The sequence below is a fragment of the Gymnodraco acuticeps genome, unplaced genomic scaffold, assembly GCF_902827175.1.
Source record: "Gymnodraco acuticeps unplaced genomic scaffold, fGymAcu1.1, whole genome shotgun sequence".
NCBI classification, from domain to species: domain Eukaryota; kingdom Metazoa; phylum Chordata; class Actinopteri; order Perciformes; family Bathydraconidae; genus Gymnodraco; species Gymnodraco acuticeps.
Window position 1 is genome coordinate 194,875 of NW_022991154.1, and position 63,801 is coordinate 258,675.

At 40.9% G+C, this 63,801-nt stretch overlaps 2 protein-coding genes across 7 annotated transcripts; both read right to left on the reverse strand.

Moving 5' to 3' along the window:
• Positions 1-26,274: 26,274 nt before the first annotated feature.
• On the reverse strand, positions 26,275-40,069 carry LOC117560504. 3 transcript variants are annotated; one of them, XM_034237377.1, is made up of 15 exons: positions 39,589-40,069; positions 38,809-38,979; positions 38,522-38,596; positions 37,811-37,929; positions 36,890-37,064; positions 36,051-36,176; positions 35,607-35,650; positions 35,420-35,507; positions 35,105-35,319; positions 34,429-34,609; positions 34,222-34,305; positions 28,755-28,900; positions 28,250-28,491; positions 27,840-27,949; positions 26,275-27,253 (listed from the first exon to the last, which is right to left on the reverse strand). In XM_034237377.1, exons 1-15 carry the CDS (start codon positions 39,805-39,807, stop codon positions 27,092-27,094), a joined length of 2,157 nt encoding a protein of 718 aa, XP_034093268.1. In that variant the 5' UTR covers positions 39,808-40,069; the 3' UTR covers positions 26,275-27,091. The 3 variants fall into 3 exon arrangements, with proteins under 3 accessions (XP_034093268.1, XP_034093269.1, XP_034093271.1); XM_034237378.1 differs by having other exon boundaries at positions 26,275-27,247; positions 39,589-40,043; XM_034237380.1 differs by lacking the exon at positions 38,522-38,596 and having other exon boundaries at positions 39,589-40,054.
• Positions 40,070-40,254: 185 nt separating this feature from the next.
• On the reverse strand, positions 40,255-59,108 carry hps3 (HPS3 biogenesis of lysosomal organelles complex 2 subunit 1). Of its 4 annotated transcripts, XM_034237376.1 has the most exons (25): positions 59,015-59,108; positions 58,084-58,208; positions 57,881-57,952; positions 57,631-57,724; positions 57,383-57,456; positions 56,827-57,039; positions 56,423-56,477; positions 55,949-56,031; positions 55,688-55,802; positions 55,073-55,226; positions 54,883-54,965; positions 54,346-54,520; positions 51,835-51,916; positions 51,584-51,741; positions 51,295-51,396; positions 48,885-48,993; positions 48,050-48,318; positions 46,002-46,179; positions 44,312-44,545; positions 43,404-43,601; positions 43,105-43,308; positions 42,813-42,917; positions 42,265-42,471; positions 42,072-42,159; positions 40,255-41,666 (listed from the first exon to the last, which is right to left on the reverse strand). In XM_034237376.1, the coding sequence occupies exons 2-25, from the start codon at positions 58,132-58,134 to the stop codon at positions 41,539-41,541; spliced, it is 3,231 nt and encodes a 1,076-aa protein (XP_034093267.1). In that variant the 5' UTR covers positions 58,135-58,208; positions 59,015-59,108; the 3' UTR covers positions 40,255-41,538. The 4 variants fall into 4 exon arrangements, with proteins under 4 accessions (XP_034093267.1, XP_034093266.1, XP_034093264.1 ...); XM_034237375.1 differs by lacking the exon at positions 51,295-51,396 and having other exon boundaries at positions 55,073-55,217; XM_034237373.1 differs by lacking the exon at positions 51,295-51,396.
• Positions 59,109-63,801: the final 4,693 nt, after the last annotated feature.

Consider the following 63,801-nt stretch of genomic DNA (forward strand, 5'->3'; position numbering starts at 1 on the left):
TTGAGAATTGCCGTCTTTTTTATTAAAGAAATGTCTAATGTCCATCTTCAGAATCTCCGCGTCCGGGGCTGACAGTTTAAAGTTTAAACATTGTCACAGAGGAGAGGTACGTACCTGTCAGCCAATAAAACACGTGTATTCTCATGCAACTCTCTGATTGGTCTGGTGGCGGCGTCTTGCCTCTGTGTTGCATTCACTGAACATGGGAAATTACATTTCTGCTGTCCGTCCTATAGGTAAAGTAGGTTAATGTATTATATTATTGAGGGAGAATTTGTCCAGGGCTAAAGCCCCGGATGCCTACCCCAGGTGACGCCCCTGGAGGAAACACCATACAAGGGGAGCAGGCAGGGGCGGCGGGTGCTGTAGGCTAGGGAAGGCCAAGCCTTCCCAAATATTTGTGTAACTGCATCCTGGTAAAATAAAAACATAATGTCTTTGACATTAGCGCTGCTATGCAGCCACCTGTGCCCTGTACCACGAAGCCAGTTCAACAGACCCTGGATATGCTTGAGTTATCTTAACTAACCCTAACAAACGCGATCTCGCTAAACGGTCCTACGGCGCTGGTTATCAACTCGGTAAATCAAGCCAGGGTTTCTCTCTCCAGCTGAGAACGCGTTCACGTGAAAGGGGCGGGGCTAGCTACATTTGACCAATCACAAACAGGGACAAGTGTACTGACAGCGCAGTGTCATACTTCATTAATGAAAAGTAAACTAATATTAGACAAATATGAACTTTAAACATCCATGATGACTTAAACATATAATCCAGGATACAAGCCACATTCTCTTGCAAGGAGAATACAGAACAACTCGTTAAAAAATAAACTACCGAGTGTTTGAAAGCGTACAACAGTTTTATGATACTGCCCCATCTAAAACACGAGGGGATCTGACTTTATTACATTTGAGTTGAGTGTTTTGTCAACTTAATGTGTTGCTTAAAATAATACGTCTGCATACAGTATATGTGACAATGTAACTAAGTGTTGCACGGCCAGATACGGCTCGAGAAGCTGACTCAGGTAAGGAAATATTGTGATATTGATGTGAGATCGATGATTTGATTGATGATGTGATGTCAGTGATATGAATGATAAGTGCGACACGTTGGCGTCTTCTCTGCATACGGCAGTTTAAACTGCATTTCCTTTTTCCTGTCATATGACTTGATAGATTTAAACTCCGCACACTGAGCTCTGATCGGTCAGCAGGCGGTGCTTTCACTGAGTTGATCTCTTTTCTATAGACGCCGGAGGCGGGCAGCGTAAAATGAAAAAAAAAAGTTATTTAGCCTTCCCAAACCTGAACCTCACGCGCCGCCTATGGGAGCAGGCTCAACCACAACGACATGATTTTAATCAAACGGGAAGTTGCTGCCATCCTGAAGTCCCTGAGAAAGAAGGTGGTTATCCACCAGATGCAGGTGAAGCGGGACAAGATGGAAGGTCTGCCGAGCCATAAAGACATCATGGCATGTTTGACTGCGGCCAAAACTCGCATCCCTCAGCTCCTGGACGTGATGGCCAGCAATCTGACTACCGCAACCCGGATATTGCACTATGGGTACATGACCCTCAATTGGAGCTGCATTTATGGGCACCGTCCGGGGGTCTACTCCAACATGACCAACGCCGAGGTCCGAAAGGTGGAGACAACTGGCACTGCCTTTGGTTACCTCATCCACGTGAGTGAGCTATTAAAAAATGTGTTTATTCTGGCAGTGATAAACATGTTGTGCATGATTGATACTTGTATTGACGCTCTCTAACTCTGTCATAACAGGTAAGCAACCACAAGACGGCCAACACGTTCGGGGAAGCGCAGCTGTACCTCACCATAGAAGAATTTGGATGGATGAAGAGGTGGCTGGAAATCAAGGGGACGCTGACCGGCACCAACAACCGCTACTTCCTCTGCACAGCGGGGAAGAACCCATCGAGGAACCTTGCCTCCTTCCTGAGGTTGGCATTGGCTGATGTGGGACTAAAAGGTCCCATTAACTTCACTGACCTCCGCACAGTCCACGCAGATAATGCGAAGAGGTTTCAGGACATAGGCAAACGCCAAAGAGTGAGTGATTTCATGTGTCACAACACTGCAACTGCAGACACATTTTATGCCAAGAATCCTTCTTTGAAGGAGGCTGCGGACATACGGCTGCTCTTCACAGAGTCACTGCAAGCAGCGGTGGCAGCAGCATCAGGGAGGAGTGAAGACAATTTGGGGGACATTGACATCCACAGTGACAGTGACAGCTCTGGAGAGGAGCATAGCCCCACTCCCTACCAAGACTCCCCCGATACCGAGACGTCAGATGAAGAATTCTACAAAAAATGCAACGCTTGGAGAGCGGCGAAGAGGGAACAGTCAATGGCCGAACACAGTCCCTCAGACACGGGTGAAGAAAGGGTGCCAGACTCTGCACCAACTTCACCCGATACGGACAATGTTGCCAGTGACCAACTTGTAAATATGCAATGTTTTGTTGTTCAGTACCCTTGTGCTGGATGAGTGAATAATGTTATAATGTTATAAAGTGTCAATGTATATATTTCTGTAAATAAAGTTTGTTAAAATTACTTACTTTGTCCTCTTTTTTAAAACCCACTATGGGTGTTTCCCCTTTAAGATCCCCAGGGGCACGAGGTTCTGGTGGTGTGCATGAAGGGGTTTAGTCCGAGTGAGGAGTGCTCAAGTGTTGGAGGATGTGTAAGGCAGAGGAGGGTAAAAAAAAGTTAAAGTGTGAACCTCCAGCAGGGCAGGTGGTGCTGTGAATAAGTCCGACTATGGATGCCGATGTGCGGACGGTAAAGCACCGCAAAATACACCACCTTTAAGTGTTACGAGGGCCATGAGAACATCCTCCACAGGAGGGTGGGTGGTGCTGCTGTGAATAAGGACGAATATGGATGCCGATGGGCGGACTATAAAGCACCGCAAAATACACCACCTCAGGGTGCCCAGGGCCATGAGAACATCCTGCACAGGAGGGTGGGGGATGCTGTGAATAAGGCCGACTATGGATGCCGATGTGCGGACGGTAAAGCACCGCAAAATACACCACCTCAGGGTGCCCAGGGCCATGAGAACATCCTGCACAGGAGGGTGGGGGATGCTGTGAATAAGGCCAACTATGGATGCCGATGGGCGGACGATAAAGCACCGCAAACTCCACCCCCCTTTAAGGTCACCAGGGGCACAAGGTTCTTGAGGGTGTGATCATCTGGGTTTAGTCCGTGGGGGAGTGCTTAAGTTCGGGGGCCCGGGGACCCAAGGTGCGCGAGGTTATGGAAGTACGCATGTCAGGGAGAGATGCTGGAGGTCTGTAGTCCGTCATTTGGGGCTCTTGGAGCGGCCACAGTGAGGTGGTTTTCCCGGTGTATTTAATGGCAGTCTTACATAGGCTATTTGCTCATGTCAGGGAGAGATGCTGGAGGTCTGTAGTCCGTCATTTGGGGCTCTTGGAGCGGCCACAGTGAGGTGGTTTTCCCGGTGTATTTAATGGCAGTGTGAAATTATGAATAATTGATGCTGGTGTATACAAGTCTGGCCTAAATCTTCTGTCAGAAAGATTGCAGCAATCCAGGGGGTGTAGATATCCAAACTTTAATTGTTCACAGGAGTTATGGTGTTACAGGATGTTCGTTTGTTATGTTGTGGTTATCTAAGAAATATAAATAAACAGAGTAGATCAAATTAGTGAATGACAATATGAATCCTAATAGTTACATTACGATTTCCTGCTAGGAACAATACATATACATAAATGCTGGAACTGTCAACTTCATGATAAACAATAACAGAAATGCCCGCAAGAGGGCTCACTTGACCGCAACAAGCGCACATGTTTTAACACGTGATAATGGCGGCTTACAGGGGGATAACGTTTTACATGCGGTAATGGCGGCTGACAGAGGCATAGTTATACACAGCTCACCACAATAGCACAAGACTGGAAATATACGTCAATCGTACATACCAAAAGTAATTATATCGACAGTCACAGCGGACAGAAAGTTAAACTACTGAACAGTTAACAGGCAGCCAGTCACACTTACGACAAACAAGTACTGTACACAGTATATATACACACTACGCCGATTATTGTCTGTAAACTGTTATTTAGATGCAAACATTGATACAAACAGGTGCCTATGCCACAGTAACAATACTCACAGTTTCATAAACGCACAACGTGGAACACACAACGACTCGTTCACTTGCTGAAAGTCTGTTTATAACTGGTCGCGCGCAGCACGTGACTAATGACGTTACAGTGAGGGGTGCGTCCGGTAACTATCTCGGGACTGTCTGGGGGGCGTCCCAAAGCAGGGAAGTTTGCACAGGCAGTCTGACATATCCTGTGTCCTGTGAAATAGCCTGTCTGTTTTGTCCAATGTTGCTACTAATTGATCACTTTTAATAGGAATCTCTGTTTGTCATATGTTCAGAATGTGCTATTTATGCAGAAATAGCACATTCTGAATGACCCATTTTAATTGCAAACTGAATTAAAACAGTCTCTCCGACCTTTGAAACTAATCTACCCACGTTTAGCATGCTATTTTCGGTTATAAATATTATCTTATCACCATGGATGTGCCTGTATTTAACACAAAAAAGCTTACAGCACCGGGTATTCCCAGGCGGTCTCCCATCCAAGTACTGACCCGACCCGACCCGGAATGTCAAACCTCCATGTCGATCCCCAGCACCTGCGAGCTCACCGGGGTCCTGGAGGTATCTGTTAGCATAGTTGAATCCGATTTTTAGCACTCTTTTCCCCGCAGAAACTAGTTTAAATCACCGTTAAACACTTATTTGCAATGTCTATTTCATGGACACCACTCTATGTATTAATGTCCGTGATATGGACATATTATTCTGTACACGCCACGGCCAATGATGTCCACTCAGTGGACCTGCGAGCTCTCCGGGGCTGGATGTATCAGGGCCGAATTTGGGTGCTGAAAGGCGGACTGCCAAACCTCCATGTCGACCCGGGTCCTGGAGAGGCCTCTGGGACGAGTTTGGGTGCTGAAAAACCGATTTTTAGCACTATTTTCCCCGCAGAAACTCGTTTAAATTACCGTTAAACACTTATTTGCAATGTCTATTTCATGGACACCACTCTATGTATTAATGTCCGTGATATGGACATATTATTCTGTACACACCACGGCCAATGATGTCAGCTCAGTGGACATTACGCCCTCTGGTGCGGGGAAAGCTCGTCCGTCTCCGGTTCTTTTTCCACGTGGAAGGTCCCTGCACTGGCTATCCATGTAGCACCCCAGATTATTTTTATTTTGCTCCGGGGCCGAACTGCATGTCTGTACATTTGGCGTACCGCAACCGGTAGTTAATGTCCATACGGTGTACGCATATATCCCTAAGGTATGTTAGGGTTGTGGCGGCGGAGCCATGGATAACCCAGGATCAGCGGAATATGTGGAGACCGGAGAACATGAAACTGAATAGTTTCGTGATGGTTCCCAGACAGGAGCATGTGAATGGGTACAGTCTGATGAGTCACTGTCCCCAGCAAGTGACCGTCTAAGGCGTTGGCTGGAACTGGGCGAGACAAAATAACCCGGTCTATTCCCAACTGCAGCATAAGCTTCTCGTCCATAATATTCGCGTCCGAACCAGAGTCAATAAAAACAACAAGAGCCTGAGAGTTATCCGGTAATAGCAACCTGGCGTGGCTCAATGGTCTCTGAGTGGGAACAAATCCAGGGGTTTGGCTCACCAGTATGTTCCCCATTACTGCTGAGCCTTGCCTTTTACCGGGCAGTGAGAAACAAAATGGCCGACCCGGCCACAGTAGAGACACAGGTTACGACGTCTGCGATGCTCACGTTCCTCCAAAGTGAGGTTGGTGCGACCCACCTGCATGGGCTCATCCCCCCCTAGTCGCGGCTCTGGAGTGAGGTGAGGAGTCGCAGTCAAACTCGGACGTCGGGGCGCCCAGGCATGTTGAACTCCCGCCGATCGTCGCTCCCGTCTCCGTGTCTGGATGCGCCGATCCATGCGGGAAGTCAGTTCAATCAACCCATCCAGTGAATTGGGCAGATCAAACGACACCAGCTCGTCTTTAATGTAATCCGCCAAACCACGCAGATAGGCGTCACACTGGGCTGCAGAATTCCAGTTGCTGAGGCAGCTCCGGGTGCGAAACTCAATGGCATAATCCACCACAGATCCATTACCCTGGCTCAGGTTCAGTAGTCCTCCTGCAGCGTCTGGACCCACAGACACGGGTCCAACACCTTGCGCAGCTCCGCAGAAAAAGCGGGGAACTAGCCACTAGCTGCTGCACAGTAGCCGTTAGCTGCTGTAGCTGCGCAGCTAAATAGGTTAGCGTCTGGTCATGTGAAGAGTTAGCATGATGAGCCTCGGTGGCCAGGGCGGCTATCGAGGCTTCCTGCCTCTGGAGAGCGTCCTCAACTCTCTCGAAACGGTCTCTAGGTGAAAAGGAGTGCGCTGGGTCCATGTTCTGGCCAGATTGTTCTGTCACAATCTTAAGGAGAACCCAAATGCAGCACTCGAGAAACCAAGGAGAATTGGTAATAAACTTTATTGGAGATTCCACTGGATCTGAGGAATACCAACCGAGCAGTTTAACGCACCGGAGGACAGCGGGCAGAAGGTGAGTCAGGGACAGGCAGAGAGTCAGGGAGTAAGCGAGGCGGTCAGCGTAGATACAGGCAGGGTCGGATAACAGGCCAGACAGGATAGTCTAGGGACAGGCAGGATCAGGGAACAGGCAGAGCAGGCAGATCGAGGACAGGCAGGGTCGGAAGCGGGTAGGCAATCTAGTTTCAAACGCGGGAAAGACAAGCATGAGGCAAAGTACAATCTGGCAAAGAGTGTGTGTAAGGTGCGGGTTTAAATACTGGCAGAAGTTAATGGGTGCAGAAGAGAAAGAGAGTGAGCTAACGAGTGGGTGTGGAAAACAGGTGAGACAGGTGAATGGAAAACTACTGGTGAATGATGGAGCAGACTATGACAATTATTGCTAATATACTCATATATTTAATATACTATTGATCCCCTTAATCATACAAATGAATTTGAACTCCCCAAAACTGTGGCTTATAGTCATTATAATGTTCTAAAATAAAAAGTGGGAGAGCTACACTTGGAGTCAAAGTGGATTTTATGATGTTTCTTTCTTAATGTGAGCTTTATTGAATGCCTTTGGCCATGCATATTTAAAACATTCTGCCATTAATTCCTGCGTAATAGACATGAAATCAAAATGTACAAATTATAATTTGAGTCAAAACCTTGGGTTGGTGGTTCTTCAGGAGTTGGTGTGATAAGCGGAGTTGGAGGTGGCACCGTTGTTGTTGCAACAGTAGTAGGTGCTGTTGTCGTAGGTGCAGCAGTAGTTGTAGGTGCTGCTGTTGTTGTTGAAACAACAGTAGTAGGTGCTGTTCTATTTCGTATATGGCTTCGCCCTCTAAGGCTATCGCTATTGGGTTATCCCTCTGCGCCCCCGCGCAGCACTGAAACACTTGTAGTCCACGCCCACCCGCCAGGTGGGCCCCACCCTCAGGCCTCCTTCCGGTATAAATAGGAAGGGGGCCCGGCAATCTGCTCCCATACAATATAACTTTTCTTCAGCTATCCGTAGAGCCAGTGGGGCCCAGCGCTTAGAGGGCTGTGCCATTTATGTGTGCATCTGGACCCGGTGACAACATTACCTATTGACGCAGCAACCACTGTAAGTTATATTCTTGTTTAATTAGACTTCTCGGTTTCATTTATTCGACTCTGTATAATTGTTACTGTAGCTAAAACGGCTAAATCGCTTTTGAGAGATTTTAAATCTCAGATCTGCTCAGGCGAAACCTGCTTTACAGCTCTCAGCACTCAAGCCTGCATTATTAACATAGGCAGGGCCAGTCTATTGATTGCGTAAAGTAGAACTGCGTGACTCAGTCATCCTTTAGCTCAAAAAGCATTTAAATACCGCATTTAGAAACTGATGAACTCAGTGTGCATCTGGACCCGGTGACAACATTACCTATTGACGCAGCAACCACTGTAAGTTATATTCTTGTTTAATTAGACTTCTCGGTTTCATTTATTCGACTCTGTATAATTGTTACTGTAGCTAAAACGGCTAAATCGCTTTTGAGAGATTTTAAATCTCAGATCTGCTCAGGCGAAACCTGCTTTACAGCTCTCAGCACTCAAGCCTGCATTATTAACATAGGCAGGGCCAGTCTATTGTCGCCCATCAGCTGTAGATAGTTAACTAATTAACTTCAGCTGTGAGAACTGAGCAATCAGGCGTCCATTTCGGGTAGCTCTTTCCTGGAGCGGCAGCTTCAGCGGCAGACAGGCTAAGACTGACAAAGACATTAGAGTCCTACGGGAGTAAGACTGACAAAGACATTAGAGTCCTACGGGAGTCACGAGGGAGGCAAAGAGGAGGCAAATCCTACTTTGATTGAGCTAAGTATCGTTGGCGTTTTTAATTTTTACTTTTGTTGTTTAGCCCCTCATGCTATAATCATGTGTATTTTCTCCATTCCTGTTCATGTGTCTTCTCGCAATTATCACTGGCCCCGTGTATCTCCTAATCGATATTACCGGCCTGCTCTCGTCTATCCCACGTGCTCCACTGAGATCCATCATCTAGTTTCAGGTGGCCTGTGGAACTGCCAGTCAGCTGTTCCTAAGGCTGACTTCATCTCTGGCTACACCTCCCTGCAGTCTCTGGATTTCCTTGCTCTCACTGAGACCTGGATTACTCCATCCAACACATCCACCCCAGCAGCTCTCTCCACTGCATATTCCTTCTCCCATACACCCAGACCCACTGGCAGAGGAGGTGGCACTGGTCTCCTGCTCTCTCCCAAATGGAGCTTTTCCCTCTTCAAGCTACCTAACTTTACTCCTTCCACCTTTGAGTTCCATGCCGTCACAGTAACCCATCCTATACAGTTAACCATTGTTGTTCTCTACCGTCCACCAGGCGCCTTGGGGGACTTCTTGGAGGAATTAGATCATCTCCTCTCACACATCCCTGAAACTGGCCCTCCCGCTGTACTTCTCGGAGACTTCAACCTCCAGATGGGGAAGATAGACGAACTAACATCTCTGTTAACCGCCTTTGCTTTCTCACTCTCTCCGTCCCCACCGACTCATAAAGCTGGCAATGTCCTTGATCTCATATTCTCAAGGAACTGCGCTACTTCTAACCTCTCTGTAAACCCGCTCCACACATCCGATCACTTCTTCATTTCATTCTCTCTATCCCTTTCCAAACATAACAAACTCATCTCTTCCCATCCTACACTTGTCCGCCGTAACCTTCGCTCCCTCTCTCCCCTCTACCTTTGCCTCGTCGGTGCTCTCAGCCCTCCCTTCCTCTGATTCGTTCCAACTACTGCCTCCAAACTCTGCTGCAGAAACTCTCCTCTCTACTCTCTCATCCACTCTGGACTCGCTCTGTCCTCTGACATCTCGGCAGGCTCGTCAGTCCCCTCCGGCTCCCTGGCTAAATGATGCACTGCGTGCTAATAGAACCGTCCTTAGGGCAGCAGAGCGGAAATGGTGGAAATCCAAACACCGTGACGACCTCCTAACCTATCAAGCTCTCCTCTCCTCTTTCTCTGCTTCGATCTCTCAGGCAAAAAGCACTTTCTTTCAAGATAAGATCCAATCTTCCTATTCCAATCCTAAAAAACTATTTTCCATCTTCTCCACCCTCTTGGACCCTCCAAAAGCTCCTCCCCCCTCCTCACTTCTGTCAAGCGACTTTGTTACCCACTTTGAAAAAAAGGTTAATGATATTCGCTCTTCTTTTTCTGACTCACCTTTACTCATCGCTGGGTCACCAGACCTTCCTTCCACCAACACACTAACCTCCTTTTCCCCTCTCTCTCCAAGTGAGGTTCTTACCCTCATTACCTCTGCCCGCCCTACCACCTGTCCTCTGGACCCTATCCCTTCAAACCTCCTTCAGACTATCGCTCCTGATATTCTACCGTTTCTCACCCATTTCATCAACACTTCTCTAACTTCTGGTCACTTTCCAAACAGTCTCAAGGAGGCAAGAGTAAACCCTCTCCTAAAGAAACCCACTCTCAACCCGTCTGATGTTATAAACTACAGGCCTGTCTCTCTCCTCCCGTTCCTGTCTAAATCACTTGAACGCGCTGTCTTTAAACAACTCTCCTGTTATCTCAATCAGAACAACCTTCTGGATCCGCACCAGTCTGGTTTCAAGGCAGGTCACTCCACAGAAACTGCTCTCATTGCTGTCACGGAGGAACTTCACACTGCCAAAACTGCATCCCTCTCCTCTGTCATCATCCTGTTGGACCTGTCTGCTGCATTCGACACGGTGAATCATCAGATCCTCCTTCGCACTCTCCAAAAACTTGGAGTTTCTGGCTCTGCACTTTCCCTCCTCACCTCATACCTGAAAGACCGTACCTACAGGGTGACTTGGAGAGGGTCTGAGTCCGACCCTTGTCAATTAACTACGGGGGTCCCTCAGGGCTCTGTTCTTGGTCCCCTCCTCTTCTCCTTGTACACAAACTCGCTCGGATCAGTCATTAGCCCGCATGGTTTTTCTTACCACTGCTACGCTGACGACACCCAATTAATTCTGTCCTTTCCCCGCTCAGAGACCCAGGTCGTCGCACGCATCTCTGCTTGTCTAGCTGACATCTCTCAGTGGATGTCTGCTCACCACCTCAAGCTCAACCTTGACAAGACTGAGCTGCTCTTCCTCCCGGGAAAAGATTGTCCAACTCTTGACCTGACAATCAACATCGGCACCTCAGTTGTTTCCCCGACTCAGACTGCAAGGAATCTGGGTGTGACCCTAGATAACAACCTGTCCTTCACTGCAAACATCGCTGCTACAACCCGCTGCTGCAGATACACGCTTTACAACATCAGGAAGATACGTCCCCAGCTGACTCAGAAAGCGACTCAGGTTCTGGTCCAGGCTCTCGTCATCTCACGCCTAGACTACTGCAACTCCCTCCTGGCTGGTCTACCTGCATGTGCCATCCGACCTCTGCAGCTCATCCAGAATGCAGCGGCTCGTCTGGTTTTCAACCTTCCTAAATTCTCCCACACCACTCCGCTCCTCCGCTCCCTTCACTGGCTTCCGGTAACTGCTAGAATCCACTTCAAGACACTGGTACTTGCTTACCGTGCTGCGAATGGATCTGGCCCTTCCTACATCCAGGACATGGTTAAACCGTACACCCCAGCGCGTGCACTACGCTCTGCATCAGCCAAACGACTCGTTGCGCCCTCGCTGCGAGGGGGACCCAAGTTCCCATCGGCGAAAACACGTGGGTTTGCTATCCTGGCTCCAAGATGGTGGAATGAGCTCCCCATTGACATCAGGACGGCAGATAGCTTGCACATCTTCCGGCGCAAACTGAAAACTCATCTCTTTCGACTCCACTTCGAGTGTTAGAACGATTAACGAAGCACTTTTATACCAATAAAGGACTGGATTACCTAAAGCCAGTTGAGTAGCACTTGAAATGTTTGGCTCTATGAAACCTGATATACTTATATGATTCTGTTTTCTTCAAGGTTGTGTCTTCCTGGTCGAATGTACTTATTGTAAGTCGCTTTGGGACAAAAGCGTCAGCTAAATGCAATGTAATGTAATGTAATTTACTCATAGAAGCTGGGTTACAGTAGGTAACCTCAGTTATATTTCGTATATGGCTTCGCCCTCTAAGGCTATCGCTATTGGGTTAAGGGCGAAACATGATGTAGTCTGCGCCCCACTGGGTCCGTCCGGCACTAGAAGCACAGACACACCTGCTCAATAACACCCCCCTGCCTGTTGTGCCATGCGTAATGGCGCATCACCGTCCCTGGAACATAGCCAAACATGCCTATCTTCCCGACGGGGTGAAGGCTGGGAACAATACATACCGGCCGCTGTGAGAAAGTAGAGACGAAGGTCCCACCTTGTCCTGCGATCAGAACTGGGAACAGCCGCTCTCTCCGTGTCAGCCAGGTAGGAGAGCGCTCAGCTGGATCCCTGACGTCACTCACTCTGACCAGGCACGCCGTACGAAGTGTGTCAGAGTAAAGGGAACATCCCTCTCATACGAGGGGAAAAGGGCCGCTCTCTGTGTGCCGAGAGGCAGGAGAGAGGCGCACCGCTGGATCCCTGACGTCACTCACTCCGACAGGACACCCAGTACAGGGTGTGTCAGAGAGGAAAGGGAGACATCCCTCAAATACAAATTAATAAATGAACAGGGGGAAGACCAAGCTGCAGCAGTGCAAATATGGAATGTGACCCTTGGGAGAATTCCTCCACACATTCCGATGGCCAATTCGTTTTAATGTGGGCGGTTTTGGCGCAGTGGTTAGAGCATTGGTCATCAGATCAAGTTGGTGAACTCCAGTTCGAATCCCGCATCGGCCACCATTGCGTCAGGCCGTTGTGTCCTTGGGCAAGACACTTTACCCGCATTTGCTGCATTTCCTGTGGGTAATGTCCGCAGTAATGACTCTTATATGTGTAATGTGTAATTGTAAAGCGCTTTGAGCACCTGTAAAAGCGTTCTAATAAAAAATGTAATGCATTATTATTATTATTATTAAACAAAGAGTTCGCAACACAGGATGGGGGGTGGGGGCTGGTGAACGGTCTGGTTTTGTGCATGTTTTTCATAGAAAACGCAAATTCATGTTTTCAAACTGGCAGTTCAAGGGTTAAAATCCTGAACATAAGTTAACATTTGGTATTTTTGATCAGGACTGAAGTTGATTGAAAGATTTAACCCCAAAAAGTTAAAAAAAATATTAATCTGTTGTCATTTTAGAGCAGTTTTTGGAAGTGGACATTTTTGTCCCGAATGACTAATTTGTAACTTTTTTGTTTAATCTGATTTTGTGCAAAAACTAATAATGCAAAAAAATCTATTTTGTTGCTAATCTTTGACATATCCAAGATTGTTATAAAAAAAAAGATATGTATTTTTTGGAAAATAACTCATTTTCTCTGTTTTCATCATGAAAAAAAACAGCGGTTTCATGTATTCGAAATGGCATTTAAAGGGTTAAAATCCTGAAAATGATTACATTTTTGGTATTTTCTATTAGGGCGGAAGTTGCTTTAAAGATTGAACCCAAAAAAGTTGTGAAAAAAACCTTTTAATATAATGTTTTTATCAAAGTCTTTTGCAGTGGACATTTTTGTCTTGAATAACTAATTTCCGTAGTCGATCTGTTACACAGTGAATTAAAGACCGATTTCAAAAATTGAAATTGGAATTCCAAAACAGATCGAGAAAATAGCCTTGTTACAAAAAATCAGGCCATTTGCACCAACACAACCAAAGTTATTGCAAAATGAAAAGTGAAAAATGATCCATATGGACAAAAACGTCCACAGTGATACCGGAGAGTTAAATACAAAAACAACACATTTTGTTACCTTGCTGAAGCTATTGAACTTCTTAAACATGCACTTTTCCAGCTATGTATACAACATACAGCTGATGGGTTGTGCTGCTGGTGTCTGTTGCTCCTGAGTCTTTCTAAGTTTAAAGACTCGTTTGTGTTCGGGTATATTAGTTTTAATATTTGTTCTGGCTTGATGCGTTGTAGAAAATCCATCATTACATTTTATTTTGAATTTAATTTGTAAACCTTTTTTAGCGTGATGAAATAACTGTTTATAAACAGACAGACAGAAACAATGTGCCCGAAATAAAAATATACTTTTTCTGATGAGCGCAGCCTGAAACACAGGGTTTGCTTGCTCTAAGCCTTTTTCTACCCTTTTCATAAGAACAACTTGATTCAATGCTGTGCAGCAGTTATAATGTAAAGTAAGACATAGAGGAAATATAAACTACCAACAAAGGTGCAAGTGTAAAATATAGACAATGCAAAAATATTAACAAAGGTGGTTAAAGATAAGGATCACAAGTTGCTCTTAACTCAGGTTACTTCATGATCATAAAAATAACTATGTGACACTTCTCATATATACCTATGATTAACTCATTAAACATATATATATATTGTGAAGTAAAAACTTCTTTGCAGCAATGTTGAGCGAATCATCAAATGAGGGAAACTGGATTCGCCTGTCAATACACTGATATTTATTGAGAGCCTGAGCGGCCGGAGAGTTCACAGCATATCCCAGTTCTCCTGTAAGATACCAGCAAACTCTGAAGCCCAAAAGCGCCAAGAACCCATCTATACATGAAGAAGAGGAGGGCCCTAAAACACGCGGGTTTTCCTTTAATGCATGCCAGATGTCGAGACAAAGACTTGTTGCATTGTAAACCCACATGAGCCAAGCTTCTCCCCCACAAGACATCAGATGACCTCTTGACCTGTGTCTTCCTGAGAAGCTATGGATCACATTACAAGCAGGAATACACTTCAACCATATTAAACAGATTCCCAAGGACAAGTCACTAAACTCTATATACTTTAACAAGACTAAAATATTCCTTTACAGATCCACCCTTTTATCAATTTATGATAATCAATTAACATTAGTCTAAAGAATATTTCAGTCAATACTTAAGTCAATAAGCGTCTTCAGAGTTGTGTGGGCTCACTCACATTAATTACATCAAAAGTAGAACAAGATTGAAAACACTTCAATCACCATGACAAGATACAATCAATCATAATAAAATCATCTCTCTTCAGTGTTTGGCATCATTTGTCAAAAAGCACAATAATAAACACGTGAAATACAACAATATTATAGCAAAATGTATGTTTCAAAAATAAGATATTTTATCATTTATCCCTCAGTTAATCTCCTTCATCAAACACAAATTCTAAATCAGCTTACATCTCAAAGATTTACTTCAAGGCAATTACTTATTAAAACACAATTAGAATTTAGGATTTATAATAAATCCAATTGAGGTATAAATCAGACTTCAACTATCAATCATTATGTCATCTCAAAATCTGAAGGGAAAACTAAACAATTCTCAAAATGTTTAACAATCTGAAGAATCAAACATTTTATTCTATAACGACCTGATAAGGAAAAAATCAAAACATCTGTTCTTTATTCAGAGCATCAACTGTAATCAATATCAAAACATCTGTTCTTTATTCAGAGCATCAACTGTAATCAATATCAAAACATCTGTTCTTACCTGGTAATGATTAAGGATAGTAACATTGTCTGTTATAATATTAGAAATATCTTATTGTTCAATATCTTATAAATCTGAAAATATCAATTAATTAATAATCTGTAATCATCTGGTCATTCAATTCAAATGTTATCTTTGTACGAGAGCTAGAAGAACATGTTTTCCTCCTCTCTTTATGACACAGAATGTCTGGTGTGTAAAGGCATCCTGATACTGTAGATTAGCACTGAGGTGCTGATTGGCTCAAAACTCTTCTTCATCAGAGCGCCATAACTCAATCCCCCCCAATTGCTCTGCTTTTGTGGCTCAATTCAGTGAGCACTTTATGATCTCCCAGTGAAACAGAGGCTCATCTGCCTGCATTCCTTCTGCTATCTGCTTGAGAGCACCCGCCTATTCCAAGTGGCACATCCAGATGCCCCCCCCGTGATGGGAGAGGTTATGAAAACATCTGCTCCTCCAAGAAACATGGAACCTTGTATGATGCCTCTGAAGCCATCACTCGTCCTGCAGAGTTGTCTGCCTGAGCCCACCGAGCAGAAAAATGAAGAAGCATCCCATCTCATCAGAAAGTTGAAGATTAGAATCCTCTCATCTCGAACGACCTCCTTGCCCGTGGATAAGTTGCTCTCTGCAGCCGCAGAGTGTGCTTCTCTCTCTGACCCTTCGCCTTCAGAGCTGTTTAACACTTGATAGGGATGTTTTCCTGAGTGCCGACAACTCAAAGTAATGGATTAGCACATTATCATTCAATTACAAAAATAGGATAGGCCCCCTCAGAATGATTTGGGAGCCTTCCTGAGACATGCACATTATAAATGTAAGGTTTGTGTTAGTCATTTAACATGCAAGAATCATATACTCATCAGTCCAAAGCAGAGAAATGTTATTTTAAGTTAAATGTGAGCTAGTCCCTGTGGAATAACCCTTTCTCAATGATTCTAAATGTTATATTAATTCACCATTTACCGTTTGATCAAGGATTAGTTTATCAGAAGTACATTTCCTCTTCCATAAAACATAGGTTTGAGAAATGAATGTTCCAATATGAAATCAATTGCTCAATTTCTCAATATAATTTGACTCTTCCCTCCCTTTTCTTACATATTGTCACATATGAAATAATAACTTAGGAGTCTATTTAAGCATGGTATTGTCTATATAAGCTATTAATCGAGAAAACTCAGAGTCAGTATGCAACTCGCAAATATCTCTCCTCCTTCCTATCCCTCTCTTCCACATCTCCCTCTCATCCCTCTCTCTTCTTCATCTCTTTCTTTACTCACTTCCCCATCTCTTTCTCTCTTACTTTTGTTAGATATGAAGTAAAAACATACAAGTCCATGTAAGCATCTGAGTTACCACTGAAAACATGGCATAAATCAGTGGTTACCAAACGGTGTGTCGCGGCACACTGGTGTGCCGTGAGGCAAGTCCGGGTGTGCCGTGGGATTTTGTGACGACCATACGTTATTATCGCAATATACAACTACACAAAAATAATTATTTTTTAATTTACTATATCAGTACTTTGTAGGTTTATATGTACGTAATCTGCGCGACTTGCGCGTCCACATCTCCACGTGCAGTGCTGCATAAACATGGCTGAGTCAGCGATAACTCTCGAGGGGTGGAGGTATGCCCATTATTTTGAGTTCGTCCAAAGAATAGACAGGAATGTGACGGTGAGGTGCAAACTGTGTCCAGGCCAGCAGCTGTTATCCACTGCTGTAAACACCACGTGGTCAAACCTCAACAAGCACCTGCAAAGAACACATGCTAAGGTGAAGCTAACGCACAGCTATTAGTTGTTTGTTTATATCACGCAGTCTGTTATTGTTCTCTGTCTTCCGGTTGTTGCCTGTATTGAATGACAAATACACACTACCGCCATGGATGTACAATAAGAACTGGATACAGCGTGGGAGGCGGGGCCTCATTAATTCCTATGAGAGCTGCTCATTAGCCATGATGATAAAATGGCCCAACTTTTGAGAGAGTGAAACGTCACAGATTACCCAGCATGCCTGAGAAGTACCCGTACGTGCACTCATAGAGCATGCGCAACTTTAACCAAAATGCTCGTTCACATCAAGTACGTCAATTTGCGTACACGTAACAGCACCGCGCGTTCATGACAGCATAGTAATGGGTTGTTGTTATCATGGATTTGATATGAACGAGGCGGCAGTTAGCAGCTAGCTAGTAATGATCTAGTGATATCCAACAGGGCCTCATTTAGCATGAAAGTATTACTGCACTGTATACATATATATTTATATACAGTGCAATAAGCTTCCCAGTGCAATACGAAGCTACAGGGACGTTAATAATGTCGGTAATATTAACTCTATTTAATACAACATTTACGGTACAATATTTAATCATACAGCCCATGTAGTATGACAATGAATTACAGCAAACATGTGCAATATATCCACTATTACAGCTCCGTGGGATGGCAGTAAGACGATATGGGTCCGTTCCCATTGTGCATCCATGGGTAAAGATAAACGCAACTCACATTGGTTCCTCATACAGCATCTCTGTAAACTACGTGTATTCACTGAATTTCACTCTCTGCCTTTAACGGCTCGTTGTAGCTCCAATAGCTCCAGCCAGAGCCTGGCTCCAGCACCCTCCCTGTGAGCAGTGTGCTCTGATTGGTCAGGACACGTAACATGAACGTGCCGGGCTGCGCGGTCCCGTGGATTAGATGCGCGTTCATAATGCAGAGGGAAATAACTCTCAGAATAACGTTATTAGCAAATGTTTTACAACTTGAGGAACGAATATTTTTTAATAAGGGCTATACAAGTGTTCATACTGGGTAGTTTATTTAGTTCAAAAAAATTATCCAACGAGTTACAGACCACTCTTTCCCCATGTATATCAATAGGAAAAGTGTTTCCGGGCCTGGCAACCAAACGGAAGTGTAGTAGCGCCGTTTGGCCAGCACGAATATTTTCATCTGAGTCCGGCGCACTTCCTGGGGGCTTGACTACCGCCGCCTGCTGGTAAGGAAAGTTATTGCCATTCACGCATGCGCAGTTTGTACGTGCTCGGCGAGGAAAGTAACGAGTAAAGTACCGAGTTACTTTATGTAGATAGTAACGAAGTAGTGTAATATATTACATTTTTTAAAGTAATACATTTATAATTTGTAGTTCCGGACCATGGACAATGCAGCTTCCTTGCATTGACAGTTGTCTGTGCTGAATTTCTGCTGAGTTTCCTTTGCCTCATTTTCTATTTTGTGACCTGTCTGGTGTAAATGAGTGTGTTGCTGGTTTGATGAAGCCTAATTTGATAAAGTTTCAAATTAATTTCGGAAATATTTCGTAATATAGTTGTCTTTGTCACATTTTATTTGGCATTAGTAAATAATTATGCACATTTACAGATACTTTACATAATATGAGTGATAACACGTGTTATAAGGGCTATCTTTTCACAATAGGTGTGCCTTGAGATTTTTTTTACTTGTCCTTTAGTTTGGGAACCACTGGCATAAATGATAGTGGGCGTCTGAGGGTGTCATTACTGAGAAATGTCAAAGAAATTCAAAACCTTACATTTTAAAACAGGTTTGCATTCCTCCACTTAAGGTGACGTTATCATTGGAAACAATAAAAACGAACTATTTTGATGTAGAATCTATAAATTGAATCGTTAGAGCAGAACAAAATGGTTGTATTGTAGCCTGAGTTCCGTGCAGCCCTAGTTTCAACAGGTGTAAACATGGTCCATATAATGTGAATACATGCAGAAGTAGACAGTAAGAGACCCCTGACATCAGGCCTATTTGTTAAAATAGTAGGGGCTCTTCACTCTGCATAGCAGTATGAATAGCCTTAAAAAAACAAACAACCCACTCCGTGGTAACGAGAGTCATATTTCTGACCCATATGCCCTAAGTGAAGCCGTCAGTCTCATCTAACTGACCCAAGGGTTGGTGCTGGTGTGACAGTTCCAAGTGTTCAGAGCAGACATCAAGCTTCCAGTTCATGGCTCGGTGGGGGGGAGCAGACCCACGTGAGACAGTATCAAGGCTGTAATGTTCAGTGTGAGGAGCGTCATTCTCTCTGGGAGCAGGAAATGGTGTCCATTCTCGGACCAAACCATTAATGTCATGTAGAGCAGCCATAGCATCTCTGTGACTGCACTCAGCCGGACTGTAGCAGGGTAGAACTGGGTGACTCTTAGTGAAGCTGTCCAACGCCATTAGACAAAATGGAACCACGTGCTAACAAAAAGGACACAGGGTCATCAATGTCTCTCTTTACCATTGGCCTAATCATAAACAAATTAGTGGGAAAAATGTGGAACACTAATCCATCATGTGGAATGTTGAGTTAATTTAAATAATTACTTATGGGTTGAAATCAAATTAACATTAACATTAGAACCAAAGTCAGTTAACAAATTTGACTTGCACAGATCAGTAATCAATACACCATTTTTCCAGCTCCGTGATGAAAACGATAACAGGCAGGGATGCAAACTTGTCATCTTTTGGGGAAATTTGCCGTTTTGAATCCAAAATAGGTCGTTTGTGTGATTCATGTTGATCTGCAATAAAATATTATTGGGGTATGGACAGGGTTGCTAACTTTGGGTACCTGGCTGGAGTGAGATTTTGATATCATGGGTTTAATTACACACATGCGCACGAAGTGACTGCTATCGTGTCCGTAGCGGGACCTTAGCATATATTTAGGATATATATATATAATATATATATACAAATACACAATATTGGACACAGACTATAAAGGGCACACAGTTTCATTAAATAATGAAAGTCAAACACATGTTTGTTTCCACTGTTTTATTGTGTGCCTGTCGCGATAAGCAACTTATTGACTTATCGGCTCCCGAGTATTTGCGATATTTGCGTTGGGTACTCTATGGTAGGGCTAACCCATACAGTGGTGGGGCTCAAATCAGTATTTGAAATGTAATTACATACACGCTATATCGCCCCCCTTGTCAGTGAAACGCCACGCGTGAGGTTTAGATTATTTCCCTGTCTCAATCCAAATTGAACTGTATGAAATAAAAGGCACATTTGTGTTGTAGTAAATAAAAATAAAAAAAAGCGACCTGGAGGCACTCCTGCCATTTCCTCACAAGTGAAAGAGTTGAGCCCTGCTTGGGGTCTGGGGGGATTCTCCCCCAGGAGATTTTTTTAAATACTAACATAAAATACACATTCTCTCTTTTAGAGGAAAAAATAAATCCATCTATTACTACGCGACATATTTAAATGAAGCTGAACCTGCTGCTCGTCGGGAAGAGGCTGTGTGAATTACTTTACATTACCCCATTGTTCTTTGTGTCAAAATGGAAGGTTTCTGGCTAACGTTAGCTTAGGTACTCAGATCTTGTTCTTGAGTACAAGTAGAAGTACCAGAGTGTAGGAATACTAAGTTACAGTAAAAGTACTGCATTCAAAATGTTACTCAAGTAAAAGTATAAAAGTATTGTCATCAAAATATAGTGAAAATAGCGACAGTAAAAGTAGTCACTGTGCAGATTGGTTTATTTCAGAATAATATATATGATATGTTTTATAATGATTGATCATGAAAGTGTTCTCAAAGCTGGTAAAGGTGCAGCTAGTTTGAATGACTTTGTATACTGCAGGGTAGCTGGTGGATTTACTCCAGGTGGAACTAAAGTCTGATTCAACACTTGATTAGATTTCACATCATTCATCCACATCTGTGAAGTAACTAAAGGTATTAAATACATGTAGTGGAGTAAAAGTACACCATGTACCACTGAACTGTAGTGGAGTAGAAAAATAAAGCAGCAAAACATTTTAGATACTCAAATAAAGTACCAGTATCTCAAAATTGTGCCCAAGTATAGTACTTGTTGAGTTTATGAACTTAGTTACTTTACACCAGTGGCTATACAGATAGAAAGACTAAGCCTTGCACAGAGGCATGAAAATACATTTTCAAAATGCTCAAAAGTTCTGCCAATAAAAAAAAACTGACTGCTGAAATGAGATGTTCCTTTGTGCTCAAGCTCATAAAAACCCCCAACGCACAGTGCTGTGGTCTGCTTCAGATTATATTTTCCTTCCAGAGGTCACGCCTGTCTCTGACCCCGTGTCTTGCGTATTATTTTATTTTCTTCTTATGCAGCACCAAGCAGAGTAGAGAAAATGAGGGGATTTTGACTAGAAATCATTTGAAACAGTTTAATAAAGAATGTTGAACTATATTTAAAACTGTAATTGAACTTCAACTTATATCCATTATCTGATTCCAGTGGCCAGTTGGAAACAGATAATGACAAAGTTTTCATTTTGCATCAATCGTGCAAAAAGGTTTAATCACCATTGTGTCTAAGTCTTGTCTTATCTGCTTTGTTTCGGAATGTGTTCAATACATTAGGTTTTTTTTTATTTTCATTATTACCACACAATACATAGATTAAGAATAAATGAAACAAATAATACAACATTGATCTATTTGAGCAGACAGATGACCCGCAGTGATGCCTCTGAGGTTCCCGGGTGTAAAACAGAGGCTTTTTGCTATTTATTTTCATTTTGCGGAAATGTAGATTACAATGTATAATTTTGCTCTACATCATGCATTTTATTTTTCTTTCAAGTAATTTACTTTTGGTGAGATAACTATAGTTTAGTTCATTTTACCTTGGCTGTGGACTGATTCATTATTAGTTTACAAAGCATGCACAAGACGGCGGGTAGACAAACAAACACGAAACAATTATACAAACAAACATGAACCCGCAATAAATATCAGGTGACAGCTAAACTCATCCAGCTTTATTTTAATCCGAATTAGGGAAACTTCAGCGGGGGTAGGGAAATATCAGTACTTATTTTTATTTTTATTTTTTAAACAACATCCAATTCAATAATCCGTAAGTTTATTAAACACAGTGTGAATGTAATATTCTGCCACCACCCTTCCCATTTAATAGCTCAATTTAGTTCTTGAGCTTATGGTGTGATTAACAGAAAATACAAGTCTGTGTTCTTAAACATTCCTCGTGTGCCGTTCACCACAGGGGGGAGGGGAATTATGTTGATGAGCAATAAACTACCTTATTCTCAATCAAAACCACTATGCAAATGTAGTGGTAAAACTGCTCAACCGACCGAGAGCAGAGATATTAATTAATTAAATTAATTCTAAGAACGGAATCTGCTGAAGAGTAATAACCACATTATTCTCAATCAACAACCACTATGCTAATTTAGTGGTGCTCTGCCCTCCCCGATCCGGAGAGCAGAGACTTTTAATGAATTCAGTACCCTTTATTTTAACAACAGCCAAATTCAACAACCCCTCAGTTTATGAAACACAGCGTGACGTAATATTTAGTAACATCCTAATAAGAGTTATGTTTAGTTCCAAAACTCATAATGGTGCGATTTAAGTAGAATACGACACTGTGCTTTGTTTCTCCTCGTGTGCTGCTCCCCACAGGGGGGAGGGGAATTACCCACACCCTCTTCCTGCAGCAGCAACAGGGTGATTTCAAGGCGAGTTGATTTAACTGGTTAAACCGTTGAAATCTCCAGAAATCGGCGATTCGTTTCAGTACAAATCTCTACATTTCTTTTGAACAGAAGTTCCACATTACTGATGCCCTCTTTAAGATCTCTCCGAATATTTGCAGTGCACACACACAGAGGAAACCAAAAATATTGCCTCTATCTGTTCCACAGGTAATTTGTATACCGTCAATCACAGAGTCTGGCGAGGCAATGTCAAAATATAGATTTGAAATTACACTCACCAGCTCGACGATCTATTGGTAATTGTTCGCGACGCCAATTGTGAAGTAAAAACTTCTTTGCAGCAATGTTGAGCGAATCATCAAATGAGGGAAACTGGATTCGCCTGTCAATACACTGATATTTATTGAGAGCCTGAGCGGCCGGAGAGTTCACAGCATATCCCAGTTCTCCTGTAAGATACCAGCAAACTCTGAAGCCCAAAAGCGCCAAGAACCCATCTATACATGAAGAAGAGGAGGGCCCTAAAACACGCGGGTTTTCCTTTAATGCATGCCAGATGTTGAGACAAAGACTCGTTGCATTGTAAACCCACATGAGCCAAGCTTCTCCCCCACAAGACATCAGATGACCTCTTGACCTGTGTCTTCCTGAGAAGCTATGGATCACATTACAGGCAGGAATACACTTCAACCATATTAAACAGATTCCCGAGGACAAGTCACTAAACTCTATATACTTTAACAAGACTAAAATATTCCTTTACATATATATATGAAAAGTGTCATATTGCTATGTTTTTTACAATATTACATTTCTACAGGTACATGTATATTAAACAATTTCAATATGTATTTCTAGTGTAGTGCACCTATTGTGCAATTTGTTGCCCATTTTGCTCCATTAGGTTACATCACATGTTGGAGAGCGTGAGAGTCATTGTTACTTGCTGTGCATCACAGCGTCCTCCTCACTGACACCACCACATAAAGGCAAGTGCCACCCGTTGCAGTAAAGCAGTCCATTCATATTCTGGTTTTTCAATTAAATGGAAAGACAAATTCCATAAGCTAAATAATGATATATATATTGAAATTTCAATTTACACACGGCATCTATTGCACGTCTGTCCGTCCTGGGAGAGGGATCCCTCCTCTGTTGCTCTCCCTGAGGTTTCTCCCATTTTTCCCTTTAAACTGTGGGTTTTCTTCGGAAGTTTTTCCTTGTACGATGTGAGGGTCTAAGGACAGAGGGTGTCGTATTGTCATACTGATATTTTGTACAAACTGTAAAGTCCACTGAGACAAATGTAACATTTGTGATATTGGGCTATATAAATAAACATTGATTGATTGATTGATATATATATAATTATGTTGTATTGATGGTGCAAAGCAAAACAAATTCACATAACATTTTGTTACATTTTGTCAGTACTGTTTAACAGGCCATTCATTTGGTGTACAATTGTCAAACATTGTAACAGGGCTCTAACTGGGGTTAGATTTTGTGTGACACGTTGCACGGTTAAAAGGAGGAGTCATAATATTTATATACTAGGATAGTTTCCTGGTTACCAGACTTGTCACCATGGCAGTTGCTCCTTTCATTTCAGAGCATGGGAATGTATTACCACCTCTTAAGAAAAAACAGCCAACATCACAGCTCTTAAGAGGGTTTAATTTATTTAGTTTTGCAGCTCATTCCTTGAAACAGAAGCCTCAGATTGCTCATAATAAGAGTAAATATGAAGGGTATATTTCGAGCTGGTTATGGAAATAAGTTATTAGGCTTTTTTTTAACAACTTAGATTTGTTAGAAAATGTTTCAACTTTAATTGATGGAATTCATTTGAAAGTGGGCTTATTAACACATGAATACTGTGTAATATATGTTTACATATATATTTAAGAAGTACAATACAAGCAAAAGTTTCATTTGTGGGCCATATTTCATTATACTTTTTGAATTAGCTGAGGGCCAATTAAAAAAGCCCCCGAATTTGGCCCCGGGGCCGTAGTTTGGACACCCCTATACTAAGGTATTTGAAAGATTGTTTTTCTGATAACTTTTAATAATTATACTTTTTGATCAGCTACAACTGCAGCTCGAGCAACAGCATATTCTACAACTGCAGCTTCATCAACCGAACCCCCGACAACCGAAGCCACTACAACTGCCACCACTACAACTGCCGCCCCAACAATTGCATCTCCTACAACTTCGACCCCTACAACTGCATCACCCACGACTGCAACTCCCACGACTGCAACTCCCACAACTACATCACCCACAGCTGCAGGTCCTACGACTGGTCCTACAACTGCCGCCCCTATAACTATAATTCCTACAACTGCAGCCCGCACCACTGCGGCTCCCACAAATTCAGGCACAACAACTGCAGCTCCCACAAAAACTGCAGCTCCCACAACTGCAAGCACAATAACTGCAGACACTACAACTGCTACTCCCACAACTAAAGGCACAACAACTGCAGCCCGACCAACTGCAGCTCCTACGACTGCAACCCCTACCACTGAGGTCGCTACAACTGCTGGCCCAACAACTGCAGCCTCCACAACTGCAACTCCTACAACGTCGACCCCTACAACTGCAACTCCAACGACTTCAACTCCTATGCCTGCGGGTCCTACAACTGCAACCAAAACAACTGCAGAAACAACAACTACCAGTCCGACAACTGCAGCCCCCACAACTGCAACTCGAACAACATCGACCCCCACGACTTTAACATCCACAACTTCAACCAACTGCAGACCCTACAACTGCAGCCTCTCATTTGTGTCCAATCAAAAACTTTAATTACAAGAAAGTGAAAAGTAGACATGTACATTTTGCTCAAGTGACAATGGATTGCACAAGACTATGGACATCTCACACCAAGTGAACAGACCACTCAAATTGTGACAATAAATCCTACGCTCTACAACTGGATTAGCAGCTGCCTTGCTGACAACCCTGGAAACACTCCTTATTTTATGTGAATTATTAAACGAAAAGGTGTTTCTTACACAAAGCACAATAATGTTAATTGAATGTGCTTTGCCTTTAGTATTATAATAAAAATACCTCTTTCCAATTTGTTTTGATCACCAGAACATGAAAGCATTGCTTGTTGGCTCTGGCATTTGAGGTCTTTTGTTTGAAATAAATGTTCTTCGCAGGCTTATTTGACCATTCATAAAAGTGACCTTTACTTAGGCTTGAGATACTCAAATTATTGTGTACTTTGTATGGTTGTGGTCATTTGATCTGTTTCAATAATTTGTCAATTTTGTAAATGTGCCTCTCCTGGAAAATAGTTTACTTTGTACCTATATAGAAATGTCTTCTGAACTTAGGCCACAAGCATTAGCCATTTGTTACCCACCTCCAAGGCTATGCAATACATTGTATGTTCACCTGCCGACTGAATGGATTTCTTCACTGATCATCACTGATTAAAATATTACTTTTTTTAAGTAATGATTTTTGCACAAAAGGCCATATTAATTGTTCGTTTATATATGATTTAGTGGGATTAGTTTATTTTATGTGTCCTTTTGAAAGAGGAAAAAGATAAACATTTGAAGTCACCATTCTGTGTTTTTCTGTGTTCTTTAATGAATCATTTATAACATAACATTTTCAAAGCAAACACAATAGATATTATTTTTAGCTTAAGACATGTGGAAATACAAAATGACATCATATTTAAAGTTACATTTATTCATATTAACATTTTCTTAAAAATCAGCAGAGACATAAACAGTGTGTGAAGTATTCAAACGAGCCATTTTCTAAGATGTCAAAGAGACTCATTCTGTTGCATGATTTTTGAAATATTTATCTACAGTTCATTAGAGAGGTTTTAAAATATTTAAACAAAACATTAATGATTATCTTAATTGGAAAAATAAATAAATGTGTTCTATATTGTTGTTTTATTTGAATGTCCTACACTTAAGTGGTGCTTCAAATTGCCCCCCGGGGACAAATAGATTGTTTTGGAAATGTGAATCTTTGACGGTAACATTAATATATAGCATGCAAGTTCACTTTACTGTATTTGCATTAACAACTGAGAGCATGCAGTATATCAACACATCATATCTGATCTACTACTAGCAAAAACTCTTAAACTGTTCCCAACTCTTCTAAAAATACCCATTGTTCCCACAAAACTAATTTAATAATGTGCACAGCAGCTATTATAAACATAACTCAAAATAATTCTGTCTACACTCGTGCATTGGGCCACATGAGTTATAGTGACAAATTGTTCAAAGACCAATACCATTCCCCAAACTGTGGGCTGGCTTTCTATTTAGTCACTTTATTCATATTATGCAGTCTCAGCAGGACCTCACGTATCCAGGCAGCCACTCATTTTGCAGTAGACTGAAGCTGCCTTCTCCATCTCACTCAATCTGAAAACGTTTAAAGCCAAGGGCCACGTGCATGGCTCTGCTCAGCATCACCATCAGGTCTGCAGCCGCTGACATTCCCCTTGGCAGAAAGAACTCCAGAGCGCAGGTGGAGGCGTGAGGCAGACACACACCTGACATGCTCACATCCTGGGAATGTAATTCAAATGTGACAAAGATTTATCTCAGACAGAACAAAACATGTGGGATCAAAGAAAGTTTGTAGTCATTTTAACTGAAGACCAGAATGTTAAATTCAGTCCTTACGGAAAACTCAAAGATTGATAATGCATATTTTAACATGTCTAAATTCATGTGGTCTAAATTCAACTCTTTGAAATGTTAAACCTTTTGGGGAGCCGAGTTTTAAATACCCAATTTAAATATATTCTTTGGATTACTGACTAAGTGTAACCTGATATGACAGAGGTCTGACAACTGTAATGTTAAACTCTTGTCTATGGTGATTTTGAGATTAAAGATTGAAATGTATCAATCAAATCATTCCAATTCATGCAATGTGAGGTTTCGGACATTTAATAAATCCATGTATCCAAGGGAAACATCCCATTTTAAAAATTGTACAAGCTAAAACATTGTAATACATTGCCAGTGTCTCTCCAACAGGTGGAATAGCTGTAACATCTCAATATGTACAGTAAAGTTAAACATTTCTGTGTAACGTTAAATGGAACTATTTCAGGACATTTTTTGTATCTGTTATTATCTTAAAAGTACCAACCTGGGAGAAAAAACACAGGGAGATCAATCTGGGGAACCCAAGAGGAGGCAGATGATCGGTTCCAGTGATGAAGGTGAGGAGGTCTTCAAAGGAACATTCTGCCTGGCCATCTGATTTGGCATGAGGACACATTTAAAAAAAAAAAAAACTTTTCGCACACACCATTTTGACTTGATATCAATAATAATAAAAAAAAGATTTAACAGTTTCATGTACTTAAACCGAGAAATAAAAGTTATAGTACTTAAAATGGTTTTAATGGAAGAAATGTACTTCCGAGTTTGTATCTTCATAGGTGATTGCGCTCATTGTAATATACTTGGAAAATCTTATCCGCTAAATTAAATATAAAGTAGATATCAACATCACGTTGTTCACACGCATCATCCATCCCATCCCTGGGTTCTTACCGCTGACCAAAGTGAGAACTTTCTCCCAGTGTCGCGCCGTTTCCTCCTCGGCCGCCCTCAGCTGGCTGTCTGCACGGCTGTAGCAGATGTTGATGAGCTTTTTGAACTCTTCTAGCATCAGAGGCTGACGCTGTGCGCTGGTCATCACTGGCACAAACTCCTCCCAGTGGGACTGCACCGTACCCCAAAAACCACCACAGCTGTTCATCCCCTCTGTGAACTGGGAGATCATACAGGCCACCCTTATGGACAGCAGAGGGGCTGAGTGATTGCTTTATCCACTAGTCACTTTTTTTCCTTTTAGCAGCCATTTGGAAACGATAGAGACCACACAGAACTACAATATTATACAACATTTTATGAAATTGACGTTTAAAAAACTAAGATAGAAGATCAGAGGGCAACAAGTTCTGAAATATAAAAGGTTAAAAAGAACACTGATTAAACCAGTGTATGGGATGCAAAACGCATATGAAATCTGTGTGTGTGTGTGTGTGTGTCCTACCTGTGGTAGATGTAATGTTTGACCAGGCGGATATAGATGGATGGTATTTCATCAGAATGGGCCGAATATACTCCCGGGATCCCGCATGTTGATACCCAGTCACACAGACTGAGAGAAAGCAGCCTCACATCAGTACAGCTTTGCAGCTACAAGAGAAAACGAGAAGCCTTAAAGATGACAGTTGTAATATGCCTTTTGTCATTCATACAGTATATACAAGAAGTGTACAGTATGCAAGTGAAAATATTTACCATAATCCCAACACTATCATCACAGGACAATTTATATTTCAATGCATTTTTGTTAAAATGTACAAACTTATTTGAATCATATTTCTGTTCACTGGCGGTACACAGTTTTAGTACCAAAATGCTGTCAGCATACCTGCTAGATTATATTTTGTCTCACTCAAAACCAGGACAACATGATATTAAAGTATGTGCACATATAACCACATTCCTATTCAATAGATCAATAGATGTCCAGACAGACAGTTGAAGGAGCCAACTGCATCGGTTTCTCATACAGCATCTCTGAGGTTTGGAAAGAGTCGAGCTGGTGGTGAGGTGTGTCATCCACCTGTCTTGGTTCCGGTGTGAAGGCCTGCTCCTGCCTGTTTCTGCTTCTACGGGTGCGAAGGCCTGATCTGAGATACTGCGGAGAAACCTGGAGAGTTGCTACGCTGCTGCCTCCCTGGCGTGGTTCTTGCTCCGGGAACAGCGTGGATACTGTTGTGCTGGACTGGGAGAATGGCGGGTGTCGTGTTTCTGCTGTGCCTTTTTTTGGCTGTGCTGGACAAGGAGAAGATCGCTAGTCATCCTGAAAGATCTACTGGATTCGGGTATGTTCGGCCGCCCGCAGTGGACATCCCCTGTACAGTTTCGGAGGTGTTGCACAAACAATTGCTGGTTGCACTGTCGCGGACATTCATTTCGGAAAATGTTTGTATTTCTCACATGCTTGCCACGATGGTCCTTCAGAATTGTTTTTTAAACTCTAATCTCACTTTCGCGAAGTTTGCTGGTGACTCTAGAACAGCTGACAATGTATGTGTGTTGATTAAGAGGAAAAGGTGCTTGGTATTTTTATTGTTGTTACCATCAGGAAATGTACAGCCAAATCCAGGTCCACCTAGCAGTATTAGTCAAATAGCTACTCCTGCTAATTTTATATCTAGATCTGGGCTAGGTTTAATTCATTTAAATGTGCGTAGTCTGTTACCTAAATTAGATTTTGCCCGTATTTGGGCGAGTTCGACTGATGCTGATGTCATTGTCTTATCAGAAACGTGGCTAGATAAATCCATTTTGGCCTCTGACATTTACATAAATGGTTACAGTGTATTGTACTAGCGTACTGACCAGCCTAAAAAAAGGTGGTGGCATTGCCATTTATGTGAAAAATAAGTTTTGTGTAACTAATATGGTTTCCAAATCTGTTAGTAAACAGCTAGAATTTTTAGCCGTGAATATTGAGGTAACAAAGGGTCAACACAGGTCATGGTGGTGGGCTGCTACAGGGCCCCCTCGGCTGTCAAGGACTCTTTATCGTCATTGGCAAAACTGTTAACACAACTTTCCTACAAGGAAATAGTGCTGCTTGGTGATTTTAATTGGGACTGGTTAACTTCTGTGTCAGAGGATTTTAAAAACCTGTGTACCTCTTTGAATTTTACCCAGATTATAGACTCGCCCAAATATTAAGTCCCCAAATAAATCCTCCTTAATTGATCTAATTTTAACAAATGTTCCACATAAATACTCATCTGTGGGAGTATTTGCTAATGATGTGAGTGACCACTGTGTTGTAGCCACAATTAGGGACACTAAGATCCAAAAGGTTAAACCACGTATCATCACAAAGAGAGACAAAAAACACTTTGTGGAGCAGGGTTTTTTTTACATGATCCGTTTGATTTTGATTGGGGTAAGATCAATCTGTGTGCTGATGTAGAAACTGCATGGTCTTATTTTTATCTTGGTTTTATGAAAATTATAGATAGACATGCACCTCTGCGTAAATTTAGAGTGAAGGGACGAAACTATCCCTGGTTTTCTGCTGAGCTGTCCAGTCTCCTTCATGAGAGAAATAATGCTTGGGCTAAGGCTAGGAAATCAGGCTCAGAGGTAGAATGGCTACGCTTTAGACAGCTAAGAAATAGCTTCACATCTCAAATAAAAAGTGCTAAATCAAAGTACTATTTGTCAGTTACCACAGAAAACCTGAATAATCCTAGGAAATTTTGGAAAGCCATAAAATCGATTTCCACTGGTGATATCCCAAATGAGCTACCTCCGTGCCTCACCACAGCATCTGGCACTATATCAGACAGGGCTACTATGCTAAATTGCTTTAATAAGCATTGTGTGTCTTGTGGCTCTCTGTTTGATTCTGTCACTGACTGTGCTTCTGCTTCTGTGAACGCTCCAATCCTTGAACAATGTGGTCTGGAAAACCCTTTCAGTTTTACTCCTTTAACTATTGGTATTGTTCATGAAGCATTATCCAAGTTAGATCCTAGGAAACCGGCTGGCCCAGACAACTTAGAACCTTTCTTTTTAAAGATAGCTGCAGATTGTATTGCTCTACCTCTTACTTCTCTTTTTAACCTCTCCCTCAGCACAAATACAATTCCAAAAGTATGGAAGTCAGCTTATGTCTTGCCTTTACTGAAAGGAGGGGAGGCAACTATTTTAAATAACTTTAGGCCAATCTCCAAATTGTCAGTTCTGGCTAAGGTGCTCGAACGACTTGTGAGTGAACAGGTAAAGGAGTTTTTATGTATAAATGATATCCTGTCTAAACATCAGTCAGGATTCAGAAAGAGACACAGCACCATCACTGCGACAATGAAAGTGGTGAATGACATTACTAGTATTTTGGAAAATAAGCAGAGTTGTGCAGCTCTGTTTATTGACCTTTCCAAAGCGTTTGACACCGTTGATCATCGCATTTTAAAGCAGAGGCTACTCAGTATTGGCATATCCAGCCATGCAGTGGGGTGGTTTGTGAACTACCTCTCTGAAAGGTCCCAATGTGTTCACTTTGATGGACTGTCTTCTGAGTGGTTAAACATTTATAATGGTATACCACAAGATTCTGTTTTAGGACCACTTTTATTCTCCATATATATTAACAGCGTAGGTGATAATGTGGATGAAGCTACTTTACATTTTTATGCGGATGATACTGTGATGTATTGTGCAGGTCCCTCCATTAAAGAGGCTGTTGTTAAATTACAGGCTGTTTTTAACACTATTCAGACTCAGCTCTCTGAATTAAAGCTTCTTTTAAAATGTTGATAAAACCAAGGTAATGCTATTTTCAAAAGCTAAAAAGACACCAGAGCCTATTTTAGATATTGTAACTACGCAAGGAACAAAACTTGAAGTTGTTGCCTGTTACAAATACCTTGGTGTCTGGCTTGATGATTGTCTCTCTTTTAAACTTCATGTCAATAACCTGCTTAAAAAGCTGAGGGTTAGGCTAGGTTTCTTTTTTAGAAACAAGTCCTGTTTCTCGCTTGAGGCCAGGAAAAGGCTAGTCACTGTCACCTTTTTACCTGTGCTGGACTATGGTGATTTGTTGTATATGAATGCACCTGCCAATTACCTGAGCAAATTGGATGCTGCGTATCACAGTGCTCTGAGATTTGTCACAAATTGTAAAGCGCTTACACATTACTGTACACTGTATACCAAGGCAGGTTTACCATCACTCTCTGTACGGAGGCTCAGTCACTGGTACACTTTTATTTATAAAGCTATGTTGGACAAACTCCCGTATTACATCTGTTCTCTGGTAAAGCAGAAAGTTGCAAGCAGCTATTGTCTGAGATCGCAGGATGTAGTCTTGTTAGATGTACCAAGGGTAAGGACTGTTTTAGGTAAGACAGCTTTTATGTGCGCAGCTCCACTTGCTTGGAACAGCCTACAGTCCAAATTGAAATTGAGCAATTTTATTTCTCTGAATGTTTTTAAGGCACGTCTGCACGAGATGCTTTCTGACACTATGGGTGTTTGTAAGTGTTGGTGAATATGTAAATATGATGTCCTCTATCGTTTGTTTTTATGTTGTTTTTATGTTTCATGTGGAACTAAATTGATGCAGGTCTCCCTTGTAAAAGAGATCCATGATCTCAAGGGACCTATCTGTCTAAATAAAGGTTTGAAATGAAATGAATGACATTTGAGAGGCGACATTTAAATCTATTTGTGGTCAGTTTCTCTCTACTGTGGCAGAAGAGTTTAAAATAATAACAAAAAAAAACACTGGAAAAGTGTCAGTCATCCATTCACATAAACACTGGAGGTATTTGCTATTTTAAAAAGCAACAGACAAGGATTTCATATTCATGTTGCATCCAATCCTGTATAGATTTAACATAACCCGCTTGTTTAGTAAGTTTATTTACTATAGGTGTTAACAAACTTGAAGTGGTAACCTCTTACAAATACCTTGGTATCTGGCTTGATGACTGTCTTTCTTTTAAACTGCATGTAAATAACCTGCTTAAAAAACTGAGGGTTAGGCTAGGTTTTTTTTATAGAAACAAGTCCTGTTTCTCTCTTGAGGCCAGGAAAAGGCTAGTCACTGTGACCTTTTTACCTGTGCTGGACTATGGTGATCTATTTTATATGAATGCGCCGGCCAATTACCTCACCAAGATAGATGCCGCCTATCATAGTGCACTAAGGTTTGTGACAGACTGTAAGACTTTGACTCATCATTGTACCCTGTATACAAGGGCAGGGTTGCTTTCACTTACTGTACTGCGGCTAAATCACTGGTATCTTTTTATTTATAAAGCAATGTTAGGGAAACTTCCGTCTTACATCTGTTCCCTGATCTCACAGCGTATTGTAAATGGCTACTGCCTGAGATCTAAAGCTGTGGTTGTATTACATGTGCCAACTGCTAGGACTGTATTAGGAAATACAGCTTTTAGATGCGCAGCGCCGCTAGCATGGAACAGTCTACAAAAGGAATGGAAGCTAAGCAGTTTGATTCCATTTCATGTTTTTAAAGCTAGGATAGACGCTATACAATCAGAACATATTGGTGTCTGTAAATGCTACTAGTATACAAACTGTAGTATCATATAATGTCCTTTGTTTTCTGTCATGTTTGTATTAATGTTTGGAACTAATTGAAGCAGGTCACCATTGTAAAAGAGGTCTATGATCTCAATGGGTTTTATCTGTATAAATAAAGGTTTTGAATTGAATTGAACAAAATTGTATTGAGTGGGGGAAAAAAATGATTCTATTTGATTGCTTATGATTTATAGGCTATGGTTTATAATGTTTTATTTAAAACACTAAACTGACTTAGTATCTATAGTGATACACAGCAGAGTGTATCAAATTAATGATAGAGATCCAGATTAAATTCAACCTAATTTTCTTTTTAAACGTCATCAGTTTAAAAAAGGACAGATGTGTGAAATATCTGTCTTTTAGGCCACCTGTTGCAGTCGGATCCGTGCTTCAGCGTCAACAACGTCTCTCCAGCTGAAGTCCTCCAAAGATGGATTCTGGCCACACATCAACTGTGACAATAAAATACAATTTAATTAAATAGAATATCAATGTGGAATTACAATTTAACACAGCTGATCAAGGTAACATTCAAGAGAATCTTAAATACAAAATTGGATATCCAAGTACACAACCTGGAAGAGCACAGGGTGTAGACAACGGGGTCCAGGCCCGCCATGAGCCAGAGACCAGCCAATCAGAACGCCTGCTTCGTAATACTTCCTGTCTTTAAGAGCTGCAAGGTCATAGGTGAAGAACAGACGCCCTGGAAGACCCTCAAATACAGAACTTCGCTGCAGCTCCAGCAAAGTCAAGCTGTGTGAGCAGGAGGAAAGGGATTTGCACATATTATTAAAAGGATGCTTTAAAGATCTTGTGTAGATTACTAAAATAAAGATTGTAATTCCTCTAATAAGCATTGTTTTTGTAGGACTACAGAAAACCATTTGCATTTATTTTGTGTTTCGAGGTTTATAGTTTAATATGATAATCATTATGGAGGGTTTTTGACTGTTGGTCTAACACAAACATCTTAAGTCACAAAGTAGCTTTGGTAAATTGTGATTTAAGACAAAAATGATAAATAAGGATTTTTATCTCGTTCCTTGTTCCCTCAATTTATGTAAATGTCAGTATAACAGACATATTCCTACAAGATACCTGAAAACTAGTGAAGCAAAGAACAATATCAAACGAAGACTATTCTGTTTTTTTCCTGGTATATTTCACAGTCAAGTACAAGTGATGGAACCATCTATAAAAATAGAATACGCCTGTTTTACTTAAAAATAAATGGTACACAATAATAACCTGAAAAACTCTCTGAGAGGTCCCTCGTGGGCGTCAGTCTCCTCTTCACTGAAGGCGATGATGGGTGTCATACTGAAACAGAAGCCAGGCCTCCTCACCACCTTCAGAGCGCTGTGGAGAAGGTTTCTCCTCCTCACCTGGATGTAGGTCACCACGTCTCCATCCATGTTCTCCTGTTTGAACACTCTCAGGATGGCGTCCAGATCGAGGGAGGACTGCACACCACACAGTAAGGTTTAAAGTATAGTGTGTATTTTCTGCCATTTAACAATCTGATTATTTTTTTGAATAACCAAAATACTGAAATAAACTGACCTCCTCTCTGATCGTCGGAACAACAGGCCGGGTATGTATGAGCTCAATGCCTCTGCCCTCTGTGTTGGCCTCTAGACAAAACTCCTTCCTTAATGGATGACACACAAATATAATGGTTTCTAGGTAAAATGTTCGCCATTTATCATTTTCAAATGTTTCTTCTCAGTAACTGTTCCTGCTTTTTTACCTGTTCAAAATAGGTGTCTCGATGGTTGACTCCTCCGATCTTGCCTGTATGAGAGAAGAATTGTTTTAATTACTGTGGAAAATAAATGTAAAAGTGTAATTAATGATGGTGATTTCTATCAGAAAACATAACATAAAATGAAAGCAAACTCTGCGGAATTTAATAACTAACCATAGCACTGAATATATATCTTTCCCTGCTCCTAGTACTAGGATGGGTTAAATGCAGAGGCCACATTTCACTGTGTGCTCTGCATGTGTGACCATTAAAGAGGGTCCTCCGATTCTATTTCAGAGCAGTAATATCTCAAACCGAAGGCCGATGGACACACAGCTGAATCATATGACATAAAATGAAATGGATCACACTAAATCTGTAAGAAATGTACTTTTAGTAATCATAATTGCCAAAAGGTAAGTCAACATTAGTATAGAGTATATTTACCTGTGGGTATTCCTGGTGGCTGAGGATGTACAAAGCACCATGTCCAGAAGTCCTGAGCACCTGCTCTCCAGTCCAGCCCTCCGCAGGAGTGTCTGGGACATACAGCACCCTAGAGCATGGTACACACTGGAAACCACACACAAATCAGATTCAAATGTAGCAACACACTGGAAGAATGCTGCTCCAAAAACAAGTTAAACAATAAGGAAAAAAAGCTGTTTTCACTTGAAATAAGTACAAAGATTTGCCAATAGAACAAGTGAAAATTTGCTTGGTAAGATTTCTTGAAATAAGAGGGGATATTTAGATAAATGAGATCTTGTAATTAGCTTGGAGAACACATTTTGAACTATATTTTACTAGAATCAGGAAATGTTGTGTTACAATATAAGCTGCAAATGCTCAAAAGTTTTCCGTTTTCTCATGTTAGTTGGTGATTTTCTAATAAATATGTAAAACAATGTGTTTGATCTGAGATACAACCCAAAATAAGATTGATTTACTTAAGATGATGCATTGTCTAAAAACAAGACCAGATGCCGTGTTACTTCTGAAGTTATTATGTCTGATATCAGGTGTAAAGAAATATTCTGACTAGATATTAGATAAATATACTTGGCAAGATTTCAAGTTTTTGGAGTGCATGTGGAAGAGTTGGAGGGAAAATTGCCTGATTCGCTTTCAGATGTCCTATTTACTTTTGTGAAAACTTAATCTTAAATGTTGATCCTAATTTGTAGCTGAATTCTTGATTCTTAAATTTCCAAATAGTAATAATGGGTGAGCCAGTAAATTATATTGTGTGTTTAGTATACATGTAAAAAAGATATACTACACACCTGTAAATATGTGAAGGAGAATCTTTGTCCCGCCCGCTTCGCAAACTTTCCCCTGAAGAGCATCGCCAGCCGACTCTGCATCTGATTGGCCGACCAGCTGTGATCTATGGTGATGCGAGCAGTCAATCCCATAGCCGCTAGAGCTGCTCGTTCTTTGATTCGTGGAACAGTGTGTCTGGAAAAATATATGGGGAAATGTACTTCACTGATATAGTTCTATTGGATGAGAGTATGAGATATTACTCACTTATTTTCCGGCCATTTTAATTCATGCATATTTTATACATTTTAACAAAATCTAAAGAGTTTACCCTCTGAGGAGTATGAACAGGCTCATTTCATTATGCCGGTTAGTGTTGATAGTAATGGGGAAGGAGTGGAATTTGTGCCCTAATTGTGGCACTGTAGGTTAAAAAGGTCGGCAAGTAAAGTATACATATTAAGAGAACATTTCATTATGGTAGTGCTAGAGAAATTGGGAACGATAGACGATTATATACTAAGCATGGGCCCGATGGGCTACCAAGCCCCTAAATGTGGTTACACAAGTACATATTTGGTGGCCAAAATATAAACTTATGAAAAAAACAGAAAGGGCAATTTAACGAAACCTCACAATGAGAACTTTGTGAATTTTTTTAAATAAAATGACAAATAGTTTGCAATCCTTCTTGCACTGTAATGTTGTTTTTGGGGGATTTTTGAAAACATTATTTGGCCCCATTTACCCAGGTTATCCCTTTGAGACATGCAGTCTTTCCGCAAGATATTAGTCCAGCTATTGTTAATGTTTTTAAAAAAAAATTAAAAATAGAGGCCAAGAATGTCGATACCAAATGTATTACCAATGTGGCAAGTTAGGATATTTATGATTTAGTACCAAAAGACCAATGGATGAAATATGATCTCACACACACTCACCTCTCGAGCTGTGCCACGTAGCGTCCTCTGGGTAGACAGACCACATCTTTGACCGCCAGTCCGGTCATCTGCAGAGACAGTCTTTTCCACTTGAGACGAGTGGCTTTGTTCGGAGAGGGCTGTAGCACACCGCAAAGGGAAGCAAACGGGCAGACAGAGATTAGACATATTGACACATCACATGCACACAGTTCTTATTGTGCAAGAATTTTAACCACAGACAGAAAAACAATGTGTTGCTTGTCAATGTTAAACTAGTCAGGGAAAGAAAAACAACTCTTAAAATGGAGCTGCAAATGTAGAAAACAACAGGAACAAAAAGGAAACATTACCCCTGAAATGATGAGAAGATTGACACAAAATCAACTGAACAAGAAACATTATACAAACATTAGATACATCGTAGGAAAATAGGAATAAACAAATGCATGGATGTGAAAAATAAGCAAAAATGGAGCTTGAAAGCAGACGTGTGAAACTGTTTTGACTGATTGACTGAGTCCATAACGCTTGCTGGATTAAGTTTTTCCCCTTTGCGATCAGGATTAGCGCATGACTAAGCTTTGTCTGCTAAACCTGATAAAATTATACTTTAATTAGTTTTATTATATTACTAAGATGGAAGAAGGCTGAGTGGTTCCTTCAACAAAATTAATATAATTAAAATCACGTGAAAAGTGATGTCATTGTTATTTAAAAAAATAAAAGTACCATGGCCATAATGGAAGGATCAATTGCTTTTGTATCCAATAATTCCCTGTCAGACAATCTGAAGGGAGGAAGCACCTGCATGGAGAAAGAGAAAGCAGCGTTAGATTCTTTTTAAAACAAGGTAGAAGAAACCTCCTGAAAGAGTTGCTGAAAAGCTGTTCAGAGTGTATATTTCATTCCTAAACTCATTTTATCACCCCTTGTCCACAGTATTATGACAAGTGAGAAAGGGATATTCCTCGTGTGGATGTTCTATGAATTTATTTACATTTTTCATATTCCCGTACCTTCATATCCATTTTAATATCCTCCATTAATCCTAGGGCAGGGGGGGCGTTCTCAGGCTCTGTCTCAGTGTGAGGCTCTGCTTTGGTCTGGGTCTGCAGCCTGGTTGCAGTCTCAATCTGAGGCCCGGGTTCCTCCTCACAGTCAAGGACCAGAGGATGCTCCGGGTGTGCCTGGGTTCAAGAAAAGGAAGGAAAATGTGTTGACTGTGTGAACATATGATTCAACATATGGACAAAGAACACTGAAAGACCTGCATCGTATTAGATGCTACACCGTTTTTTATGAATTACTATTTGTGTATAGGACAGGGACTACGTCCATATTCAGAATTATTTGTATATTTGTTTAACTAAATAAAAAGTGTATTGGTGTTTTTGGTGAACCGATTCATTTGATGATTGATTCAATTGGTTCAGTTCTGATCAACATATATCGTCACTCCAGTTAGATCAACTACTGTATCTCAGTTTTAAATAGTTAACCTCTGTGATGTATCATGTGGAACAGTCACATAAACTCTAGGTATAAAGGAGCAGTATCTAATCCCAATCCATTATTTAACAGTTCATACTCTATAGATTCCTTCAAGATCACATGACCCAATGTAAATATATAAGTTAAATATTTCTGAAAAGTCTGAAATATTGTGTCATACCTGCAGAACATGCTGTTTGGACTTTATTAGACTCACAACAGCTGTTACTGAACACATACACATTAGATAGCACTCTGAGGATCACCACAGTTTTAATTTCTTAAAAGGTATACTCAAGACCCACTTGGACAAAGCTGACTTCTTCCTCTTCCTGCGTTAATGTAATAACACAGTGCTCCATGGAAGAAAACAGCACCATCTCGATGTTTTCTGTGATGCCGAGCACCACCGCCTTCTTCTCGCTCGGCCTCTTCTTCTGTGATACAACTATGAAGTTTTTATCTCCTGCGTTTCTTCTTAGATGCCTCATTTCTCCAAGAACAATATCACTTTCCCTCGTCATTCACGTAATTACTGTTTGGCCTTTTTGTGTTTGGTCTTAGATTTCTGTCCTTGCTCAAGCTTTCTATCTCCTTGATCCTGTGTTGCTCTTTGTTGTTTGCAGGCCTGTACTGCTTTCTGTATCCTCTCTAGTTTGAGTTGACTCTCCAAATATTCCTCAGGTAATGGTGGCCTTCCAAAGATCTAAATAGCTGAGTGCTCATTAAATCAAGCTGAGATCTATCAGATCCTGTGGCTCTGATTGGCCCAGCTTTGGAATGTTCTTAAGCTCTCATTGGTTGAGAGGTTTGGGTAAATAGCTCTGATTGGTTCTGCTTCGTCTTGAGAGTTACAACATGTGGCCCATTGTTGTTAGGAGCTTTTAAATTGGTGATTCTACTTTCTGCATAATAAACTCAGATGTAAGGTCAATGTACATGATTCAAAAGACAAAACTAATCAACCCCTCTTCACATATCACTCGTGGCCTGTTTAATCATCAACATCATGATTGAGTCACTTTTGATTTGAGTAAGTTTCATTGTCAATAATCTAAGTTACAAAATACTTGCTTATAAAATTAAAACACAGATATGTTAGGATCTATGTGTATTGTCTTTGCTCGTCCATTAAAGAATAAATGTCTTTGAATCCACAGCTAAAAACATCAGGCCGGTTTAATGATTGCTAAACAAACCTTGATAAAGTGTGCAGATTTCAGCAGCAGCAGTTACACAGCATAGTGATATACTATCTAATCTGAGTCAATATGATCAAAGTCACACCTCATGTCTCTGGTGAAACTGTTATGACAAAAGAAAACCACACACACTCAACAATCTATGATCATGTGTCAACCAAGGGTAGTTGAGTTAACCAAATGAGGAAGTTGTGAGTGAAATACAATTAAAACAAATCAAAAGTGGACTGATATATTCAAACTACTTTCTATTTGAGTGACCAACAAGTAAAAACTTCCGCAATTCATGAAAAATAAAATCACAATCTTGCAGCTTTTAACTGGTTTAAACCAAGTGACTTCCATGTTTTAGGCATTTAGGCACTAGTTAGGACAACAAACTCTATTAAATAAAATGTTAGTAGCAACACATTACATTTGTATGGCAACATAAAGCCCACTTTTAGATACATATCTTTAAAATTGTAACAAAAATGAACACGCAATGACAAACAAAACTCAAAATTGGAAAGCATGATTTCTATCTTTTCTGCAGGGTCTGCTTTATATACTATAGTCTGGTCTTGTGTTTCCTGCATACAGTATTTTATTATTTTATTAAGTTAAAAACACAGATAAAACATCCATATTAATTGCTTTATATATATATATATATATATCAAAAGTTGGTCAAGTAAACATGCAAAAACCTGGACATGATTGTCTGATGACAAACAGAGCTTGTCACACCATTAGAGACTAGAGAGACAGCTTTGTGTTTTCATTGTTGCCAGGTTGTCCTTTCACTCCAGTGTTAGGACCGTTTACGCCGTACGGCAACGGAAGAACTCAACCCGCAATTTGTTTTGGTGCAGCAGTTCAATAGCAAACAATGGGATAGTTATTCTATGCATCAGTTTGAATGAACAACTGACACCTTTGTCCTTGTATATTTAAGTACAGTGTATGTGGTGTGTGTGTGTGTGTGTGTGTGTGTGTGTGTGTGTGTGTGTGTGTGTGTGTGTGTGTGTGTGTGTGTGTGTGTGTGTGTGTGTGTGTGTGTGTGTGTGTGTGTCAGGCCATTAAATGTCTCTGGCTACAGGTCAACAGGTAAGGCAGGAAGTAGGAGGCCGTCCCGTCGTCAGGTATCAGCTCCAGAAAGTCTGTTGGACTCATTTCCATGGCAACCACAACCAGCGTCTCTGTTGGCACGAACACAGGCCAAATTAAAGTCTAAACGTCAAAACATGGACATCAGAGTAGAACTGAAAATGTAGACTCTTTTTTTTTTATGTTTTTGATTTTCACGAGAAAGTAATAAAATACTAGTATCACAAGAAGTATTAATTGGTGTAATTAGTTCATTTTGTCATATTTCTCATTGTTGGTTTGCAGGGCCTTTGTAAAATTAGATTAAATCCCCAGTTAAATAAGCCAATTCAACATTGCGCTTCTGCTGCCCCATAGGTGATTGGACTCACGAGGGAAAATAGGAAAAAAAGTACAGATATATATAAGATGTTCTTAAACAAAGCTAGGCAAGGTGGCCATACACTCAAAATAAGGGTCTTTTGACAGACTGATGGTATTCTGGGATAAGCGTCTACCTTTGAGGGCTGCCAATAGGATGCTGTTGTCCGAAGCAGCTCTCGTCCTGTTACAAAGCTCAGGGAGCAGCTTCTGCCACCACAACATCTGCAAAAATTATACAAGGAAGACACGGTTATACTACTGAGAATCACTTGGAGTTAAAAAAATAAGTGAGACACTGCACAGCTCAGGCTACAGCTCAGTACAGACCATATGTGTGTCCTGTAACTGGTGGTTGGCGTAGGCTATGATGGCCTGAGGACATCGATCCAGCAGCTTCTCAATGCTACAGTCATACTGCCCCCTCCTGGTGGAGCAGAGGAGGTGCAGGCTGAAGCCCCACAAAGTTTCCTCTGACAGACGCTCCATCAGAGGCACGACGGAGCCCACAGACAGAGACGGACCACACAGCAGAGACTGTAGGCAGACAGAAACATGGATACAATCACAGAAGGTGAGTAAGGGAAAGGGAGATGATGCAAGATCAAATATCACAATAATTGTTTGATGATTAAACAAATGTAATGTATAAAATTCTAAAAACAAAACCCTACTCAATTCAATACACTCATGAGATTTTTGTAACATACTCACATGTTATGGTATGACGTGTAGCTTTGGTGGCAATTGTTAGCTCATGTTAGAAGACTTGACATATTTGACTACAAGTGCAATGTTCAAGTCGACCCCTAAAATGTTGAATTATATTTTGTATATTTTCCATAGAAGCACATTTATTTTGATTCAAGACACATTACCTGTAGTTTGTACAGCGCCTCCTGGTGTTGGGAGCTGGTAGTGTGAGCTGGGTTGAGAACAGTGAGCCACGGGTAGAGAGCACCGTAATGAGAGCACGAGTTTATCTGAGACACACAAACATGTAGGCCTCTCAGTGAGTACAAAGATGATCACATTCATTGATTTCCTAAACATCACACTATGTATACACAATGATTATTTGACGGCAGTAGATAAAGGTGCTGGACAAAATCCCCAGAAACTTAATCTTTCCCAAACAAGGACAACAATTGCAATTTGTATCTACTGTACCAGATCGTCAGCGCTCTTCAGCGGCCTTCGTCTTGAAGGTGTGTGTGGTTCGTTGAGGTGTGTATCGGAGGTTGTGTTTGTGAGTCGGTCAATATAGATGGACACAAGTCGGAACAGGAGCTCCTGGATGACAGCTTCTTGTGAGGAGGCCATGAGCATCGCCTCCCAGAAATCCACCTGCAAGCAGTTCTCACAGCCCAGCTCCTAAAATCAAACACACACATATATGTTTTCATCTTGAAAGGTTGCAACAAATGAGTAAGATTTCACTTGCTGTGAATAACAAGTGCCACATCCACCTTGAATATGTGATCAGCCTGTTCCAGCTGAACTTTGCTGTTTTCATGTAAAGCCACCATGGCAGCCACCAGCAGTCCTGGTTGGGACTTTGCCAGCTGTCGGGTCAGTCGTGTGGGACGGATGTGTGTGTGCTGGCCTCCAACTCCGCCGTGCAGCAGCAACCTGGGCTCCTCGATGAACCTGTACACTAGCAGCATCTGAACACAAACACATAGGTCCTCAGGTTTCTCAGAACTCCAATTGCCCTTTGCTACACTGTCAGCATGAATCTCATGAATCTCATTCTGAGAAATGTAATTCGTAAGTGATTTGGTATATTATAAGATAATAAAAACAATGTTAAGAGCTTTGACATTACATTCTCTTCTCAATCCACTGTAATCATTTTATTTCTCATTTCCTTTCAAGAGGAACCAGAAACATTTTCACTTTCTACTATACTAAAAAAGGATTTCATGCAAACATTGGGGAAAGATTTTGGCAATTTTACACAAACATAATTAACTGTTCAAATAGCACAATGTGACCTGTAAATAATATTCTAACTGTATTGGATCATAACATATTACATAAGAAATTGATCTGATTTGTTTCTATGGATATTTTTGAGCCATGGGTATGCAAATTGCTGGAAATGTATTTTTCTATATTGCGACCCCTATTGGCCAGTTAAGAGGAGTGATGAGTGAGGAGTTAATGAAGGTTCAAAACTCTAAGTAAACATTTTAAAAGATTGTTAATCATCACAACAAAATATATGATGCTGATGAGATGACTCTCATGCAAGATTACAGACACACACATGCATACACACACTTTTGGTGGTGGAGAAAATAAAGTTTCAGTTTCTTCTTCAATAAGAAGCTTTCTTAAGGACACACACAGCACAGCCCCTGTCCCCTCTCACCTCGGCGTGTCTCTCCATCAGCTGTGTGTACTGTGGCAGGTCGTCCAAACACAGCATCATGGTTGCCATGGTGATTGTGAGAAGAACAGACACACCACACGTGTCCTCCTGATGTATTAGGATTTGCAGCGTCTTGGCGGGACTGAGGTTTATCATGGACGGGCTGGCACACACACTGACGAGCTGTGAGGGCTCTGATTTGCTGAAAATGTCTATGACCTCATCAGCTGCCTCCTGCAGAAAGATAATTCTTTAATTCCTTGTTTTCATTAGTTTCTTTTAATATTAATTAACTGAAGGACCAAGTGTTCAGTAGAACACAAATAAAACACCTGATGAACTGATGTATACAAATCTAAAATAACTACATATTTACATGTTTTTATAGACAAATCATAGGTTGTATCATAGCCGTAATAAAGTCACTTCCCCAAGAAAGCTAAGAGAAGACCTTTTCTAAAGTCTGATCGCATGTTGTTAATTCCAAAGAAAATGTAATTATAATTTCTTCCATATTACACCTTTCCACCTTTCTAAAAATAAAAAGTCTCATTACAACAAGCCTTGCATAATGTTAGTGCAGGGGTCTGCAACCCGCGGCCCGCATGCGGCCCTTTAAGCCCTCTGCTCTGGCTCCCTTGAGTTTAGACAAAAATAAGAAGGAAATAAAATAAAAGTATTTGTAGGACTATTTATATTTTGTTGCATGGTTGAAAATGTTTCGTATCTTGTATTTTGAGGTGATACTGTGACACATAAATAAAAAACAAAACGGTTTTAATTAGGTCAACTAAAATATGTGTCACATCCTGCTATGGTCCCGCGCGAGCGCCTTTTCTTGGAGGCGAATAACCTGACCCCCGGCTCGATGAGCGAACTATGGATAAATCATGAAAAGTATCGGAGGAACACAGGATTTAATTCTGTGTGGACAGAGTGATATGCTTACACAGCAAACGATGCTGGTTTACCGGTATGTTTGATATGTAGAGAGAAGTTGTCAACGGTGGTGCAGCCTTTACGTATCGAGGAACAACACGGGAGAGGAAGACAGCTGACGATCTTCAGTCATAATTCAATGGGGTATGTCATTTATTTCAGAAAACACTTTTTGTTATATTCCATGGAATGCTCTTAACGTCCCGACAGTCTTCCATCTGTGCACAAATTTATCTCGTGCCCTCATTGGTCATGTGCGCGTTCGTGTGTGTTGGAGGAGGGACTCTGTAAGAAAGTCTGAAGGAAGAGGCAGATTTTTTCCGGTTGTGTATTTTCAAATTCTAGCGCACTCGAGCTGGTTTCTCCATTCTTACCTACCCTACCTTTAACTCTTTTTAGGGTGCAGCTATATGTTTTATTTATTTCAAAGTGGGCCCATTTTAATAATATTTTTTTTTCCTTCAAATGTGCAGAGGACTCCCCAAGTGCTGTGTTTAATTTATTTTAAAGTAGGCCTGTGTATTATTTGTAATTCTCCTTATAGGAGTTCTTTGTTTCTTATTAGAGGTTAACAGTTTTATATCATGTAATAAATAGCCTAATAAATGCAAACAAACTAGTTTTTGTCTGACATAACAATAAAAAACTATGAAATATGTTTTGCGGCTCCAGACAAAAAAATGTTTTGGAAAAAAGGAGCAAAATGGCTCTTTTGGTCAAAAAGGTTGCAGACCCCTGTGTTAGTGTATACCTGGCTGAGAGTCTGCTCTGTTTCTTCAAACAGGAAATGCTTCAGGTAAAACAGGAAGCCAGGGCCGTAGGTGTGAGGGCTGCTGGGAAGTGGGCGGTTTCTGGCCATGACTTCTGTGACTGACAGACCGGACATCCTGTAGTACGGCAAGGCCATGTGGCAGTCCTTCTGACTGCCCCTACAGAACAGACAAACACAAAATAATTGATTCTCCTCAAATGTGAATATATACTGCTTTTTCCCTTTATTTTTTGGGATACTTTTTATTTTAAAGGTCCTATGACATGGCCATTTCTACTGATCATAACTCCATTGTTGAGGTCTAGAATATATTTACATTGTTCAATGTTCCAAACTCACATTGGTTTCTCATTCAGCATCTCTGTATAGTATGTGTATTCACTCTCTGTCCTACACGCCTTGTTGGAGCTCCTGCCCCCCCCCCCCCCTCCCTATGAGCCCACTGTGCTCTGATTGGTCAGCTCGCCCGCTCTGTTGTGATGAGTCCACCACCGTTACAGCGGAACATCAGTGTTTATGTTTTACAATGGCGTTAGCAACCAGGAAATGACACCAGTAAGGACAAACAGATGAGAATGCTGCGTGGGGTCTGGGTGCCGTGTTGGCGGGACGTTGCGCGGCTCGCTGCTCTGCCCTTTGAGGATCGAGGAGCGGCCAGTGTGAGCTGGGTTACTGGTGGAGTTTCCTGGTTGCTGCGTGGGGTCTGCGAGACACCGCGGAACTCAGCCTGAACTCAGCCTGAGCACACACACAAACTCAGTGTCTCGCTGTCTCAGGCTGTGAAATCCGCGGAGCCGCGGCTGAGAAAAGATAAGGCTGTGTGTGTGTGGGTGTGTGGGTGTGGGTGTGGGTGTGGGTGTGTGTGTGTGTGGAGCTCCACAGATTGGTCCATTTGGACCTGGGGATGGTTACGTCACTATACTCCGGAAGAAAAAAATGGAAAAAGAAAAATGTCCAACGAGGCGTTCTGGGGCAGCATAGATAGGTATTTTCTGTGTTAGAGTTTTACTCGCTACAGGGTGTACTTTGAGGGTTAGTGACTCTGCAGACCGTTTACATGCAGAAAAAGCTACATAACACACAAGGGGACGGGTAATAACCAGAAAAGCATGACATGGGACCTTTAAATAGTTGGCCAGACAAAACAGGCCTCATCACCATGAGCTCTAGGAATTTGTGATAGATGTTTAATAGATTATACATAAAAAATAATTTAGAGATTATTAAAACATAATCTGAATTGCAGAAGCATGCAATTGTTTGAACAAAATCCCAACTTTTAAACCTCAATAAAAATATGTAATCAGAATCACTTAATTGACCAGGATTAAGTTATTTTAAGGATGCCACCTGTACAGCAAGGTGAAACTAATTTACATAAATACAGTCAGTCAGAAGAAAAGAGTGTCTGAGGGAGACATTTACAAAAAAAGGTTCCTTAATCTTCAGGGACTGGTCAGCTTTCTGTCTCCAGAGTCAGAACTAAACATGGAGAAGCAGCGTTCAGTTATGATGCTCCAAATATCTGGAACAAACTCCCAGAAACCTGCAGGTCCGCTGCAACTCTGACTACTTTTAAATCCAGGCTGAAGACTTTTCTTTTTGTCGTTGCTTTTAATTGAACTATTCATATCTTAGACTGCACTGTAACTTTTATCCATGTATTTTTTCTTATAATGTTTATTTTATTAGCTTTTCTTTTTAATGATGCCATTTTCTTAATGTCTTTCATTTTTTGTAAAGCACTTTGAATTGCCTTGTGTTGAAAAGTGCTATATAAATAAACTTGCCTTGCCTTGCCTTGATTTCCAAATTTGAAATGGTTGAATTTGAGTCAGGTTCTTAACAGGTTAAGAACCTGACTCGGTGTGTGTGTGTGTGTGGGTGTGTGTGTGTGTGTGTGTGTGTGTGTGTGTGTGTGTGTGTGTGTGTGTGTGTGTGTGTGTGTGTGTGTGTGTGTGTGTGTGTGTGTGTGTGTGTGTGTGTGTGTGTGTGTGTGTGTGTATGTGTGTGTATGTGTGTGTTACCTGCTGAAACAGTCTCCCAGCTGTGCACAGTTGTGCCTGAGTGCCTCCTCCACCTCCTGCCTGTCTGTCTGTGCAGCTGTGTGTCTCTCAGCTGGTGCGTCTGTATCTGTCTGCAGAGTCACGGCGGCTTCACCCTCGATGTTTCGTGGCTGCTCTGATGGCTCTGTCCTGAGTAAGGAGGTGCGGAGGAAGAGGTGAGCTTCACTCAGGAGGTGCCGAAGGCTTTGGGCCTGCGGGTTGGTCTCTGCGTACCGCTCGCTGTATTCGACCTGAAAAACACAGACAAAAATATGACTATACACACTCATACACATGAAGATATACTACAGTAGGTGTAGCATGTTCAGAGTCAATCTTTCATATTATTTCCACCTTTCATTTAGTCACTAAATCTAAATCTATTTAGTGACAAAATCTATTTTGGAAAAAAGGTTTTAATAGATTTACAGATCAGAAAGAAGTTTCACAAAAATGCTGTCTGCTTCTTTAAAACAGAAAGAATAAAGCAGTCCGTTTCACTAGATTTAGAAAATATATAATCTGATTAATACATATATTTTCAACAAATACATTTGCACTCTCATTACAGGCAAATTGTATTTATGTTGTTTAAATATAAGTGATCAATTACAAATTAAATGCATATCACAGTCATGTGTCTTTTTTTTATGCATTTAAGATGTTTGTTTTGTTCTAGTTTTATTTCTTTAGTCTTTCATACTGTATGATTAATAATTGTGCATACATGATATTACAAGTAGAAGTATACACCCATAACAACTGACATGCAAGTGGATTGTTTTTGAGCAGTTCATTAAGGTGGTATGTCTGTTACCATCTCTTGGTAAAGAGTGAGGGGGCTGACGCTGTCGACCACATACAGGTTCCACCCGTGTCCTGCTGGGCTGGTTTCTTTGGGAGAGGAGATCGTCCATTTCCTGCTCCTGAGGTCAAAGGTTACAAAGAGGGGTAACAACAAGAATAATCAGAGAAAATCACAATTTTCTCATCACACAGAGAAGATACATTTGCCTAAATCCAAAAATCTGCAGACTTTTTAGAGAGATTTTCCCATTATTCAAGAAAATCACAGAAAACAACGAGTGAAAAATGTAACAGTACGTTGATTTGTCTCTAGTCTAGAGTCTGCAAACTAGGATTTTGCCAAATGTTCTTTTATTTAAAGATGCAAAATGCACAATCGGTATGCTAAACATGTCGATAACAGGAATTCAATTAATTACTTAAAACGTTTCCGACATACTTTGCATGACATTGAACATGTTTTTAATCAATGGAAGGTTTTTAGTACTGTGTGCAACACCATCATACTCACAGTAAAGTACAACATTTTGCATACAGTTGCTATGTGATACAGTACTATTGCCAATATTAAAAAGCGTTACTACATTAAACATGAACAAACACACATTAGTGAACTGTTAGTGAACAGATTAACATGGTAAATAAGTAAGATGTGTTTCCTGTGGCTCATGCCATGCTCGATAGTCATGTCATGTGGCCTCAAACCTGTATTTTGATTTGTAATAGAAACAGGCACATTTTACAATCTACAAAGCACACCTGCCTGTTAGATGCACAATATGTGATGTTCTGCCACTAGGAGTCTCTCAATAACAACAAAAACAAAAGATGAAGTGTGGCGGCATTGAGAGGCAGCGTTAGATCATGGGAGAGCTCTTCACCACATTGCACTCGTTAACGCCAGCTTCTCCTAGTTAGGATTTCTATATTGTTAATTGTTTCCGACATTTTTACCAGGAACCGAAACAGTAATTAAAACCACAGAATTATACAGTTTAACGTTATAAAGAAAGGTAATTATCCAACATTGTTTTGGCTATCACTAACGTTTGCTCAGAATGCTTCTCTAGAACTTAAGATGCAATGACTAAAATCATATTTAAGGGGATATATAATTAAATAAGGGGATATGCTGCAATTTCCGGCGAAAATCATATTTAAGGGGATATATAATTAAATAAGGGGATATGCTGCAATTTCCAGCGAACAAAAAATCGCAACATTTTCTTGACAAAAAATGACGGATTACTTTAGCTTCAAATATCAATCAATCAATAAATCAATCAATTCAAATGTATTCATATAGCCCAATATGACACATTTTATATTTGTCTCGGGAGCTTTAACTGTTTAACAACTCGATAAAATATATAAGACAGGTCTCACTTACTGAAAATTCAGCTCTTTACCTGCAATTATGGGCCACTATCTAAGTTTTACAAGGGACAAGTAACATGTCCAACAAAGATGGATAACAAGCTGGCTGAATTAAATCCAAAACAGATCTTGTTCAGATCTATTTCAGTCCATAGAAAATTAGTTTATGAGCAAAGGGTCACACACACTAAAGGAAGTTAGGGTGGTTATGTTTTAAATTGGTAAAGGAACTAAAACAGGTAGTGTTGTCACTTTTAGACCAAGCTGTAAAAGGCACACATTAATTCAAAACAGTGATTAACCATGAGTTGAAGTAACCGGTTGTTTTAGGGGTTTTATATATTATAGTTATAGTTGTGGATTTAAAATATGAACATTATATTTGTATAATCTTAGTCATTCTACATACACTTTAAAGGTAATCTGCAGTGTAACTACAGGATTAGTGCAGCAAATGTTAATCCATAATAACCTTATAAGTACAGAAAAACACAAAGCTTATGTCTTACATTTAGAAAATGTTTGAATGTATTGTCCAAGTGACTTGAATATTGATAACTTATGGAAAGGCAAGGCAGATCAAAGGAGGAAGTACTTAGGACCCTCACTTCCCACCTTTTTTAAATGAGCTAGGATCTTTGTGCCACTAAATAAGAGTTAGATTGAGGGTCTAAAGTGAGGGTAAGAAGATACATTGACATCTTGAATATACTATTTTCTTAGCATTTAGGATGTTGTCCTAAAGTAGGAAAAGCCTCCATAACTGATGTTTCAGTTCATGTTAATTACCATGGTTATTCTTCAGCTAGGAATACTGGTATCAGTGACAAATGCAAAAACAAACAAGGTACTTTAATGGAAGCTAAAAAAGTTTGTTCTGTGGCATGAAAGGTTAAATAGATCCCCTTTTAAATAATGATTTGAGGGTTTGGCTAAAAATCCTCTGCTACAGTGAGTACTTTTCAAGGGTTTCTTGGCATTGCAGCTTGGCTTAAAGTGACGACAGAGACTGCGGGGGGAGGGGGGGTTTGGGTTTATCTTACAGGAAGGGCCGTAATAGAAAGCTCTCCAGAGCTGGTGTGGTTGTGGGATCGATTCCCACCGCCAGGAAAATACCAGTCAGCAAGGTGTGTTCTTTCAACTTGCTAAAATAACACATACACACACAGTAAAACATGTTTTAAATGTATGTATGCCTGATCACACATATCACCAGTGTTGATAAGTATTCTGGTATGGCAGGGAGGTATCTGATGACTAATCCGATGAAGCTTTTAAACACTTGTACACTCTATACGATCACAGACATGTGGGTATATGTGTGAGACTTACAGGCGTCTGCGTTGTGGGGTGCGTTCAGGTTCCTCTGGTGTCTCTGTGTCAGCGGCGGAGAGCAGGATGACATGGCGGCCGTAGACACACACTGATCGCAGACCAATAAACAGCTGAATCCTGAGCGCACACACCTCCATGCTGCAGGGCGGACAGGCCTTCAGACACACACAGGGGGAAATGGTGAGACTAAACCCTACAGTAAGTTATTGAATAACCCATGAGGCAAGGGTTCCATGATAGGATCATACCTTCATGGTGGTGTCGATGTAAGGGTCCACAATCCTGGCTGCTACTGCTGCACAGCGCACTGTGAAACACTGCAATGCACTCCTAGGCACACAGGAAGAATCAAACTTACTTGTTGAGGAATACACAATTCAGAATAGAGTATATGCAATATACCAGTATTGACTGTTACGACCCCCTCCACCAACCCATACTGCCCTCTCACTCTTCTGTTGGACACGGCCGCGTCTTTGTTTCTGCACATTTTCACACACCCATACACGCAACCATTACTGATAACTGACTTCCATGTTTATTAGGTTTCTTTGAAGACCTTTGGTTTTTGTGGTATTGTAAATAAATATGCTTTTTGTTACACTTAACTTGTCTAGTCTCCCATCTTTGTTGCAGCCTATGAGCCAGGCTGTAACAAATGGGGGCTCGTCCGGGATTTTTTACATTGTTTCTAGTTCTGTAGTGCAGCCATCTTTGTCTGCTTGTAAGTGGATTGAAGGGCTGAGACTGATTACAGGAATCAGATCAGCTGTAACTTGGTAGACAGGTGCACCTCGTTGTGTGCATACTGGTTGGTTGGGAGACATGGACAAGTGTGGTGAGTAGATGTTTGTTTTTGTTGGATAATGTAAGCAGTTGTAATGAAATGCATGTGGGTGGTGTTTTTGTTTTTCGTCGCTAAGCTCGTTATAGTGGTGATTTTTGTAGCCGATTTTTGGTGGTCCTGTGAGTGTCTCTCACTTCTGTCCCTGTAGGCTTCAGAACGGATTCCCTTTGGAATTCGTTGGGGGGTTTTAGTGTGGTGTGGACGTGGTTAGAGCTATTAGCTCGGGAGCACGTCCAAAGCTGCGGGTGGAGTTGCCAATTGCTGGTTGCTTTACCGGGCTTGTGGGTTTCAGTGCATAAATACCCAACATAAGAAGCACCTGAAGACTAGGGGGGAGTTTAGGTAGTTTCTGTTTTGTTTGGTAGATAGAGGGACATGACTGCTGTTATCTGTGTATGTGCTATTTGAGATTGGCTGCAAATGTGTTAAGTGAGTTTACAATGTATACATGAGTGTTTGTTATCTGTCTCGCCGTGGGTAAATAATGTTGGTATTCTCCTGTTAGTAGTTTGATCCTGGTAAACCGTTTGGCTTTATTAGTTCTAAAACGAGTCTGGGTTTTGGTGATATCTTAGTACAGGATGCTACAGTGGCTTATATGGAAGTAAGTAGATGCAGGAGGGAAGTGCAAAATGGTAATTTGTTGGAAGTGTCTGCAAGTGGTTAGTTAGACCTGTAAGCTTCGGGAACATAAACGCTGCAGTTCATGCCTTGGTTGGGTGAGCTTTGCGTAGTTTGGTTGCCTCTTTGTGCTGTGCTTCTGAGGAAGGCTTGGTTGGCTAGTGAGCCGTTTGTTTCAGAGGAACCTTTGGTTTGACGCTTATGTTGATTCTAGTTTGTGATAGCTGGAATCTTGTTGAAGGCAAAGCTTTAGCAAGCTTTGTCTAGCTGCAGGTAATTTGTCGGGCACTGGTGAATATTTATCTGTTTTTGGACCTCCTGTTAATGCTCTTCTATGCATGTCCCGTCATCCATCACTCTTCTTTTCAGTGTGTGTTCTCTCGGATCTCCATCTTTCCTGTAAACTCTTAAAAAGCTTCCTTAGGCACTGATGTTGTGCGGTTGCATCTCTTAAAAGTCTTCTTCAGGCACTAGAGTTGCTGGGTTGGAAAATGGAGACTGGGTGAACAACGATATGAAATTCAAACCGGTCAGTATGGAACATGTATATGTCATTTTGAACTTTGCATTTAAATATTATTCTGTGTTGGTTGCTACGTTTGGACGGTGTTCCTAGGGGGAACCCCTTTTTTAAGAGGGGGGGGGGGGGGGGGGGGGGGGGGGGGGGGGGGGTGGGTGTTACGACCCCCTCCACTCCACTAGAGGTCTCTGCTTTTTGTTACACTTAACTTGTCTAGTCTCCCATCTTTGTTGCAGCCTATGAGCCAGGCTGTAACATGACAATAGTTGCAATATTTAAACAATGAGGTATTTAGGTCATGTTAAAAATACAGTTATGACTACATTGTGTAAATAAACACCTTTTTAATTTCAGCAGTTTTTTTGTTAATTTCTCTCCCTTCCCAACAACCAACACAGTGTAATTTATATGCCAAAATAAAGACAAGCAATACATCAAACAAAAAAACAAAGCATATTTCTTGTTTTTCAAATGTTCTTTTGACATCGACAATAATATTGTTTGTTATTGTTAATATTTTTTGGTCAGGAAGGTTGTGAAGGTAAAATCTGATATTGTGACAGCCCTACTTTAGACTACAGAAATAAACATGATTTAATATCAGTCTATTACTGAGGCTGATACACATGTCTTCTTATTCAGTTTCAACTTATAAAAGACTCAATTTTTTTTTATGATTTCCCATGACAAGACATGGATGAAGATATGTTAACGAGCTGTAATTCAGTGAAAATGAAATGATTGAAATATCAAATGAGACTGCAGATGTACTTTGTAATGACGTGCAGCAGGTGGTCCGTTAGCACCGCCTTCAGGACTTTCTCTGGATACTGATAGGTGGAGAGAAGCTCGACACCACCCTTCAGACTGTACAGGTAGCCAGCGTTTGGGAGAGAGAAGAAGCAGAAGACACATGCTGGTTCTTCCAGAGGCACGGATTGGTTACCTGGAGAGAGAGAATGCAGAAACAATATTTTACCAAAAAGAACCAGGTCCAAGTCCTGAAAGAAGGCAAACTGCACTGACAACGTCTGAAAAGATCCCAGGCAAGCGGCAGAATGCATTTTTTTGAAAATGTGATCAAAAGCAAATGTATCTTGTTAAGAAATATGTTGCAGTTGCAATGAATGGTATACAGAACTTTGCTGCAACACAGCTCAGTAGGGTTAAATAAAGGTATTAGTGGCTTTGATTTGATTGGAAGTTTACCATTTGTTGATATCATGGAGACATAAAGAGAGGAAATCGAGTAGTAATCCTAATTCCTGTGACAACATATTCTGCTTTTCACTGTAATGCTGTACTCACTGGTGTACAGTGGGTAAAGCTGCAGTGAGTGGAGTTGAGTTTCCTCCACACTGCAGCCCTGGAAGAAGTCTGGAGTAAAGCGCCTGCAAGAAAGAACAACAAAAGTAAAAAATACACCTCATAGGGCAGAAATATGCTAACCGTAAAGATCTAAAGGGTCAAACTGGTACTCGGCACTATACGCACTCACCTGAAGAGAACATAAGATAGCGTGTATTGTCCTTTTCCGTCCTCCAGCCCAGTATTCTCAATGCTGACAGGAATGTCACAGTCTTTAGCTACATCACCCAGCAACTCCTGGTGTCTCGGAAGGACCATGAAATCAGCCTGGTCATCTATATGATCTGCGCCCACCACACACACACACACACACACACACACACACACACACACACACACACACACACACACACACACACACACACACACACACACACACACACACACACACACACACAACACACACACACACACACACACACACACACACACACACACACACACACACACACACACACCACACACACACACACACACACACACACACACACACACACACACACACACACACACACACACACACACACACACACACACACACACACACACACACACACACACCACACACACACACACACACACACACACACACACACACACACACACACACACACACACACACACACACACACACACACACACACACACACACACACACACACTTTTACTTTTTTTACAGCCTGTAAACTTAACATAATCAAAAAGATCTATAGATCAATCATTATAGAGGGCAACAAACACAAACTTTTCTTTGTGTCTGATGATTCTTCCTGGGTTTTAGGATCAGAAGATGCATCCAGTTTCAAAACCAGCACCTCCAGCTCCATCTGCACTGCCACATAACCTCCACACAGTGCCACCTAGGGGGCAGAGGAGCAATACAACCAAACCAAACCAGTGAGTATTGTTCTGTGTGCATTACAGATAATTTGACTGAACTATGAAGGACATACCCCAAACGAAAAGAACATAATAAAGAAAAAGGGGAAATGGTGTTTGAAATGACCTGTTTAGGCTCGATCTTTGGGAGATGCAGGATAACTGAGCGTTCAAAATCCAGGAAATTCTGGTTTGGACTTGGAGACTGAGCTAAAAAGAAAAACAAACAAAGGACGGATCAGTTGAAGAAGGAAAACATGGAGAGTCAGCGAAGAGGATATTTTTTCTTGGATCACCGCAACCTAACTCCTTCACCACTAGACATAGAGTAGGCATTGTTTACTAGATTATTGGTCACATTTAAGGTCAGTAAAAAACACAGAGGATTAAATGACAATCAGAGCGTTACAAAATAATTGAATTACATAGAGGATTACATTTTTCTAAGAGTCATTCTATTTGAGCAACATGGTTGAAGCAATTTGCTCAAATTGTTCCTCCTGTCCAGTCAACACATTATAAACTAAACACAAGTCATGATGCAAAACAAGTCTTTGCATTAAAATGTGTTAACAATTATGTGTCAACTTTCTTGAGTTACCTTGATTCTGACTGGAGTTCTGCGAGGTGCTCTGAAGGATCTGCTGACTCTGATTCTGCAGGCATTTTTTTTCAAGAAGAATAAAATGTAAAACACTTAGAGAAAGTAACTGAGAATGTCATAGCATGCTTCATTGAGACATATAAATCTGATGATAACATAAAACGTCTTTTTCATGTACTGTAATTTATATTTGAATACTTTTTGAGACACAATGAAATACACATTCTAATGTTGTGGATAACTGTCAACTTCTGGAAAACACTGCATCGTTAATCGTGAATACATCATGCACCAGTAGGACTCTCAATATTCTAATAATCTAAACTGTGTAAAGCTTTCTCGATAAATAGAAAGGGGTCTTCAGAGGAGATAAAGCCACAGATTATCAGTTGAACTCTTACCAGGCTCTGCTGGTTCTGTCTCCTCAAGGCGAACAAGACCAGAGTGTCCTCACAGCCGACCAGAAGGTCTCCTGTCACCGGACAACATGCCACGGCAACAGGGCGCTTTGAAAGAGGGATCTCGATGATCTCCATCTGCACCCCGCCCCGCACAGACGCCCCTCGCAGCAGGTGGCCCAACAAACGCACCCCGACCCGGGCCTTCCCCTCCGCCTGAATGGAGAGCAATAAATACAGAAGAAAACATGGACAAAAGAACGTAATATTGCAGTAGATATACGGATGAAAAACCATCTCTTCTATTTGTCTTTCGTTTAGTGGATCAATTCAATTTCAAGTTTAATGTTAATTCTACAATGAGTAGTATCTGAGGGACAACATTTTCTTCTAGTCCATATAATACAAATGCTATATGTTTTTATAACATTGCCCTAGTTAAGGTCACATATTGATCCCCAACATAAAGTATGAAAACTACAAAATAAATGAACATGGTCCCTTAAGTCTCAATGTTATATGATAATAAATACTTTCAAGAAAGCTTTTCAGTGTGTACCTGATAACGCCAGTTGGTGTAGGCCCTCAGGTAAGTGGCGCTGTTCTTCTCCTCAATGGTAACCAGGTAATCTCCTGAATGGGATGCAGAAAAGAAAAAAAAAATACAAATATATCACTCTCTTCAACTGACACTTCAACCCTTATGCTGTCGGCTTCCTATACTCACACATAAAACAAGCAAAAGCGCAATAGTATGTATGCAGTTGCTAAGACTGACAAAAGGTGAGCAATAATGAGTTTTTTTACCCATCTTGCTGTGCTGGATGCTCTTCACAGTGCCCATGGTGGCAAAGCGACAGATGAAAGGGCAGCCCTCCTGCTCCACATTGTAAGCCTCCACCTTGATTCAGTTCAACACATTACTGCATATTAAAAAACATATATTTTTGATGAGGTGTGGGTTTAACAAATGAGGGCATAGTTTTTATTTAAACACAAATAAATAAAATAACTGGAAAACTTTTATTTAAAAATATACATATTTTAAAAGAATAACCTTGCATCCTCCAGTCGCCACCACAAACAAAGCTCCCCCTCCACAGCAGACCAGTCCAGGCTCCTGCTCCACCTGAGATACAGAGAGGTAGGGTATATTAGTTAGGACCGGACACATACACAAAACAACATTATCAACCGTGATAAGCATTTTATTTTTTTTAAAGAAAGAAAATAAAAACATCCACAGCAACATCCACCTACCTGTACTATCTGCTGTGAGGCGAAAGGATGGCAGTTGTAGACGTGCACCATGTTGGATCCCCTCTTGGAGACAGGAATCAGCCCAGGGTGGAAATGTAACGGACTGTCCTCATTCAGCAGGACAGCTTCCATTAAAATATAAAAATGTTTAGAACTGAACAGTTTTGACATATTATTCAAAAATACTTTTTGGTTATGAGACGTGTCATTTTATATAATTACAAATGATATCGACTTGTTATGACCTTTATATATACAGTCTATGGTTATGACTTGCCTTTTGTGAATAACTGTGGCAATAAATAGGCTCACTTTTTAGTTTGACCAGGTTAATCACATGTGACACAAGAAACATTTATTCCTATTATGTTTGCATTAGTTTAGCATATGTGCAAGCTAGTACAAAGGTATTGAAAATAACATTGTTTTTATTTTGTAAGACAAACGGTTTATTGACGGTCCCTAACACTAACCCTGTGGATAACAGAGGGCTATGCGAGAAACCTTCCTATGACAGCCGTAGTTTGAATGTCTTTTGGATTTCCAACCTTAAACTAACTTATTCGTTGCATATTCGACATCGACGTTTTCAGAGAAAATATATCCGTTATTTTAAATGTAATTAAGTTCTGACACTTCGAAACCAATGTCACGTAACCTATGTAAACGTATTACAATAAAATAAGAAACATGACCCCACTAACATGTAGAATGTAGTTTTCGATACATTTCTTTCATTCTATCAGGAGCTGAAACAGGGCTGCAGCAGTGTGTGTTTCACTAATCGATATCACATGCCGCCGCAGTCTTGTGAGCAGCATAGGGTGTGTGCACACATTAGGATTCACACTTTTCTTCCGGTTGACTCACATTTTAGCTGCAAATAACAGTCATTGCGGTAAAAAGCTGTGAAATATTACTCGTAAAGTACCTACTATGCTGACAGATCCTCGGTATCCTCGCTTTTCCTACTTTTGTGCTGAAGTTGATTGATTTCAGTGCAAAGCAGGAAGTGAACCGTCAACGACAACAAGAAAGTGCCCGCCCACTCCGGGTTTTTGACGTTCTCATTGGTTGAGAAACAGTAATGTTCTGTCAGGGTTTTAATTTTCCCGTTGTTTTTTCACTTTGTTGTAATTGTTTAGTATCAGGCTACTCAGTTGTACAGGGACCATCTACAACGTGCTTGCTGAAAATGACATACTGCAAAAATATTCATGAACTTCTCTGTCCTGTCATACAGGACAACATACAATATATTTTATTGTACAAAAAAAAAAAGTGATACAAATGTTTCAAATAAAAAGTTACAGAGGCGTTCATTATGCCCCGTTTCAAATGGGCTAAACCCTTAGAGTGCTACAATATATTATGTTTGTTAATGAGGGGTGCATTTTCACAAAAGCCCCACTAGGTGTGAGTATGTTCTCAGAAGGGGAAATATGAGCGTTTATATGATCTGCAATGTTTGTATGCAGGATGGCACAATTTAACATGTATTGACACAGTTACTGAAAAATATCACATGGGGGCAGTATTTAACACAAAATAAAAAGAGAGGGGAGGTAGGCTATCGATAAGAAGAATTTAGTGTACGAACATTACAATGTTCCCGTTTTTGTATGCTCTCAGTTTCGTGTAGGTTCATGCTTTGCATTTTGGTTTGGCCTTTATTTTGTAGCTTCCTGTGATAGAAGTGTTTATGTTTGAAAAGGAACATTGACAGATGAGAAAGACGATTGACAGTAATAAAGACACTGCTGCTTAAACAATAATAATGTGCAATCACAACCAATACCCCAGGCCATTTAAATCTAACCTAAACATAACTGTAAAATAACAACAATCGCATTTGTATCGCAGTTTAATTTAGTCATTCACGACACTACATCTTTTGAAAGATGAATGTCATCTGTGCAAGATAAAAATAATATGCTGGAGGGATTTCTAACCAGCATTGAGCATTAATTTAACTTTGCTATTTTGTTCACGTGCCTGCTTGAGTATAGGCTTGCTTTTTCTCTCTCTCTCTCTCTCTCTCTCTCTCTCTCTCTCTCTCTCTCTCTCTCTCTCATCCTCTCTCTCTCTCTCACTCTCTCCGCTCTCCTCTCTCTCTTGCTGCAGGTCCTCCGTCTCCGCTCTCGTCTCTCTCTCTCTCTCCCTCTCTCTCTCGTGCTGACAGGTACTTCAAGGTTGGGGCTCAGTCCTCAGCTGAGGTGTCGACAGCAGCTCGAGTTGATGTCAATCCCCGAGTTAAACTTTGCAGTGACCCGTAAACGTGCCAAACGGGGCTCCTACGGTGAGTGCTCTAACGGGGGGCTCCCACATCAACTCTGCAGTTTATCTCCAGCCAGTGTGCACCCTGCATGCAGCATTCCGCTGCAGCGCCTCTGAGTCTCTGTTTCACTGCAACTCTTGCAAGGTAGGACACATCTGTTACTTAACTGATTGACATATTTTGTTTATGTTGGGAAATGAAATGCACATTAGGCTACTACAACACCTTTAAGATGTAGTCTACAAATCCAACTTGCCTTTCACCTTGCAGGGTGCACGTGTGTGCCCTGCACTTGACTTGCAACTTCAACACAATTTGTTCAGAATTAGTTCAAATTAGACAAAGATAGAAAAAGTCCATGATCAGAAATGAAACTCAATGGAGCAAATGTTCCAGTTTGCTTTAAATCATGTTTTTGTTGAGGATTTTGTCCAATAGCTTTTTACTTAAATTACTTTCATTATGCATTTTGAGACCAATGCTGCATGCTTGTCATTTATTATTCAGCATGCAGCAGCATGAATTACACAGTACAGTGTATCCCTAAATGATTATGGTGATCTTGCATTGTAACCTACAAGGATAAAGATAAGAGGGCATTGTTCCTTCTTTGTTATTCCTTGTTGTACCTTCTACATAGCTCCTTCAGAAAACCAGATGCTGCTAAGCTGTCCTCAGTTTGTGCAGAAGTCAGACAGCTTCTCGAAGGAATGCCCTTACCTCAGAGCTGAGTCATGCAAATTATACCTCCCCTCTGTTCTCCCTTCCCTTAACTTTGATGTGTTTTTACCAATCATTTAATTTCAATAACAGGTAACATTTCATAAAAAATTGACTTTCTTTAAGCATAGCTTCTTCTTCTATTTTTTAAAAATGTATTATTTAGTATTTTCTCGATTCCAACGTTTCATGCATGTTCCTACAACGTGTTTACTTCAGGAATAGAGACAATTACAACACATCACCTAACTTCTCATTACATTTAGTCAGGATATGAAAATCAATGTTGCAAACATTTATGCAATCGTTTTCCCATACTGGTAGGATTCCCCCATTTCTTTTTACGAGGAATAAACTAATTCCTAACAAGTGATTACAGGTTGCAAACACATTTCTCTGCATATTTAGGGTGTTGTAATTTAAAGGGTATCAGACAGTGATGCAGACACATGTGAGTTTACAGCTCCTGGAAATATTTTGGAGAGCCAAGCAGGAATGTGGATAAAACCTACCGAAAGGTTTTTACATTGAATTAACTCTGAATAAAATGAATTCACTTGTTTGAATATAATGATTCATGTCAGCCTGATGATTTAAGGAATATGAAAGTATATTCGTTCTAGGAAAACATACAAGAGGATGAACTTTGACTGGAGAATGTACATTTTATTGGGTGAAATTACAATGCAAAAGTATTTCCCTGCAGGGCTTGTAAAAGAAATACAGACAATTCTATTTAAACACCGAGCCCTTGAGAGAGGATTTAAACCTGGTTAGGATCAGAGGAAAACTTAAAATGAAATGCAGCCTCCTGGGGCCACAAATCCAAACCTTCTGAAAACCACTGATATGGTGGTGCAGTGTGATATAATAGCTCCTCTGCCTATGGCAGTGAAAGTCATCTAGCATTTCACACAAATAAGATGTTTGCTGCTGTGTGGCTACTTAGCTGCAAGCTCAGCCATGCTTCTTGAAATGCACCTGTGTGTGTGTGTGTGTGTGTGTGTGTGTGTGGTGTGTGTGTGTGTGTGTGTGTGTGTGTGGTGTGTGTGTGTGTGTGTGTGTGTGTGTGTGTGTGTGTGTGTGTGTGTGTGTGTGTGTGTGTGTGTGTGTGTGTGTGTGTGTGTGTGTGTGTGTGTGTGTGTGTGTGTGTGTGTGGTCAGTGCACAAACCCTCAGGAAGTGGATCAGCCTCAGCTCACTTTAGCATATGAGCACCAGCTGAATAGTGGCTTTACTATTTCATAACTATTTCATAAGGGGAGATGGACAAAAAAAGATGGATATTATGCATAAAGATGCATCTTTAAGAAATGTAAGAAGATAAACTGTAGAAAATCAGGAAGGAAAAGCTGAAAGTAGATGATTAGATGATTAGATGATAGATTTTCACTAATATATGCTCAGCTGTCATATTCCAGCTGCTTCTTCAGTTACTGTAACCTCCAGGTAGACACTCTCAGACAGCTTCAGACACGTTCTTAAACCAAGTGCAAAACCACAGGGAGAAAATGATATTCTTTCTCTGATAAATTATACAATTCATACCTCAGAAATAGTTCAACATCTCATAATCTGCTCACAGAAAAACAAAAATATGGATTGTTTTTTTTATTTGTTGAGTTACATGTGCTACTTTGACTTGCATGCTAAGCTGCATTTCTTACATTTAGAGACAATAATGTTTGACATCTCGAATTGAGATCTTAGTGTCCCTTCTAAGGATTAAAGTGTTGATTTCTCCATGTATTAAGCATTTTGATACTTGCACAGTATTTGTTTGTTTTTTTACAATATGTGACCTTTGATTGTGCATGTATGGCAGGTATTGTATTGGAAACATAAACCTTGTTTGGTTAGTTTGGTTGTATTCCAGCTGGGGAGAGTTTGCTTTTATTGTTATACTTCCTTGTTACTCAAATAGGACAAATGGGAGGCAACCTTAGCTGCCACCTGGATTTTTAACACAGTGCCTGAAACTGTATTGCAATGAAATATATCATCTGTTCTACCTGGCGTCCTTCATTTGAAATAAACAAACATCATGCTGCCTGGCTCAGTAACAGGAGCAGAGGCCTGTACTACGAAGCCGAATTTTCGCTTAGCAAGCTAACTTCAAATGTAATTAAAGTCAGATCCACTCGTGTCTTAGACGGGCAGTGATATCATAAACCTGTTAATGTACGCATTCAAACACTTTTTTACCAGCAGTATTCACCTTGCAGGTGCAGCTATGTGGCTTTGATCCTGGATAACGTGTTTAAGTCATGGATGTTTAAAGTTTAACTTCTTCATATGTCTAATATTATAGTTTTATTTGTATTCAGGAAGTATGGGAGGCGTGTGGCGTAGTGGGTTGTCCGTAGGTGTTCGGATCAGGGGGTCACAGGTTCAAACCCCACTGCAGTCAGCATGTCGTACATAACTAGATAGGGCAAAGCTGGCTAATTGATGACAAGTTGATAACCAGCCTCGTAGGACCGCTTAGCGAGAGCGCGTTTGTTTTGGATTAGGTAGCCGGGTAACTCAAAGATATCCAGCTTATGTTGAACCGGCTTCGTAGTACAGGCCTCTGGACTTGCCATGGTGGTGCTGATGTATTTTTTGCAGCTTAATTTAATTGGTTGAATTGTGTCGGTCTAATGTGATTGGCAAAGCGAATGCCCTTGGACTATAAAAGGCAGCCAATACAGACATTAGAGAGTGACTGAGTAATGAGAA

Excerpts from the sequence above, each read along its gene's own strand:
- LOC117560504 (XM_034237377.1), bottom strand. The coding sequence starts at position 39,807 with ATGACGAGGGAAAGTGATATTGTTCTTGGAGAAATGAGGCATCTAAGA. Across the intron at positions 35,508-35,606 it reads GAGACACCTATTTTGAACAG|GAAGGAGTTTTGTCTAGAGG; the intron begins GTAAAAAAGCAG and ends TCATCCATTAAG. Across the intron at positions 35,320-35,419 it reads TTCCGACGATCAGAGAGGAG|TCCTCCCTCGATCTGGACGC; the intron begins GTCAGTTTATTT and ends TGTGGTGTGCAG.
- hps3 (XM_034237376.1), bottom strand. The coding sequence starts at position 58,134 with ATGGTGCACGTCTACAACTGCCATCCTTTCGCCTCACAGCAGATAGTA. Across the intron at positions 57,953-58,083 it reads CCTCACAGCAGATAGTACAG|GTGGAGCAGGAGCCTGGACT; the intron begins GTAGGTGGATGT and ends TCTGTATCTCAG. Across the intron at positions 48,994-51,294 it reads TTTCTATTACGGCCCTTCCT|GAGCAGGAAATGGACGATCT; the intron begins GTAAGATAAACC and ends CTTTGACCTCAG.